The sequence below is a fragment of the Gossypium hirsutum genome, chromosome D06 (assembly GCF_007990345.1).
Source record: "Gossypium hirsutum isolate 1008001.06 chromosome D06, Gossypium_hirsutum_v2.1, whole genome shotgun sequence".
NCBI classification, from domain to species: Eukaryota; Viridiplantae; Streptophyta; class Magnoliopsida; order Malvales; family Malvaceae; genus Gossypium; species Gossypium hirsutum.
In genome coordinates this window covers 39,832,460-39,904,548 of record NC_053442.1, presented here as the reverse complement: position 1 = coordinate 39,904,548, position 72,089 = coordinate 39,832,460, and the positions used below count along the sequence as shown (strand labels likewise).

At 33.7% G+C, this 72,089-nt stretch overlaps 2 protein-coding genes, 1 non-coding gene and 1 pseudogene across 3 annotated transcripts; 1 reads left to right on the top strand and 3 right to left on the bottom strand.

Annotated features, from left to right (window-relative positions):
* Positions 1 to 4,243: 4,243 nt before the first annotated feature.
* LOC121219006 (small nucleolar RNA R71) lies at positions 4,244 to 4,350 on the bottom strand. The gene has a single exon (XR_005915486.1). It is a non-coding gene; the product is annotated as a small nucleolar RNA R71 (small nucleolar RNA).
* A 26,442-nt stretch (positions 4,351 to 30,792) lies between these two features.
* On the bottom strand, positions 30,793 to 31,597 carry LOC107900202 (DNA-directed RNA polymerases II, IV and V subunit 3-like). The gene is made up of 3 exons (XM_016825895.2): positions 31,528 to 31,597; positions 31,186 to 31,223; positions 30,793 to 31,065 (listed from the first exon to the last, which is right to left on the bottom strand). Exons 1-3 carry the CDS (start codon positions 31,595 to 31,597, stop codon positions 30,793 to 30,795), a joined length of 381 nt encoding a protein of 126 aa, XP_016681384.2.
* LOC107944762 (SWI/SNF complex subunit SWI3C-like) lies at positions 31,528 to 34,808 on the bottom strand (annotated as a pseudogene).
* Positions 34,809 to 36,710: 1,902 nt separating this feature from the next.
* On the top strand, positions 36,711 to 40,598 carry LOC107902061 (PHD finger protein ALFIN-LIKE 7). Its single transcript, XM_016828324.2, has 5 exons — positions 36,711 to 37,075; positions 37,186 to 37,218; positions 37,823 to 38,051; positions 39,859 to 39,985; positions 40,070 to 40,598. Exons 1-5 carry the CDS (start codon positions 36,979 to 36,981, stop codon positions 40,340 to 40,342), a joined length of 759 nt encoding a protein of 252 aa, XP_016683813.2. The 5' UTR covers positions 36,711 to 36,978; the 3' UTR covers positions 40,343 to 40,598.
* The last annotated feature ends 31,491 nt before the right edge of the window (positions 40,599 to 72,089 follow it).

The following is a 72,089-nucleotide window of genomic DNA, read 5'->3' as shown; positions in this document are numbered from 1 at the left end:
AGAAAAGATCATCATGTTCATTTCGACTGTATCCTTCACACACAGACATCTTTACCACTTAATTATCATTTCTTTGACTAATTATGTTATCACAAACCTCACTTTATTCCACTCAGTAAAACAAAACCTTCCAGTTAATACATACATTCTTTTAGGTATCATACCAGAATATTTTGTCTCATCAAATTTAACTCTTCTTTATTTACTCTCTTACTTGTTTACTTACTTGCTTGCTTAAACAACTCATGATTATAACTTACTCATTCCTTGCTGAAATTCTTTTCTCAACTGATAACTGAAATATTCTTAATCCTTATACTTACCTGAATATGTTTATTGTACTTTTACCTAAACATTCATGTAACATAATTTCTTTACTAGCCTGTTAAATCACTTAGAATACTAAGGATACTCAGGTCTCCTGTCTGATAATAACATGCCAAAGTCATGTCCCAGACATGGTCTTACATGAGATGTTTCCTGTACTGCCAATGCCATATCCTAGATATGGTCTTACATGGCAGTTCTCATATCGATGCCCATGCCATGTCCCAAACATGGTCTTACGGGGGACCTCTCATCCAGGTGCCAACGCCATATCCCAAACATGGTCTTATATGGGACCTCTCATAATCTCAATGATGCCAATGCCATGTCCCAGACATGGTCTTACACTGGCTCACATATCGATGTCGATGCCATGTTCCAAACATGGTCTTATACGAGATCGCACCCGATGCCATATCTCAAATATAGTCTTATATGGAAATCACATATCACATGTTAACATGGTCCAACCATGGACTTTTCTGTCAATTCATCACAAATCACTGAATGAAAGTACTCATTCTTGTGTTCTACTCAATTTGATCTTTTAATTCAATTTTCATACTATTATAATATTCATGGTTCAATAGCAAAGACATAAAACAAACATCATATTATTTCTAATTTAACAATTAAACATAAGATTCTATCATATAAACATACTGATTACACTTATTCAAGCAAGTATACATAAACATGCATTCCATCTATTTGTGTATATTTACTTACCATATTTACTTAATAAAATATATTGAGCACATAACATCATATCCGCGCCAAGCAAACGCAGATGAGCATATCACCATATAAACTTTCATTTTATTCTACGTTTCTACATTTCTCAACTCATGGTTGTCTTACTTCATACGTTAACACATACTTATCATGAATTTTATATTCATATCATTCTAAATTTCGTTTCATCATAAACACATTTCAATCACCTCAACATAAATTCTTTTTTTAGCATTATTGAAAACAACTCGGTTAGAAGTCATCTCTGTCTTAAAAAAAATTTCATTGGATTCAAAAGATATTACATTATCACGAGTAAAATATGGCATGTATAGCTAAACTCACATATGCTATGTTAGTCCGAGAACCGATTACACTATAGCTCTGATATCAATAAATGTAACACCCCAAATTCGGTCTAAACATTATGACCGAATCTGGCGAAATCACATTGTAACACCCCTTACCCGTATTCGACACCGGAATAGGGTACGAGGCATTACTAGAAGACATACATTTGCATACGTATTAAACCGAGTTACAAAATTTCATCCGAATTAAAACTTTTAAATTATTAACATGCTTTTATAATTCTTTACAACATATCCTCAAAATATTATATTCATAACAAATAGGGCCTACAAGACCTGATATTTACTCATGTAATTCAAAGCTTCATTTTCATTTCATTCAATTCACAATTTCTCATGTTCACAATTCAAATCAATTTATCAATCCAATATATATATATTTCAATCATCTAAGAATATAATTCAAGTTACACAAACTTACCAGGCAAAATTGCAGAAATACCAAAATTCAGGGACATTTTGGTAATTTTTCATTTTCCTCAAATTTCCACCCAATCTTGATATAAATTAATATTTCATTCAATTTATTAATTTAAATAATAAAACAATTCATTTTAGACAATTTGGTCACTTTTTGACATTTTTACAAATTTACCCTTAAAATATTACTTTTATTCAATTTAGCCCTTGAACCTAAAACATACAAATTAGCCATTTTTAATGAAAATTCATGCTAGTTTAATAATCATATATTTTCCTCCTTCTCTCCATTCCACATCCTTAATGTATATAACATGTTATATGTAACATTATCTATAATTTCACTATTTATTTATTTGTTCATTCAAAGCTATTCACTTGAGTCATTGTCACAAAATTATTTATATCTTGAGTCATGTAACTCCGAATTGAGATCCGTTAATTTTATCTGAAACTAGAATCACATATCTTCTTACTATAAAAATTTCAAAACTTTTGATTTAGCCAATAAGTACAGTTTATTCTTTAAAGTCATCCCTGTTCTACTGTCTGACAGTTCTGACCCTTCTTCACTAAAAATTAATTATCTCCTCGTACAGGATTCAGATGATGTTTCTGTTTGTTTCTATTGAAAATAAACTCATTCAAGATTTTAAACATATAAATTTAAGCCCATAATTATTTTTTAAAAATTTTTTTATAATTTTCCAAAGTCAGAACAAGGGAACCCAAATTCATTATGAACTTGTCTCACATAATTTATTATATCTCATGATTTACAATTCCATTACTTACATCGTTTCTTCTATGAGAAACTAGACTTAATAATATTTGATTCCATATTTTTTCATCTTCTAATTCGATTTCAATAATTTATGGTGATTTTTCGAATTTAGCCTACTGCTACTGTCCAAAACTATTTTAGTGCAAAATTTTGATTACTAAGTTTATAACTTCCTTATTCATTTTCTCTATAATATTTGCCATCACTTTCTCTTATTTCCCTTCACTAATATATCAAGAACATAATACTTTATTTAATAAAACTCTACTATAACATCATTTCCATGCTTTTTCAATAATAATAAACTTAAAAATATATTGAAATCTTGATGTTCTTACCTTGTCCTATTGATTTCAATCTTTAACTTGATTTTATCTCTCCTCCAACTTCTATTTCTTGAATCTAACTTGATATTTTAGCTCTCCATTGTCTCCTTGTTATCTTTCTCTCTTGATGGATATGAAAATTCTTTTGATTTGTAAGTGAAAATGGTGAATTTTTGCTGAAAGGACCAAATTGTAAAGAAAAGAAAGTTTCTTTCTTTCTTTTCTCTTCATACATTGGATGCATGGGAAGAAGATGAAGATTCTTCATCTTTCTTCCATATATATACTAAATAGAATAATAGTAAAATAATAAAATATCATTTAAAAATTAAATTAAAATATTAATAAATTAATATTTATTTAATTAATCTAAAATATCACCAACATCATCATTGCCTTCTAGATTTCTCTCTCTTCTAATTGACCATTTTGCCCTTTATAATCTTTAAAAATTCCATCCTTGAGTCATCACTTAATTTGGTAAAATGTTGATTTAGTCTCTCAAAATTCTTCACCTTTTCAATTTGGTCCTAATCCATCCATTTTCCTTAGTTTCTAGATTATTACACACTTAAAATGTTTACACTATTGGTCCTTCAACTTTTCATATTTACACTTTAACCTCTCAAATTTTGAGTATGTACTCTTGGGCAACAAAACTTTTCTCACTTTTGCTATTTAATCCTTTCTTGAATTAATATATCATAATATTATTCCCAATGTTGCCATAACTCAAAATTTCCCTTTTTGTCACTTTATTTCCTTATTTTACTATCAAGGATACCTACTTTCTTACTGTAGTAATTTTCGGGGTAATACAGTAGTAATTTTCAGGATGTTACAATCAGAATCAAGACCAAGGCAATGAAGCCGATCATGTACAAAATCCTATCCTTATTGCGGATGATAGGGATCGATGCATCAGATAGTATGTTGTGCCACTTTTCAATGAGTTAAACCCAGGAATTAGAAGGCCAGATATTGAGGCAACCCAGTTTGAATTGAAACCAGTGATGTTTCAAACGCTACTAACGGTGGGCCAATTTAGTGGTATTCCCACAAAAGATCCACATCTCCACCTTTGATTGTTTATGGAGGTGAGTGATTCATTCAAGATAGCTGGTGTGACTGAAGGTGCACTAATGTTGAAGTTGTTTCCGTACTCGTTGCAAGATCGAGCACGAGCTTGGCTCAATTTATTGCCACCAAGTTCCATATCTACATGGCAAGAATTAGTAGAGAGATTTTTGGTTAAGTATTTCTCACTTAGTAAAAATGCTAAGTTGAGGAACGAGATCACAACTTTCCAACAATTGGATGTTGAGTCTTTGTATGAGGCTTGGGAGCGATTCAAGGAGTTACTTTGTAAGTGTCCTCATCATGGGATTCCTCACTATATCCAGTTGGAGACATTCTATAATGGTCTCAATGTACATACAAGATTGATGGTAGATGCTTTCACGAATGGTGCAATTTTGTCTAAGTCTTATAATGAGGCTTACGAGATCATCGAGAGGATCGCGAGTAATAACTATCACTGGCCAACAAATCGAACAGCTTCAGGAAGACGTGTAGCTGGAGTTCATGAAGTTGACGCCCTCACTTCATTATCAGCTCAAGTATTGTCTATTTCCTCTATGATAAAACAGTTAACCGCTAATAATACTAATAATTCTGCAGCTCAGCCACCAAGTCCGTTTGAAGTAGTTTCCTGTGTGTACTGTGGGGAAGGTCATTCTTTTGACAATTGTCCATCAAATCCCGAGTTAGTGTACTATATGGGGAACCAATATCAAAATATGAGTTGACAAGGACCCCAATCCAACTTCTACAATCCTTCATGGCGTAATCATCCTAACTTTTCTTGGAGCAACCAAGGAAATGGACCGAACAATAACTTATTGCAGCAAAGACCCAGCCAATCTCAATGGTTTAATCAGCAAGCTCCAAAACCACCTCAAGCTGAGGCATTAAACAGTTTGGAAAACTTGTTGAAAGCGTACATGTCAAAGAATGACGTTTTGATCCAAAGCCAAGCAGCAACACTGAAAAATTTGGAAAACCAAATGGGTCAATTAGCTACGGAGCTACGTAATAGACCGCAAGGAACCTTGCTGAGCGATACTGAGAATCCAAGAAATTTGGGTAAAAAAACATATCAAGGCAGTGGCATTGTGAAGGTGGTAAAATTCTAGAACCCCGATTGATTAATGTCAAAAATAAGCCCGTTGAAAAGAATCAACCAGTTGTTGAAGTTCCTACACCAAAGGAACCATAATCTGTAAAGTATAACAAGGTAAACCCTGACTTAGTAAATTCAGATATTTTAACATCTTCTTTGGATGCAGCTTTACCTACTCAAAAAAGTTGTCCGGTTCAACCGAAAGTTCCATCACCTCCATATCCGCAAAGATTGTAGCAAAACAAGCAGAAACAGGAGGTGCAATTCAAGAAGTTTTTGGATGTTCTAAAGTAATTACACATCAATATTTTGTTGGTGGAGGCTTTAGAACAAATGTCAAATTATGTGAAGTTTATGAAGGATATATTGTCCAATAAGAAACGACTGAGTGAGTGTGAGACTGTTGCCTTGACAAAGGAGTGCAGTGCGTTCCTGCAGAACAAACTGCCACCAATATTGAAAAACCCAGGAAACTTTACTATACCCTGTAACATTGGTGAATCTTACTGTGGTAAAGCTTTAAGCGATTTAGAAGTGAGCATCAACTTGATGCCTAAGTCTACGTTCAAGATCTTAGGGATAGGTGAAGTAAGACCTACAACTGTGACACTTCAGCTAGCAAGTTGATCTTTAGCATATCCCAAAAGAAAGATCGAGGATGTTTTTGTAAGAGTCGATAAATTTATTTTTCCTGTAGATTTCATTGTCTTTGATTTTAAAGCAGACAAGAAAGTACTGATCATCCTTAGGAGACCTTTCTTAGCCACGAGAAGAACGTTAAATTGATGTGCAGAAAAGAGAACTCACCATGCGAGTTCAAAATGATCAGGTAACCTGTAACATTCTTAAAGCGATGAAACTTTCTGATCCGGTAGAGGAGTGTTCAGTTATGGAAGAGGTAGAAACCTTGGTTTCTATGGAAAGCAATTTTGAAGAAGATCCATTGGAGAAAGCCTTAGATCTTGACCCTTTGGATGATGAAGAAGGTGAAGAAAACATGGCTTTGATGGAAATGAATTTGGGAAATTTTATTCAATCCACACGGTTTGAACCGTTGGAGTTAGAAGTCAGAGAATTTCTGCAACCCAAGTTGTCAATTAAAGAACCATCTAAACTCGAACTAAAGGTACTTCCTTCCCATTTGAAATACATTTATTTGGGTCATTGTTCTACTTTACCTGTGATTTTTTCAGCGGAACTGACGAAAGATCAGGAGAAGCAACTAATTGTTGTTCTAAAGAAATTTAAGAAAGCAATTGGTTGGACCATAGTTGATATTCAAGGTATAAGCCGTTCCTTTTACATGCATAAAATCATTTTAGAAGAAGGTGAAAAAGCTCGAATTGATGGGCAAAGGAGGTTCAATCCTATTATGAAAGTTGTGAGAAAAGAAGTGATCAAATGGCTAGATGCAGGAATCATCTATCTTATTTCAGATAGTTCGTGGGTAAGTCTGGTGCAGTGTGTGCCGAAGAAAGGTGGAATCACGATTGTTGAAAATGAGCGTAACAAGTTAACTCCAGTGAGAACTATTACCGGTTGGAGAATCTGTATTGATTACAGAAAGTTGAACAAATCCACTCGGAAAGACCATTTTCCGTTGCCTTTTATGGATCAGATGTTAGATCGACTAGCAAGTAACGAATTCTATTATTTTTTAGATGGTTATTTGGGATATAACCAAATAGTTGTAGCTCTAGAGGACCAACATAAAACAACCTTTACTTGTCCATACGGTACGTTTGCTTTTAGGCAAATGCCTTTTGGTTTATGCAATGCACCTGCAACTTTTAAACGATGCATAATGGCAATATTTACTGATATGGTTGAACATTTTGTTGAGGTTTTCATGGATGATTTTTCTATTTTTGGTAACACTTATGATATATGTTTGAGTAATTTGGCTAAGGTACTGAAGAGATGTGAAGAGATGAATCTTATCCTTAATTGGGAAAATTTTCATTTGATGGTTAAGGAAGGGATTGTCTTAGATCATAAGATCTCAAAGAAAGGAATTGAAGTCGATAAAGCAAATGTGGATGTAATTGAAAGATTATCGACCCCAATGAATGTGAAAGGAGTCAGAAGTTTCTTAAGTCATGCAGGTTTTTATCAAAGGTTTATCAAATATTTCTCGAAAATTTCTAAACCGTTGTGTTTGTTGATAAAGAAAGATACAGTGTTTGATTTCAACAAAGCATGTTTGGAAGCTTTTGAAGATCTAAAGAAGCGGTTAATCTCAGCCCCAATAATCGTTACACCTGATTGGAACTCACCTTTTGCGTTGATATGCGATGCAAGTGACTATGTCGTTGGAGCTGTGATGGGACAAAAAAGAAATAAAGTGTTTCACCCTATTTACTATGCAAGTAGAACTTTCACGAGAGTCCAATGCAATTATACGGTAACCAAAAAGGAACTCTTCGCTATAGTTTTTGGTTTTGACAAGTTTCGCTCATATCTTATAGTTACCAAAGTTACAGTATTTACTGACCATGCGACCATTAAATACTTGCTCACAAAGAAAGATGCAAAACCAAGGCTAATTCATTGGATAGTTTTACTCCAAGAATTTGACTTTGAGATCCAAGACAAAAAAAGGTGTCGAAAATCAAATAGCTGATCATCTGTCGAGGATGGAACAAGATGAGGTAACTCAGACATGTGTGCCTGACAATGAGAATTTCCTAGATGAACACTTATTTGAGGTAAATAAAATTCATAAAATACCCTGGTTTGCTGATTTTTCCAATTATCTTGCATGTGGAATAATTCCTCGAGAAATGACATACCAACAAAGGAAAAGATTCCTTCATGATAGTCGGTATTATCTTTGGGAGGATCCATTTTTGTTTAAACAATGTGTAGAAACATAATTTGAAAATGTGTAGCTGAAAGCAAGATTACTGAGATCTTGTATCATTGCCATTCATCTCCAAGTGGGGAACACTTTGGTGGTTCACGTACTGTAGCAAAGATTTTGCAAGCAGGTTTCTTTTGGCCTACACTATTTAAAGATACTTATGCTTATGTGAAGAACTGTGATAAATGCCAAAGGACTGGAAATATATCAAGGAGGAATGAGTTGCCCTTGACAAACATTTAGAGATTTAATTATCCACCGTATGCAGCATTGACTTCTTAGGCCCGTTTCTTTCTTCGTATGGGAACAAATACATCTTAGTTGCTGTGGACTATGTATCCAAGTGGGTTAAAGTTGAAGCATACCCTACAAATGATGCTAAGGTAGTCATGCGATTCCTACATAAGCATGTGTTTATATGATTTGGGACACCAAGAGCTATTATTAGTGATGAAGGTTCTCACTTTGTGAACAAACGGCTTAAGTGGTTGCTTGACAAATATGATGTGAAGCACAAGATTGCTACTGCTTATCACCCCCAGTCTAATGGGCAGTTGAAAGAGTGAATCGCGAAATCAAAGGTATCCTTGAAAAGGTAGTACACCCTAGCAGAAAAGATTGGTCTCGAAGGCTCGATGATGCATTATGGGCCTATCGAACAGCATTTAAGACTCCGTTAGGAATGACTCCTTATCAGTTAGTCTTTGGAAAGGCATTTCATTTGCCATTAGAGTTGGAGAATAAAGCTCACTAGGATTTGAAGCAGTTGAACTTTGATCTTAAGCAAGCCGATGAGAGAAGGATGTTACAACTTGATGGGTTGGAAGAGTTGAAGTTGTTTTCCTATGAGAATTCCAAAATGTGTAAAGAAAGATCAAAGAGATGGCATGATAGTCATATACAACCTAGCGAGTTTAAAGAAGGTTAGAAGGTTTTGTTGTTTAATTCAAGGTTGAAGTTATTTCCTGGGAAGCTTAATTCCTGATAGAAATGACCTTATACCATCTACCGAGTTTATCCTTATGGAACTATTGAATTATACAATAATTACAGAGGTACGTTTAAAGTTAATGGTCAACATCTCAAACACTACTGGGATGGTGAAGTTGAGCGAGTTGAATCCTCGCTCAAATTAACAGACCTTTAATTTTTCATGAACTTATTTTGTAAATAAAAAAATAATTAGAACTTATTTTCTTAACTTATTACATTTAATCAATTATGTCTAAGGAGATTAGAACTTAAGCGGGATCGCTATAACCCCTCAAACCTTTCATGGGAATTAATTTAATGTAATTTGTTAAGAAGAAATTTTCTAATTAAGAATTTTTTTTTTTTCATTTGTTCTGTTTAAATTTTAAATTTCTATGTTAATAAAGGGGATCAAATTTGGCCCAAGTACTAATCAATTTTTTTAGTAGATACAGTTTGAGTTTAAGGCCAAAGACAGTAAAAAGGAGGGAAAAATTCATGCGTTGCCGTCACACCCATTGCTTGCCGCCCAAGTAACCCTAATGTAGCTATTTTCATATCCCTCAAAACAATTTGCTTACACCCTAAATATCCTTAAATCTCCCTTTTGTGCCGTCAACCTCAAATCCTAAAAGAAACCCTAGTTCTCTTCCCTTTTTGCCGAAATTCCGTATTGCCGTCGCAAAATTTTTGCCGTAGCAAGTTCAACCCACTTTGCCAATTTCTCTTTTCTCTTTTGTGCAGAAACTTTGCCGAATTTTTGGGAAAAGAAACCATGTCTCGCAAAAGAACTAGATCTTCAAAGACTACTCTTGAAAACCCAATTTTGATCGATGAACAAGAGAAAGAGAGATTTGATTCAATCTTCAAGCATCAACCTATGATGCCGGAAAAAGGTTTTGACTTGAAGAGTAATGATTTGATGGTTGTTCCTATACCAATTAGAAAGAAAATCAATACTCTCAAGTGGGAATGATTTTGTGATGCTCGTTCACTTCCCGATGATGAACTAGTTCGAGAATTCTATGCTAGTTTAACTACGCAAGATGCTACTGAAGTCATCATTCGAAAAAAAAAGGTACCTCTTACTCCTAAGTCCATCAATGATTTGTTTAATTTACCTGATTTTGAAGAAGATGAGTACTACCCTATGATGAACAATATCAATTGGAATTTTCTTCAACAAGTGCTTGATGTTGTGACAAATCCGGGATCTCAATGGATTATAAGAAAGTATGGAGCCATTCTTGCTAAAGAGGATACTTAAAACGAGTAGCAAAGGTATGGTTTTATTTCGTTCGCTATAGTTTTATGCCTATCTCACATAGTTTCATCATTTCGATGGAACGGATGCTTTTGTTATATGCAATTTTGACAGAAAAGTCCATTAATGTTGGGAAAATTATCCTCAAGGAGATTCACGATTGTGCTAAAAAGAAGGCAGGAAGTGCTTATTTCCCATCATTAATCACTTCACTTTGCTTAAAGGCCCGTGTTAAAACACAAGCAAATCTGAAGGGGCGATATATTTAAGGATGCATTACAAATTATGTTCTTGAAAGATTAGTAGAGAAGGTGCATGAACTGAATCAAGGCGAGCAAGAAGAGCCAACTAAGCCAGATACAGAGGAGTCAACAAATGGAATTGAAACTGAAGCTAATTCAGTCACAGACACTGAAGAAGAAGAATCTGATAAGGAACCGAACATTCCTGAACCAAAGGTTGAGCCAGAAGAAGAACCAGTCAAGCTAACTGTTGAACCTGAATATACAACTCCCATGCCGACTTCTACAAGTACTTCAAGGAAATTGAAGTTGTCAATTTTGATGGATATGTGCAAGTTCATGCACAATCAATAACAAACTTACTGGAAATATGTAAAAATTAGAGATGACTCAGTTCGAAATACTTTTAAGAATATCTCTAATACTTTTGATCCTGAGTTCCCAGATACTATCTTTGAGATATGGATGGAAGATACTGACGATGCAAAAGGAGATGAAGCAAAAGAAGACAAGGAGAATGAGTCAGGAAAATAAGATGGGGGATTCTTGTCCTATTATTTATTTAATTATTTTTAGGTCTTTAGGAATTTATTTCTTTCGTAATTAGAATTTAATTTCTGTAGAATAAAACATAGCAAGCATGAACAAACTAAACACTTCTTTAGAAGGAATAAGACTAAGTGATGTGGTAATGGGAATGAACATGTCTAGGATTGGGTTATTAGAGAAGACTTGGTATTTAAGCAATCATAATGACTCACCTCTCTTTCTTTACAACCCTACCTGGTGTTCAGTTTTCATTCATTACTTTGTTCTTGCAATGAGGACATTGCTTCTTTTTAAAGGGGGTAAGGCAAATAAATTGCTTAAACTTTTAAATTTTTTTTTCAAGTATGCTTCAATTATTTCTTTCATAAGTATGTTTTAATAAATGAATGTTTAGAGATTTTTTTCTTTTGTTACTGAGATAGTTTGTATGCAAGTATAAATGATGATTTTATCTAAGTGAAAGTATGTTATCATGAAGAATGGAATACTTGTATGATCTTAGCCTTAGTAATGTTTGCCATGAAAACTTAGTTTCTTTTGAGATTAGACATGCATGAAGGTTTATATCTTTAGAATTGACTAACTTTCTTGAGGCAAAATCCTAGGGGACATAAAAGTCTAAAATGATATAGGCACTATTTCTTTAGACCGTTTGAGCCTTTCAAGCCAACCCTATGATATTACACCCTTAAAACTATAATTTTGAGATTAAAGGCCTATTTTTGCAATGAAACTACATTATAAGCCAGTTACCATCTTTTTAAAATTATCCTAATTTTGTGCACCTATCTTAACTAAATTTGTCTTGGGAATCAACATTTGAAGAAATTTTCATAAAGATGTATGTGCTCATGCTTAAAAAAAAGAGCAAAGAAAAGTTTGCTCAGTCTCCAAAAAGGAAAAATGTATGAGCTTGAGTTCAAAATAAGTTTGGGGGTGTTCCAAGGGTTCACTTAAAGAAAAAGGTTGTATTACGAGAAAACCAAGACAAAGTTAAAGGTTAAGATTTTTTAAAATCGAAATGTTCCATCTCTTAAAATCCCTACCTTTAACTGAGCCACATTACAACCTTATAAAAGACCTATTGATTTGATGATTATGTCAGCTACATTAGTGGAGAGGAAGTCCTAAGGTCAACATATGAAGATCATAAATAATCCTTGTGATTGTTTGTTTGATTGATAGGAAATTATGTTGAATGAAGAATGTTATCTATGGCTGTGACATACATGCAAACTATGATTCATGTTGGCATATTTGGAAGGTTAGTATAATCTTAAGGAATGTTTGCATATGAATTACTTGTTAATAAAGACGATTGATAAGCATAAAGTTATTAATGCATGATTACGGGACAAAGATTGATGCTGCTTACACAATTAGCAATTTTGTCTTAGCAAGACCTTTTACTGTGCATAAACATTACTCAGGACGAGCAATGATTTAAGTTTGGGGGTGTGTAAACGAAAAAATATATAGAATTTTTCCTATGTAATTTATCACCTTTTTACTTAAATCCATTGTTAAAACTAAGTAATTGTTTAATAAATTAATGAAATATGTGAAAATATGAAATTAGGATATAGAAATTATTAAAATGTGATTTTATGCTTTATTATATAGTTTTCATTCAATAAATGGCTTATTTTATATTAATTTGATTATATTATATTTTTTAAGACATAAAGTGGGCCATGCATGATTAAATTAAATAATAAAATATAAAATTATATTTAATAATTCATTTTAAAATAATTCATTAATAATTTGAGTTTTAACTAATTAATTAAATTGGATAAATTTTATTCTTTGGTCCTCTAACTTGTTAATTTATTCTGGATAGGTTTGATAGCTTTACTGGATTACAAAACCGTCCAAATTGGAGAGACCAAGTCAACCCAATATTCAGCTACACATGGCTATTCATTTAAATCATTCTTTGGTTTAATTACACAAGGTCCTTGCAGTGTTGAAGAAATCAGATATTTTCCCAAAGATTTATGATTGATCGAGTCTCAGTCCTGATTTGTGTGCATCCAAAATTGCTTAAAAATCAAGCAAAAATCAAGTCAAAAGCCACTAAGTATGGCCGGCCACAATTTGAGGAGATTTGATGAGGTTAACATCCACTATTTTTAGCAAACTATCCCCCTCTCATCACCTATAAATAAGACCCTCTCATTCCTTCATTCATCATCCCTCAAGCATCCCTCAATCATTTCCCATCCATTCTCATTATTCATCATTCTCTCTTTTCTCCAAATTCTCTTAGTTTTTTTATTCCCACACCTAGCATCATCTCTTTATAGAGATTTTAGCAATTAAGCCTCTTAAAGAACCCTTGGTCAGCCACCTTGGAAATCCATCAGCAAAAGAGCAAAGCAAAGGAATGAAGGAGCCTCATCAGTCAGAGTCTTGGGTGACAGCCACTCTGAATTGGGTTTAATCTTCCTTTTCTTTAATTTAATATAAAGATGTTTGCTATGTGTTCTTTGTTCTTGTTTACAACAATGTTAGCTTAATTTTATTTAAGCTAAGATGATTGCTTTGATTAAATAATATTTATTTGATTCATGCTTATAATGTTTGTGCCTCAATCGATCATGTTTTCAATTAAAATCAAGTCTGTATTTCGTTCATACATGATTGAAATGCACCTAAATTAGCTGAGCGATCCTGACCGGACAATGGCTAATGGACATATAATTGAAATGTGCATGCTCAATTTAGATCCTGACCCGATTAAATTGTAGGTTGCATAACAACTCTCACCAAGCTCTGTTATCTGCATAGTTTTTAGATTTGTGTGATTAAATTGTTTCAAACCTGACACATCCCTGTTACCTCACACGAATGCTAAGAAACCCTTAGTAAATAAGGATCAGTAAAATGTGTATTTACTAAGTAAAGGATTTCGAAAGGACCTAATGTGGTTTCCAAACTCATGAAAGATCGAGTTGCCATGGAATGTCTTTCCAAATGTTATTAAGCATGTTGATAATAAATTGAGTTTAATTAAAGTAATTGTCCTAGTTTATTTATGTTAAATTGTTTCAAATTGTGTTTAATTTTACTAAAATCTATTTCATTCATATAGTTTGCATACTTAGGATAATTTGCATTAGGGATCATTGCATTTAGTTTAATATATTTTAATCACCACTTCTCAACTATATTGTGCTTTTATTTACCAAATAGTTAATATAATTTTACAAATTGACTTAGCACAAATACAATCCCTATGGAGACGATAACTTAATACTTACTTATTACTTGATAACAACTGTGTACACTTGCACAAACCTACGCGTTACAGTTGCCAATGGGCTTGGTGAGTTGCAATCATTGGTTTGGACCTAGCGAACTATGATCGCTAGTGGGCTTGGTGAGCTGTGATTGTTGTTTTGGGTCGAGTGTCAAAAGTAGGTATAGTCAAAGGGCAACTATACCAATATTAGGAAGTCAACTTAATTTTCTCTTCACAACACCATTCATACACGTTAATATTTCCTACTTCTGCCACAAATAGGGTATCTTAAGGATATCAAAACACTTAGTGCCTATAAATGAAGCCCTTTTTATTAGAAATTTCATAATCTGTTAAACAACAAAACTCTCTCAAATTCCTTCATTGATTAACATGTTGTCGAGTTTTTACAAAAATAAGATCCCAACACTTAGCTCTTAGGGTTTAAGGTATGACTATGTTCTCTATTGTGTCAGTGTTTAGAAGAAACTAAGAAAATTCGCAATAAAGGACACTAGGTACGCCAAAAGACTAGCATATGTGAACCTAAGTTCGCTTGTGTTTATGTATGAGTTTTAATGTGTTTTTCTGTTTGTGGCTTGTGTATGTTTGAGAAATTACGAACTTGACAAAAGCGTCTACAAGCAAAGACAAGGGAAAAATGAAGCTTGTTTAAAGCTTTTAGAAAATTGGTGAATGTTCAGGGATCGCCACTTGTATGTGTGAACCATAAAGTTAACTAGGTGCTTAGGGTTTTATCCTAACTTCCGAGAGTAAGTCTTCTTTAAACTTTGTTTTGTGTTTGTATTAAATATGTGTTTTTATGACTAGATCAATGTGAGCTTTATATTGCGAGCTAGATATGAACAATGATCTGCGAGCTCCTCCTGATTTGCAAGCTCTATTTTTAACAAAATATTTTTACACTAAAATCTTCTAAAACTATTGGATATAACAACATGCCATAGGATTGTGATTACTCACATTTGTCTTTTGGGAGAAAGGCCTTGGGACAGGTTGGAGAGTGATATGAACTCACCCAAGGACTCAACTAAATCCATTCGAGATCTAATCGAGCTACCAAGTGGACCGATCACTCGAGCCCGAGCCAAGCGATTTAAAGAGGCAATTTCGGCTTTGGTTGAACGAGTTTAGGAGAAAGCTACAACGGAACTCGTCAATCATGTGTTGGATGGCTCAACAAGTGGCATTTACAATCTACTTCAGGCCGAATTCGACTTAGCTGGCTAACTCAGCTGCTAGGACTTAGACGTTATAGTTATTTCAATTATATTAACTATGTTTAATTTCCTACAGCTTTATTACATGTCTGTTTGTTTTGTCTATTAATTGAGTCCTAGATTGTACAACATTAATATTTGTCTTGGTATTTTACTTTGACTTATGTTTATTAAGCGTGTCCTAATTCGGACAGCATCAGTGCATGTTTTAAGTCGACTTTTTAATGGTGTCTTAGTCTATTACACATTTAATTTATGTTTAGTTTGTCTTATTGATGCTTTTAACCAAGTGTCTATTTTGTCTTAACAGGTTGTTTAATATGCGGTTGGACATTCATGCATTTTCCAAATTCATCGAAGCTATTTAATGAGCAACAATGTACCCTATTGATTAATGCATTCTAAGACTGATGAATACATTCTCCTAGGTGTCCATTCATGAAGGGTTGCACAACCATTAAATTTGTTCTTGAGCTGATCAGCCAACCTTTCAAAACTTGGTGTTCACACCCAAACACCCTTTCAAATCCAAGTGTTCACACTCATGACTGTTCGGCGCCACAAAGAACATTCATTTGTTGTTCATGCATTCAACACATCAAGAAAGCATTCATTCCAGCTATTAAAAACCTTTGACCGAACAAGTTAAATGCTCATTCAGCTTAGCTATTAAGTCTTTCTCAAAGGCTATTCAAGAACACCAATTGACATATCATCCAAGTCTGTTTGGGCACTTCAATGGACAAGCTGATCATTAAGTCATTCAATGAAATTGTTCAACTGAAATTAAGTCAACTTTAGTTTTATTAATTTGCAATCTTTTTGTGGCTATTCAGCTGGATCTCTAGTGGCATATAAATAGCTCATTTTTAGCTTGTTATAAGAACTTTTTGATCCTTTATGAAATATAACATATTTGTGAGTTGTTCAGCTCTCATTTTTCTTAGTGATTCAAATTGACTTATCTAGCTTGCTAGTGGCGTCAATCTTGTTTCCTTTACGAACTTATCACTCTTCGAGTGTGGCGTTCACCCAACTATACCGACTGGTTCCTATCTTTCTAGACAAAGGGTCACGGTCCTATCCAGCTATTTGCACTTCCCCTTGATAGCATTATAAGATTTGGGTCTCTATTTGCTAATAGAGGTTCTTTCTTTGTTGTTGAATCTTTATTCCATTTTCCAACAACCTATCTTTCAATTATTTACTTTGTTTTAAACTATCAACCCTTTGTAAACCGCTTTTATAAAATGAAAACTTTTGTTACTTAATTTATCGATCGGGCAACAAACAACTCAATTTTGACAACGAATGCGAGTTCATATCAGAGAGATAAGGGAATGTCAAGCTAAGTTGCCTTCAATGGGATATATTTGTACCCTTACTTCGTGCGGTTACCGAACCCAAGTCATGGAATGTTACAAACAAATACAAATAAATTACATGCAATTTATAATTTAAAATCTCAATTAAATATTAATACATCACATATAATCAAGTATAAAAAAAGCATTACAACCAAATTCAGGTTTATATCGAGTTTACGAAAGCTTAAAATCAACCCGGTATTAAACAAGGATCAATTTGAAACAAAATAAAAAAGATAGAAAACTTCTGCACTAGGGGTCACACGGACGTGTCCCCTAACCATGTGGAAGGCTAAGGTCGTGTGAGGCTGGAGTCACACAGTCGTGCGAACGAACTGTGTAACTCATTTATGTCGTGTGTAATAACTTATTTTTAGTGAAATCAGAATAGTGGTTTTAGGACCACAAATCTTATGAGCAAATTATTATTTTATTATTATTTTAATGTCTATGGAATGTTAGTAAGGTCGTATTAAAATTTTGTTAAGAAATTTTGACGTTTACATGATTAATTAAATGAAAAGGACTCAATTGTAAAAAGTGTAAAATAGAATTCTATTAGTTAAAGCTGTAAATGGCTATGAAAATTTAAATTGAGAGGACTTAGATGGTAATTATACCATTTATGTAGCTAGCGAATGTTTATGGCAAGGTTTTATTGAAATTATTAATGTTTTTAAAGGGTAAAATGGTAAAATGGTAATTAAAATATAAAACAAAAGTAAAGAAAAAGATGGTATCATCTTCTTCATTTGAAAACCTAACTAAAAATCACCATTAGAGAGGGGTTGATATTCGGCCAAGCTATCCCATTGAATGTAAGTGTAATTTTGTCCCATTTTTAATTATTTTTATATTTTCGGGATCGTTGTAGCTTAACCTAGCTAGCCTGGGGATCAATTTTCAAAACTGTTAATGATTTAAGGTTTTTCCATGAATGTTCTTGCATGATTCTTGATGTTTAATGATAGATTATGAGTCCTTATTGATAAATAAACAAGTTTTGTAAAGTGATTTTTGCTTAAAATTGTATTTAGGGACTTGTTTATAAAAATTATAAAAGTTCAAGTTAAATTTATGAAATGATGGTTTGTATGAGTTGATATAGGTCCTTAGAGAAATCGGCTAGCTTAAGAAAAGGATAAAAATGCTTAAATTTCAATTTGTGAGCTTAAAGACTAAATTGTGAAAAGTTAAAATATTAGGGGCAAAATAGTAATTTTACAAAAGTATGAAATATGGACTGAATTGAATAATAGAAGTATTAAATGGATTGAATTTTTTAATTTAGATTAAGATAGACCACACCACGTATGGATCTAGATCAAGGAAAAGTTAAAGCCTCGGATTAGTTGATCTCGTTTTTAAACCCTTGTCATCGAGGTAAGTTCGTCTGAATAAATATTGTTTTAATTTTATTTTCAATTATACTTTAATATGTTAGTTGTTATATAATTGAATGATGAATATCCAACAATGCCATGATTATTTAATTGAATGATGAATATCCAATAATGCCATGATGGTTACCGAGTCTCGGTTGAACCTTAGGAATTCGTAAGATACAAATGACATGTCATTAGGGATTTCATGTTCGGGTGCTGGTTTTTAATGTCCTACTAATGGTTGAGGTCCTGTATTTGTTGCAGATACTCTACAACTCATGTGAGTAGCATTGTGTAGCTTATATCCCGACCCATACTCATATAAGTAAACCTATTTCACAGCTCGTGTGAGCAACGATGTAAAGGAAAGGTTACGGTTATATGTTAAGCACACTTTGTGTAAGCTTTCCCGAGTATCCAATGATATTCTAAATGGTTCAACAGGCATGAAAAGGAAAGGAACGGTAAGTGTTCAAATGAACTATATTATGTAATTATGAAAAGTATTGAAATGGTGAGCTTCAATAGAAGTATGCTTATGCTAGTGAAAATGATGAATTCAAATGAAGTATGTTCCTGTATAATGGCTTGCCTTAAGTTAAATTCAAGTGAATTATGTTTGAATGCACTAACATGTGTTGTTGATGGTGCTTAGGCTTGTGCCAAGCTTGTGGTTGGATTATATCATGCTTATTCTTAATGTTTACCAATGAAATGGTAAGTTAAGTTTCATGTTCTATGAACTTACTAAGCATTATGTGTCGTAGTTTCCTTTCCTATGTTTTATAGATAATCGGAAGCTCGATCGGTTTGGAATCTCATCGGAGATCTATCACACTATCCAGCATAAATATCGGTAGTTTTTTATGTTTTGGCCAAGGGTATAATGGCATGTATAGGTGGTCTTATGATGATGTTTAGTTGAACGCTTAGATGTTGATTTGGTATGTGTAAGTTGGTTGATTTGGTACATTTGATGCCTTGTTAGTTTATGCCAATATGGTTAAGTTGTTACATGTTAGAAATGGCTTAAATGGTATGTGTTATGTTAGTTTGATTATGGTCAAAATATGGAATATTTTGCTAATGAATTAAGCTAAATGTGAATGATGGAAATGTGACCAAATATGCATTTTTAGATAAGTTTTGTGTGCTTGCATTTGAGGTGCCTTATATGGCATATTGGTTGAATGATATGGGACCATTGAATTGGTCATTTCTTATAGGTTTTGGTCATGTTTTGATGTTTTGATTATGTGCACAAAAATGATTTTAGGTGGTTGCATTAGTTGATGTTGGACATGGCTTGATTTTGACTAATTTCATGTTCACACGGCCTGAAACACTAATGTGTGACTCAACCGTGTGTAACACACGGCCGTCTGCCCCCTGTAGGTTTTAATGCATGCAAGTCAGGATGTTACATGGCCTGGCACACGAATGTATGTGGTTATTTCGAGAGTTACACGACCTGGCACACGGGGGAGTGGCTTTGCCGTTTGACCCTACTCAAAGAGTTACACTAGTGAGGATACGGGCTGGGACACGCCCGTGTGTCCTATTTTGATCGTTACATGGCTTGAGACATGGGCGTGTGTCTCAGTCGTGTGAGGCACACGGCCATGAGAACCTTGCAGTCCAAATTTTCTAACTTTTTCTTAAACTTTCCAATTGTTTCCAATTTGGTCCTGAATTGTTTCTAATGTATTTCTATGGCCTCGAAGGCTCGATTTAGGGAATATATGCATTTGAATGAATGAATTTTATCATGTTTAAGTCAATGTATGAAATGTATGTTTAATGTTCAAGTTTGTACGGTAATGCTCTATAACCCTATTCTGGTGACGGATACGGGTTAAGAGTGTTATAGTGTAGGTCAAAAGTGCAATTATTCATAAGACGTCACACAGTTGTGTCATCAAGCGTGTAACAGACTATGGTTGTGTGCACCAAATATCACCCAAAACATATAGACCACACGACCGTGCCAAATTCCCGTGTATGGCACACGGCCGTGTGTCAGGCCGTGTATACTTGAAGAAACCTTTCAAAAAAAGTTTTCTAACCGTAGTTCACTTATGCCACAAGCAAACATTATACCATATCTCAATCAATTCAAAAACATCATAATCATGCCAAAAACATCACTAAGTCCACAAAGTGGCACTTAACATGTGTCACATTCTTTCACAACTGTCTTTAATAATAGCCTACAGCTTATGAGAAAAACATAAATAAAAATTAAATATTTTAAATACCTGGTTATTCAATGCAATTGACTCTTAACTAGATTACCTTGTATCACAACTTGAACAACATTTCAGACATACAGGCGCACTATACCTTTGGTGTGAACTCATACCATAACTACATTTTACTTTGTTGTTATCATTTTCCAATTAACATAGTAATCTGGAAAAGAACTATCATTAAATTATAGAAATATTTGAATACGCCCATCTTATACGGCAAAAGAAATATTTGGGCGGATACTACTTCGCCACACAGAATATTTTGAAACTACGCGACATAACCTTGAATCCACCAAAATTGGGATGTTACATTTCCTGTTGAAGATGAAGCATTTGGTCTTTTTGGAATCCTTTGACTTTTTAGTCTTCTTCTTATCCACACGAGGTGGAACCAAAGAATTAGTCGGCTTTTTCTTTCCCTTAGCTTTCTACTTTCCCTTAAAGGACGAAATGCCCACAACTACGTTTGCCTCAGGTTTCTCCTAAACCAACTTACCACCATTAAACATCAACTCATAGGATTGTAATTCCTTCATGAGTTGAGTCAAGGTAAGCACCTTGTTCCCCAAGTTGTAAGCGGCCCTAAAACTAGCGAACTCATTGGTTAAGGATTTGAACACTATTTCAATCTTAGTGTTCACGTCCAATTCAGCCACTTTGTCCTCTGCTTCTACAACTAATCCTATAAGCTTAAGATATGTTCTTTGACTGGAGTGTCGGGTTTCTGCTAGGAGTTGTTCAAATTTGTAATAGATGATTTTTGAGCCAATACGACTTGCCCTCTAGGCAAATCCTTAAAATTTGTCATGATCTCTTTAGCAGTACGAAAATTCTCGTGTTGCTTTTGCTGTACACTACTCATGCTCGCTAACATATAACATCGATCAATCGAGTTATAATCTCTCTAACGATTTCTCACTTTGAGCTGAGCTTCAAGCAAGCACGATTCGTCAAGAATGAATTTTTTTTCTCACTGATGAGAACTATCGGCAAGTCTCGTTTCCATTCTCAAAAGTTATCCCCATTCAATTTATTCTTGATAAGAATGCTAATAAGAGGAGTTGAAGACATATTTGAACTAAAAAGCAATAAAGATTCACTAATCTTTGTATTAAGCAAATATTTTCATTTTAGCAACACATCAAGAATGCAGTATGATGCATGTTTATTGTATTAAAACCTTGAAAAACATTGTTTCGTTGCTACAATCATTCTCACACCGATCAATGATGTCGCCTTTTGGTCTCATGATTAACTAGCAAGAACACGGTTTACATCGAATAGTTTATGAATCTTTATTCTCAAAACGCCACACGAACCAATGACCGTTTAATGTTTGGCCATCATCTATAGCTTAAATATTTCTTGGGAAACTATTTAAAAAGAGACTATTTTGAGTGTGTAACCATTGACTTAACACCCATCATGAACATGCTTTCATTTGTGAGTCATCTTGGGACAATCTCACTAAGAGTTATGTATGACTAGTTGTCCTTATAAAGAAATCTCTTTTAGTGAACTCGCATGATAAAGTTTACCTTGGGGCCAGAGTAGGAACCGACTTGAAACTTTATCATGCTATCATTTATGGATCATCAATGGAGGTCGTAGGTCTTGTTCAAGGATCTTCTCTCACTCAATATTTTAAAAATATGCAAGGTTTTTATCCTAGATTTCAAGAATGATCATACAATATTCCTAGTGACATTCTTACCTAATCTATATGACATGCTTCCAATATATGCATGGCATGTTATGACAATTTTATAATATTCACATTCATTCATTCACAAAAATCAATCATTGGAAGGTGTGTCTTTACGAAGTTTGACTTACTAAAAAAATAAAATGAAAAAGAAAAAATATTTTACAATATGAATTTTGAGACTATGTATAAGAGAAAAATGATTAATGAAGAATTTGAAGTTTTTCTCTTGACTTTGATGTTTGGATATATCTATATTTTGACACTATGTTTGGTTAGCTGTAATGGAATATAGCTGTACTAGAGTTGTAAAGTAATAGAGCTGTAATGGAATAGAGTTGTAATCAATAATTCAACTTTTTGGTTGAATGAAATGGAATAGAATTGTAATAGTATTCTTGTGTTTGGTTGAATGGAATGATGTTGTAATAGCATAAGGAAAAAAACTGAAATGACTAGAGTACCTATAATAGTCCGTTTTCAGTGAAATTAGAACAGTGGTTTCAGGACCACAAATTTGATGTGAAAATATTTATTTTATTATTATTTTAATGTCTACAGTATGTTAGTAGTGTCATATAAAAATTTCGTTAAGATGTCTATACAATTGAATTCTCCTTTCTATTTATAGGAGGACTTAAAAATTCTATACAATTATATTTTGAATCCCGAACAATGTTTTTGATAAGGATTCGACTTCAAATAGATGTGGCTGCTTCCACGTCTCATTTGTCTTGTTGTTTTTTTAATTGCATGGTCATGGTTGTTTCCACGTTATATGCTTGAGTTAAGAAAGAAAGATGCAATTTAGGTTATCGTTGATCGTCTAACGAAGTTCACACATTTTATTCCAGTGCATATGGATTATTCTCTTAAGAGATTAGTAGAGTTATATGTTGCCAAGATTGTCAAATTGCACGAGGTGTTAGTTTCTATTATTTCTGATAAAGATCCACAGTTTACGTCTCGATTCTGGAGCAAGTTGCATGAGGCTCTAGGTACCCGTTTGCATTTTAGTATCGCATTTCATCCTCAGATCGATGGTCAGTCAAAGCGAGTGATTCAGATACCCAAAGATATGCTTCGATGTTGTGTTTTAGAGTTCGAAGGCAATTGGGAGAAATTTATACCGTTAGTTGAATTCGCGTACAATAAAAATTATCAATCGAGTATAAAAATGGTACCGTATGAAGCTTTGTATGGTCAAAAGTGTCAAAAGTGCCGAACTCCCTTGTATTGGACTGGGCTCAATGAGAAAAAGCTTCACGAAGTTGATTTAGTATGAGAAATCGAGGAAAAGGTAAAAGTGATTCGAGATAGTTTGAAAGCAACTTCAGATTGACAGAAATTACACACGAATTTGAAAAGAAAAGACATTGAATTTCAAGTCAGCAATAAAATGTTCTTAAAAGTGTCACCCTAGAAGAAAGTCCTTCGATTCGGTCGTAAAGGAAACCTAAGCCCATGATTTATCGGGTCGTATAAAATTATTGAACGAATCAGACCAGTAGCTTATAGATCAACGTTGCCTTTAGAGTTAAAAAAGATCCATAATGTGTTTCAAGTGTCCATGTTACGACGGTACCGATCAGACCCTTCGCATGTAATCTCACCTGTTGATGTCAAGATTCAACCTGATATGTCGTACAACGAAGAATCGATCAGAATTTTAGCTCAAGAGGTTAAGGAATTGAGAAATAAAAACATAGCTTTGGTGAAGGTCCTTTGGCAACAACACGGTTTAGAGGAGGCCACTTGGGAACGAAAATTCTTTTAGGGGGAAGAGTTGTAGCAGCCCGTTTTCAGTGAAATTGGAACAGTGGTTTTAGGACCACAATTGATGTGAAAATATTTATTTTATTATTATTTTAATGTCTATAGTATGTTAGTAGTGTAATATAAAAATTTCATTAAGAAATTTCGACGTTTGCATGCTTAATTAAGTAAAAAGGACTAAATTGTAAAAGGTGCAAAATTAAAGTTTTATAAGCTAAAGGTATCAAATGACTATAAAATTAAATAGTAAAGGGATTTATGTGGTAAATAGACCATTTTTATTATGAGTATACTTTTATGGACATCATTTAAATGATTTTTAAGGTTAATGCTAAAGGTTATTTTGGTAATTTCGTAAATAAATTAAAACTAAAATAATGAAAAGATGGTATCATCTTTTCAATTGAAGTTCAGCATCGAAAATGAGAAGGAGGATAGCCATTCTTGGAGCTTAATTTTGGCTAAGTTTATAACCTTGCATGTAAGTATGTTTTTGACCTGTTTTTAATAACTTTTATGTTTTTGAAGTCGCTGTAGCTTAATCTAGCTAGCCTAGGGACTAATTTGTAAAATTTTTAAAGGGTTAGGGTTTTTCCATGAATGTATTCATGTGGTTTTTTATGTTTGTTGGAAGAAAATGAATCTTTGTTGATAAATAAACAACTTTTGTAAAGTGATTTTTGTTAAAAATGTCAAATAGGGATTTATTTGTAAAATGTGAAAAATACATAGTGAAATGTTGAAATAATGAATTGTATGATTTGCTACGGTTGTGAATTGAATTCGACTAGCATCATAAATGGATGAAATTGCATGAATTTCATTTTATGAGCTTAAGGACTAAATTGTAAAGAAGTTAAAATATTAGGGGTAAAATTATAATTATACAAAAATATGGTTTGTGGTTTGAACTAAATAATTGAGATTCATTTAAACACTTAATTGAAAATACTTATTTATTTAGATCAAGATATATCCCAACTAGTTATAAATCGAGGGAAGGCAAAAGTCATAGATTAGCTCGATCGTACTCCTACGCGCTAGTTGTCAAGGTAAGTTCATAGAATTTAAACGTATAATTGAATTTCCGTATGTATTTTAATCTTATAAATATGTAATTAAATTTTTATGTAAATTATACCCTGGTTGCACATGCGTGCCCTTGTTTGTACTTCAGTACCCCTAATTGCACATACGTGCCATTGTTCGTACTTCAATACCTTTGATTTCACGTACGTGCCCTGTTTACATTTCGGTAATTTCAATCAAGTAAAATAAGAGTTGCATTCAATTGGTGTTAAGTTAAAAGATTTACTCTGTTCTTCTAAGCTCTGTAAGTTTATACATATTTGTATATCGTTTTGTAGATCGTTATTGCTGACCTTTGGACAGATCGAATCTTCAGCTCACATTATCCATCGATGTTGGTAGCTCTTGTACTCTTTAGGGTTGTGGCATGTATATGTTGCTATATAGGTTGTTTTGGTATAGTTTGGTGAATTACTAAACTAGGTGATTAGGTATTTTTCTAAGTTTGTGAATACATATCTTTTGGTACAAATAGAATGTTATGAAAGTAAACACTTATGGATTTTTTTGATTTGTTGATGAATTAAGTTGATATGTTTGGTTTATAAATATGGTATATTGGTTGGTGTGCTTTTGGCACTTTGATGCTCTGTGAATTGGTATGGATATGACCAAGTGAAAGTATGTTTTGAATGACCAATTTAGTATGCTTGAATTACGGTTAATTAGGAAATGTTTTCATATAAAGATAAGCTAGTTGATGAATGGTTAAGTGTGATCATGTTTAGGTATGTTTTATGTATGTGTTTGAGATGCCGATATGACATATTGGTTCTATGGATTATTAGCCTATTGTATGGATCATTTTATGCAGGTTTTGAGCATGTTTAGAAGTCTTTATCATGTGTGCAAAAGTGCCTAAGTTTATGCTTGTGAAGGGTGAAAGAAAAGACTTGATTTTAGCCATTTTCTTGTCCACACGGCCAAAGACACAGTCGTGTGTTACACACGGCCATGTGACACGGCCGTGTGTCTCCTGTAGGTTTCAAAGGGTGGCAAGTCAGGTAGTTACATGACCTAGCACAAGGCCTGACACATGGGCGTGTGAGGCCATTTCGAGAGTTACACGGCCTGGCACACGGACGTGTGGCTTGGCCGTGTGGCCTAAGGCAGAGAGTTACACGGGCATGAACACGGGCTGAGACATGGTCGTGTGTCCCTACTTCAAATGTCCACACGACCTGAAACACGGGCGTGTGTCTCAGCCGTGTGATCCTTGCAGTATGAAATTTTCTAACTTTTTCCTTAGTGTTTCAAATGTTCCCAAATTAGTCCCGAATCATTTTTAAAATGTTTCTATGGCCTTGAGGGCTCGAACAAGGGATGATATGTATGTGTTTGAATGAGCTATGATATGATATATGAAATTTTTGAAAATAAATGCTTTAAGTTGCGTATTTAAGGTAATGCTCTATAACCCTATTTCGGTGACGGGTATGAGTTAGAGGTGTTACAGTACCCTTAGCAGAATTTGTTTAGGTACATTATTATTGTTATTATTATTAAATTTTAATAGGATTATTATTAAAAAATAATTTAATAATAAATAATAAATAATTTAATCAAATTTTAATAATAATATTATTAAATATAATTTAATAAAAATAATATATGATTTAATAATATTTTAAAATAATTATTTTAATATTAAATTATATTAAAATATTTAAAATATTTTATTTTTATATTTTCTAAGTCCAAGTTTTAAAGAACTAATCTAGAAATTATTTTTTTTTTGTTATTTAATGTTGCAAGGAATAGTCATTCACCAAAGAATAGTTATTACAGGAAGACGAGTAATAGGGGAGTAATGGTCATTCCATTGAATTGGTATTACGTTCAACCAAACAAAAGAAATGATTTACCATTCAATGAATAAGGGGGAAGATTATTCCATTCCCCCAACCAAACATGGTGTGAGTCTTGAAGTCTTCTTGAAGAGTATTTATACCAAGGAACAAGTTTGTGGATGTTTGTGGTCATTAGGAGTCTAATCTAGCCATTGTAAGCATTTATTTTGAGCTTAAGAAGTGTTTTTGCAACATATGTCTTGAGACATATAGTCGTTATATAGTTGTTAGGAAGTTCCGTCTCGAGACATACATATCATGTTTTGAGACATGATTATTAACTTTGGATTGACTTGACTATCAAAGTGTCTTAAAAATATTTTAAACATCTTATAATACTTTAGCATTGACTAAAAAATATTTTGATAAATTAAAACATTTAAAACTTATTTTTTAGTATATTGCAAGTCTTTGAAAATGTTTGATAGAGTTTCCAACCATATTTTCATCAAATTTATCTTAAATGTTCAAATGCTTGGAACATTAAAGACAATGTTACACGCTTAGATCTAGATAGGCGAGCTTTTGTGTTCGAGTCTACTTTGCCAGCTCTAGATGCAAATATAATATTAAATAATTTTTTATTCTATTCTATTCTATTCTATTTTTATTTTTATTTTTATTTAAATTTAATTTTTTTAATTAAAAATGCCATGTGTCACGTTATGATACGCTAAATGAATTTTTTAAGGGAATAATGGTTGGACCATTTTCTATATAATAACATCATAGTTTAGATTTCACTTTCGACTAAAAATATTTAGGTAAATATACTTTTTGGTACCTATGTTTGACTTTTATGTTCATTTTGGTTCATATGTTTTTTTTGTTTAAATTGGTACTTATATTTTCATATTTTTCCAATTCATTTGACAAATTCAATATTTATAATGTGTCGCTGATAATTCGAGAATTATAAAAAAATTTAGAAATTTTAAAATTAAAAATTAAAAAATATTTTATAATGTTTCATAAAAATCATAATGTTTTATAAAAAAAGTATATTTTTATAGAAATAAAATATAATAAAAATAAAATGTTTTTAATTAATTTAAAAAAATTAAATCAAAACCATGAATAAATTTATATGAAAATTAAAAATAATTTTTTTATAAAAACATTTTTATATAAAAAATAAAAATATAATTTTTTACATAAAATATATATTAATCTTTTTAAATTTTCTAGTATTTTTTTAATTTTGAATGATGTCAAAATGATGTCATCATCACGCACCAAATATTCATTAGATCGCATAAAAAAATTTATATCATTGTCTTAATGTTATTTTGTATAATGGAAGCAACAACATAAAAACCAATTTGAACAACAAAAACATCTATAATTTATACTATTTATGAAGTCTTTTACTGAGCTAGTCTCGCCTATCAATCTGATCCCAACTCAATTAGAGAATTACTAAAAAAACTATTTTATTTGCAAAGTAAGTTATATAATTATGTGAGTGTTTTTGTCTTTAAATATTTTATAAATTAATAAAAAATATTTATAATGAAATTTGAACTAATGACACTATGCATATAAAACTTTTTCACTTATCATTTAAACCAAAACAATTTCTAATTTCTATATGAAACTTTAGTAAGTATATTTCTTATATAAATTTCTATAAATTTGTGTATATTTATGTTGTTAATAAAATCCCTAGTTTTAGCGGTTAGACCGAGTATCAAATTGGTTGAGAAATGACTAATATATCCATTTATTAAATGATTACTACTATTATTTTGATGACATTTTTTTTCTCTTTTCATACTTTTGTATAGTTTTTGAATAAAAGAATTAAAATTAACTTATTTAAGGATTGAATCCATGTTTAATGAATTTATAAATAAATTCTTTACCACTACACCAATAATAAGTCTTGAGTAAATTTAAATAAGATTAACATTTAACATAAAATATTTTACTTATAATTTAATTTAATTTTTTTCATTTTAATATCGTACATATTTCATATGTTACTAATTAATTAGTTTCAAACCATACTTTTCATTATTTTTTGTATGTTATTTTTAAACACACACACCTTTGTTCTAAATATGTGGTTTTCCTACGCATATTTGTTGTTCTTATTATTAATTTCAAACCTTACATTTCGTTATTTATTGTAAGTTATTTTTAAACACATACATATGTACTAAATATGTTGTTTCCACACGCATACGCGTGTGATAGAATTTCTAATATTAATAATGTTCTTGATTGAGTTGGTGTCACAAATTAACTCGACACCAACTCATGATTTAAGACTAAACAATGATAAACAATTGTATTCATTTAGTGTTCTTAATCTGATACATTTTTATGTTCAAATTTCATTTTACTCATAATTTAATCTTTTTTTATTTTAATACATATACGTGTGAGATAAGATTTCAGTATTTATAAAACCTCTTATTGAGTTGATGCTACTTATCAACTGGGTCTCAACTCAATTAGAAAATTATCAAAATAATCATTTTATTTGCAAAGTAAATTATATAATTATAAGGGTGTTTTTATCTTTTTTTTTTCTTCCATATTTTTATACATTAACAAAGAAGTTTTCATAATGAGATTTGGATTAAAATTACCATGCATATAAAACTTTAAGGGTGCGTTTGGTTCGCTGTATTGGATTAGAGGTGTATTGGATTAGAGGTGTATTGGGATTAGAGGTGTATTGGATTAGAGGTGTAATAGCTAATCCACTGTTTGGTTGAATGTAATGGAATAGAGGCGTAATAGTAATCTTGTGTTTGGTTGAATGGAATAGAGGTGTAATAGCATAATGGAAAAAACTAAAATGACTAGAATACCCTTAGCATAAATTTGTTTTGGTAAATGATTATTGTTATTGTTATTTAAATTTTAATAATATTATTATTATCAATAATAAATAATTTAATCATATTTAAACATAATTATTATTAAATATATTTTAATTAAAATATATAATTTAATAAAATTCTTAATAATCAATATTCTTATATGAATTTACTCAAATCATAATATATGATACTATAAAATATAAATTAACATAATTATTATTAAATATATTATAATTAAAATATATAATTTAATAAAATTCTTAATAATTAATATTCTTATATGAATTTACTCAAATCATAATATATGATACTATAAAAGATAATTTGAAATAATTAATATTAAATATATTTTAATTAAAATATATGATTTAATAAAATTTAAAATAATTATAACTAATAAATTATCTTATATGAATTTGTATAATTTAAAATAATTATTATTACATATAATTTAATAATAATATATAATTTCATAAAATTCTTGATAATAAATTTTCTTATATGAATTTATACAATTTAAAATAATTAATATTAAATATAATTTAATAATGATATATAATTTCATAAAATTCTTAATAATAAAATGTTCTTATATGAATTTACTAAAATCAAAATATAACTTGAGAATTATAATCTGCATAAACTCTCAATCCGAGTTCCAAACATACGTGCCAAGGAAGACGATTATTAAACGTGTCATTGTATTATTTTGGCTTGTTTCATGTTTAAGTTGATAAGAGAATTCTTGGACCGCCAAGATTTACATAAATTAAGTAAAATTTAGTTTCAACTGTATCGGTTCAAAACAAGTAAGATTTGCCAGTCCATGCTTTGCTGGCTTTTAAGTTTAAAACAGATGGCATATAGCTGACAATTTTCATCGAGGAAAACAAGTAGTCTGTTCTACCCAAAATATCTCAAGAGTTTTAAACAAAAGGTAGTTAGTTAGATGTAAACACGCCTTTTCTGAAACCTACAAATGTCAATGGCTAGTTCTTAATTACAAGCAGATCATCTTCCTTGCATATGGGCACCTAGTTCACCAAACTGATCATCAGCTTCCACAGTATCCTCAGACAGGCGAACTGCATCCAGCTTCTGTTTCAAGATTTCTATAGCATTAAGAACCAACTGAGAAGCTTTGATCGCACCAGTGGATTCAACTGTAAAGATGAAACTGTCTTCTTTGGCATATATCTCCACAAGACCTGGCTTGCCCATAGCTTCAGCTTTCTTTAGCACCTCATCGTCATAGGTATACGCCTCTGGATCAACCACCACAACCTGTTTTCAAGATAAAAATAGAATTCATAGTTAGCAGCGCCAACAGCAGCAGCAGTGAAATAGCATAACCTCCAATTTTTGGCTCACAATATAGGGACTGAACGAATGCACTCAACATACATGAAACATATGATGCTCAAGCAAGTCAGAACAGCTATCTACACAAAATATGAGGCAAAAAAAAGCACTAATCAAACGAACTAATTCCGAAATGCTCCAACACTCACTGCAATAATATTCAGTAACAACATTACGGTATCATTGGAGACTTCCTATAGAAACAAGGTTTTCAATACAGTAATGGCAGCAGTAGCAAGCAGGCCCCATTTAAATGAAAGCAGAAAGAAATGTAGTTTGACACCTCGTACCTAAATCTTAAAAGCTGAAAGGAAACATACATATAGGCAATATACTTTAAGAAAATTAACCAAAAAAAATTTTAAAAGCTGAAAGGAAACATACCTAAATCTTCAATGCCTAAGAAACCCACGTCAGAATACTCTTCAATAATTTGCTTCACTTTACTCTGCATAAATCCACTCTCCAAGTTTTTTTTGGTTCCATTTTCTAGGCTAAATAACAAAGGTGTGCAATAAATGCAACAGGACAAGTCCTCTTTTGTCCTGGTTTCAAGTCTTTAACGGAAGTCAACTCTCTTATCAGCCAAATAAAGTTCCACATCATTACCAGGTATACACGTGAAAAAGACAAGAAAAACACCTGATGATTTATGATATTGGCTGATAACCTTTGAATTTCTCGTTCCTCGTGGTTCGCAAACAGTTTTGCCTTCATAGCTGCAGCTGCAAGGCCAGCTTTGGCAGCAGCTTTAACTTTTTCAGCAGATAGTGGATGATCCTCTGCCTCATTTTGACCAAATGAATGTATTGCTGAGTTCTCTGGAGTTTTTATGCAAAATGAATTACAAAAAAAAAACCTAATATGGGAGAGAAAAAAGGGAACTAAAATGTAGTGAAAATAGTGCAAGTTAAACTTATGGACTACCTTTTTGATGAACGGAACCATGTAAACCACCTTCTCTACTATGTACACTCTCCATATTCATCCTTCACGGTTCAAATGGATAGTAATAAGCAATTTAGCAGGAAGAATTTTGATGAAAAAACTTTAGATTGGTTTAATCCAATCAAAGCAAAGAAATATTCAAATATTCAATCCACAAAACTTCATGACTTGGAAGGAAGACATTGTATGCTCAAAATTCAATTCATATCATCAGAGAAGAACCTCATAATAGCATTGAAGATTTTTGGAATCATGAGAATATGCCACTAACCTATTACCATGTCCCGAACCTTCCTTATCTACATCTTCAGCCAATGCTGCCAAGGATGCATGGGCACAGGCAACAGCAACTCTTGGTCCAACAGCAGATGCCAGAAAAGCAACCTAGAATATTGTAAACTAGTTAGACCCATGTATGGGGAAAAATTAGCAATACCATGAGATTCATCTTTGAGTACAATTTTATCACAATCTCTTGGGGTAAAAGTTCAGCTCTTGCATTTTAAGAAGCAATTTTCAACAACAAAAGATGCCAATTTGGATCCATCTTTGCAATTTTCATCACAAACTCATTATTGATGAAATGAAAATTTCAATGCTAATAGAAGCCTAATTTGTGACATTTTTAAAAAGCAAATTAACACTCACAAACTGCTTAAAATCTTTTGGATCCATTTACACTTTTTCTCATCCAAACTGCCAATAGGAGTAAGGGAATAAACCTTAATAGTAACTTTGATATGAGGCCAAAAGAACACTATTTTTTGACCAAAAAGATAAAAGGTAATTCCAACATTAGAAGTATTTTAAGCTTCCCCATTTTTGTGTGCCAAAGGTGGTTACTACAATACTAGCAAATTACATGAAAATGACATCATTTAACGAACTTAAAATTGAGGAATTTATTAGAGAAATAAAGAATAAATGATTCAATGTTCATACTCCACAGTGAAATATTACAATCCTAAATCTTAAATGACTAATAAAGTGTTAAAAGAGTAATGAGGTGTCAGAAAAATGCAGTAACATACCATAGCCATAACTGGATTCCCAGAATTCTCAAAAGGAACCTTGCTTTGATAATCCGCATCTTGAAGGCTGGGCCCTGAAAAGCATGCAAAAATTAGATAAAAGGTTAACATGCATAACATCTTAATTTCCATGGCAAGTAGAACCTAAGTATAAAAAAAACCTGGTAGACTCCCATTCATGTTTGAGTGTAATCTTTGGCTGTCTCCGTTTGCAACAATTGTTGACTTGGGCATGCTCGGAACTTCCAAATTTTCCAATAGGCCATCCTCCATGGGTAGACGTACAAAATGAAGTATGCATTGTGCTTTTGACTTAGTGCCCACATGCTCAGCTATTCATTCCAGTTCTCATTGTAAATTTCCATTGCCTCAAGCAACAGTAAAGTTTCCTGGTTGTTCCAACTATCTCCATCTAGGTCCCCATAATCTTTTGTTGAATCTACTCTAACAAAATCTATGCTTGAATGACCAGAAACAAATCTCCCATCATGGAAGCAATCAGAGCACAGCAGTACATCAACCTGTCAAGTAGCCAATAATAGAAACAAATGTGCACAATTAACATCAAGATTTAGGTAAATCTAAAAGTTTACAAATTCTCCCGTCAATCAATGTTTATCTACAAACTTGACATGAGTCCACAAACAGCACTTTAGACTCAGCTCCACTACAAGTAGGACCCTCCCTTAAGTAGGACGATGGCACATGAACATCGCCATTTGGCTCCTCCCTTAAGTAAGACCCAGCACTCCAAGGCTCATGACTTGGTGCAGCTGCACAATAATTGATGATTCCCCAGTGATCAAGAAACCGAACAATTCGAGTTAAATCCTCATTACTGATTCCATCTATCAATCCCTGGCAATCAGAAACTGTAATTCTCTTCAATGGATTATCCATATACTTGGCAACAATGTGGTTTCTACATTCCATATATTTTTCCGGCATATGTTCAGGTGATTTTCCAGAGAAAAAATGTGGCACAACTTGTCTTTCTAGTCGATGCACGGAGACTGGTGAGAACCACTCTGCTTGAAAGGGAATCCCACAAACATAGCCAAATATTAATACACAACTAAGAAGACAGATAAGTGCAGAAAGAGAGAGGGGGGAAGGGAAAGGGAAAGTGAGAGAGGGTGCAAGATAAGGTCAGTGCTTTACAAAAAATAAATCTGTGGTAATATCTTGCTCATACTCTTTAAGCAACAGACAGAACATGAAACTCATATCAAGTAAATAGAACAAACCCAAGTGTAAATTGCTGAACTTCTGTTTTGATTTAGATTGAATTACTAAACCAAGACATCTTAGAGAGTCCAATTAAAATCAAGTAAAACAAAGATTAGTATAAAGTTCCCCAGTCCTATAAAGAAAGGTACCAAAGTATATACTTTTCAATTAATTGTAAGAATGTACAAAAAAAATTTTGAGAATCACCTGGAAATGAAAACTGCAGTCTTTGAGCAGCTTCTCCGAATCCGAGGAGAGAGCTTCAGTCCCAACATCATTTTTATTGCTATTATGAATCTCTGAGAGGTCATTCATTCGGCTAAAAACAAAAGTTAAATTTTAGAAAATTATGTATAAAAATTTTACTTCACTGTGTTAAAAAGAGAGAAAATACCTGCGAATTGATTGAAGATTGAGAGATCCGGATGAAAAAGAAATCTCCATCGGTTCCGCCATTTTTTTTAAAAGAAAATTTAATCTAATCTCCCGCCTGCCTGAAGATTGTTGGTCGATTACTTGAATTACTACTGGCTGTCACAATTTGTTAGAGGAGCAGAACACGGATGTTAGAGGAGAAGACGGTGAGGAGAGTGGAGAAGAAAGGTAGAAGGAAAAAACAGAACGTGGATTTTGGGTAAAACAGAAGCATGAATCGGGAGGGTAAAACAGGGACCAAAATTGAAGCAGCACCTAATCTGAGCTCAAGGAAGGGATTAGAAAACGGTAGATTTTGGGGATTAGATCAGTAGTGTATTAGACCTGTAATAGCAATACACTGAACCAAACAAAGTATTAGAGAGGGATTAAGCGGGACCCACCGATTAGGGGTGTATTGGCTATGCCAATACACCCAACCAAACATGGTGTAAGTTTTACCATGCATATAATTACAAGTTTTAATTTTTATGTAAAACTTTAATAAATATATATGTTATATAATTTTTTTTACTCATATATGAATGTTTCATAAATATAATAGGTAATAAAATGAATATAAAGGGAAATATGAGTACTAAAGTATATTTATATATATAAAAAGTTTTAGAACCTAAATGAAAAAAGGTTTAGTATTAAAAAAAACCCTCAAAAATAATTTAATAGCCAATTGAGCTTTCAATAAAAAAATATTTAATTGAGTCTTCAATCGAATTTAATTGAGTCTCTAATTGAATTTAAACAATCAATTAAACTTTCATCATTTGAAACTATTAATTCCATCATGTGGTACATTAAAGTTGTGTCATGTGTTAATATATGGTAATTTTTGTTATATTTATTTAAAAAATTATAAAAATATACTCAAAATTCCAAAATATAAAAATTTATATTTTTTATTTTTTAAAATAGATTTTTAAAAAATTATAAAATATAAAAAAATATTAAAAATAATAGAAAAACCATTTTAAAAAATTAGAAATTTTAAAATTATAAAAATGGAAAAACTAACAAAATGTTTTTATAAAAATTTCATTTTAAAATTAAATGAGGTAAAATTTTTAAACCCTAATTTTAGCTTCATTGATTTCTACTATATATGCTTGATCTTCAAGCTTAAATATTGTTATTGAGGTCTGTTGGCCGCCGTCGCCACGAGATAGTGGTCGGGACATCGCTATTTGAAACCTAATTTTGGGTATTTTATTTGCCTTGTCGCTCATATGGATTTTGATTGCTTTATGTGGGAATAAAAATGGTGGTTTTTATAATAATAAAAAAAACCAATTCTATTTGCATGTTTACGAGTTATGGCCTTTTGATTTCCTCCGGTTTTTCATGGTTAGTTTTTAGACAATGAGGTTTCAAAGTAAAGAACCAAGCTTATAAGTTGAGAATATAGTGGATGATGATGGTGATGTAATGGAGGATTTTAATTAGAAAGAGTCTGAATCTGCGACTAACGGAGCCATCGAAGAACGTTGTATGCAATCAGGAAGGCGTTATCGGTAAGCTCAAAGAGATCCACAGTCACTTTTTTATAATTATAATTTTTTATAAAAATTTTAAATTCTATTTTTTATTTTTAAATGATTTTTCTATTATTTTTAATATTTTTTATTTTTATGATGTTTAAAAAATCTATTCTAAAAAGTAAAAAATTCTAAATTTTTATATTTTAAATTTTTTAAAGATTTTTAAACAAATATAACTGAAATTATCTTCCATGCGGTAAAACACTAACATGCAACGTTAAGAGCGTCAAAAGACGAGGGCTTAAATTTGATTGAGGATTTAATTGAATATTTAAACTTAATTGAGGGCTCAATTGAATGTTGTTTTTAATTGAGGGACCAATTTGATTATTAAATTATTTTAAGGGAATTTTTTATATAATAAGTCGAAGATAAAGAAGGTTAATTTTACATTTAAGCCTAGAATTGGCTTTTGTGTTCCGTTATCCGTCTCCGCCTCTCTTCCCAAGTATATTACATAAAATATTATGAATTAAAGCAAATCCCCAATTTCCCCCTCATCCCAATCCTCACCAAACCCTACAACGAAAACCCTAATTCAGATTTTGCTTTAATTCTGATTTGCTGGTCCGTAATTCTATTCAAAAGAAAGACCCCTATATATTGCATTTCCCCAATTTATTACGTTTTAATTTTTAAGAGAAATTGAGAAGGGAATGGAAGGTATACCACACCCAATACCGAGAACGGTGGAAGAGGTCTTCAACGACTTCAAGGGTAGACGCTCTGGCTTGATTAAGGCTCTCACAACTGGTTCGTTTGCCTCTATTTTTTTTCCTTTTTTAAAAAAAAAAGAAAAGAAAGAAAAGGTTTCGGAAATCACAAAGAAATTCAATTAATTTGTTGGGGTTTTTCTATGGCAGATGTTGACAAGTTCTACCAACAGTGTGATCCTGGTGGGTTTACTTTCGCTCTTTTTCTATTTTTTTCATCGTGTATTTGAGCTGCTTGTCCTCTTTAATGCTACACTCAGAATCACTTATCAGGTCTTCATTATGGTTTCGTCCGTCATGGCTTAAGATTTGCTTTTCATTATAGCCATGTAATAGTGTCTTTTAATGAATATACATTAGCTTGACTTAAGACGGGAAATGAAATGTTTCATTCTCTTAATTTACAGGTGAAGATTACACTTTGACTTCATTATACTGCTTTTCATACTCTCCTTGATTACACTTATGATATCTCGGACGTAATTTTTCCCTCTTAATTTCAGTTCCAAGGAGCAGTTTGGATTCTGATTCTATTTGTCAAATCACAACTGGAATGTGGTGTTAATAGCTATTTGGTTGAATTGAATATTTATTTTCCTACTTGATTATATTATATTTTACTAGAAATTTTTGAGTCTATCATTTAATATTTCTATCCTGGGGCGTTCTTCATGACTTAAGACTTGATAAGGTGTTATATGTTTGTTATAATTGATTTAAGCTAGCTTATATCTTTCAAAATTCTGGGTTTTAGTTTCTTCCCTGAACGTGTTAAATTTATTTTCAGAGAAGGAGAACTTATGCCTATATGGACTTCCAAATGAAACCTGGGAAGTTAACTTGCCTGTTGAGGAGGTGCCTCCTGAGCTTCCAGAGCCAGCATTGGGCATAAACTTTGCTAGAGATGGAATGCAGGAGAAGGACTGGCTATCATTGGTTGCAGTTCACAGTGATTCGTGGTTGCTTGCTGTTGCTTTCTATTTTGGTGCACGATTTGGGTTTGGAAAGAATGAGAGGTATGTTTGCTTTTTCTTTGTCAACTATCACACGTTTGAGTTTCAATTTTCACTGCTCTCTTGCTGCAGTATTATGGGCTATTTTTCAATTATGCTGACTGCATTGTGCTCTCTGTCTACCATAATTAAATAGTTGTTCTATTTTCTTGTGTTGGCTTTTGCTGGATCTTAAATTTCTGGTTTAGAAAAGGTTCTCTTGAAATGAGTACTAAAAATTTATTTTGAAAGTTCCCAGATTGGTCAATAATTCAAAGCACTAATTTTAAGGATGATGAAATGATTGCGGAAATCTATCTTTAATTTTCTTTTCTTTTTTGTTTTGAATTTAGTAATAGATGAATTTGGAGATATTCTGGTTCTTTCCTTCATTTTTCCTGATAATTTTCTGCCTTACCTGAGGAAGTGACTTTCTTTTTCGCTTTGTGTAAATACATCTTGCTAAGTTTGAGAACACAGTTTGGGCCTTGAGAGGGTATTTTGGATGCCAAAAGGTTAAATTAGATGTTTTCCATTTCACTACTTGAATATTATTATGCAGTGCTGTCAAGGTCTGCTCCTTAATGCCAGACAATAAAACGACTCAGACCTTTTGGTTTAGGCACATTGATCAGGCAGGCACTTAGTGCGTATAAGCATACTTACTTTAACATCAGTTTCACCTTAGTAGTCTCACACTTCAAAATGTTTAGTCATTCAACAACAAACAAGGGATCATCAGAAAATCATGCATTTCTGCCAACCAAAAAAGAACAAAAACTCTGCATGTATTGTAGGATAAATTGGACAACTGTTTAGAGTTTATCAATTATATGCCTTAAGCTTATTTACATATATCTACACAAACACAACAAAAAACCATGCTGATGTACATATTGCGCCTTTACTAAGGCAAGCACAATGTTGTCAAGGGCGCAAGGCACATTATAGGCGCTAGCCTGAGTAAAGGAAAGTGCAGTATGTATGAGCTTTTGCAAGTCTGTGTGTATATATAATATAAATCTTATGATATATCTAAAAAAATGCAATATTTTTATTGGTCAATATGCATTATTTCCTTATGGTCGTTTTTTGTTGTTGAATGCTCAAATGCTGAGAAGTATGGAGTATGATATGATCTGTTTCTTACTGGTAAAGGTATACCAAATGGAAACAACGAAAAACAAAAGAAATTGAAGGGAAATTCAATCAGGTGGGCTTTTTCTATGCTTATTGACTTACAAAAAAGTGTGGCTAGGCGCACTAGGTGTGCGACTGATCAAATGGGCCTTGCCTGGAAGGCTCTGAGGTGTTTTTGTTGAATAATTCCTAGGCGCAAGGCATAGGAATGCCTAGGCACACTCCTTGACAGCACTTGGTGTGCACTTTTTTTTTTTTGCCTTGCACCTCTGGTAATATAGGGATTCAACACCTAAAGTGTGTCTTGTGCCCTTGACAACACTATTATTATGTAATACTATCTAAAGTCTATCATAAAGCTTAGACGTTTTCCTATTAAAGATAAATTGCTTACATGCATATGCGTATGTTTATGGCTAACTGATGCTCAAACGTAGCTCTAGATGAAGGTGCAATGCCCTGCATCCATAGCTCAATAAATGTTCATAGGCACGTGAATATACATTGTTTAGGCTCGTCATTTGGTTGGTGCTTTTTCTTTTTGTAATAGTGAAGTGGAAGGCAAAGATTACAAATGAACTGAAAATAAGGGATACATGGATTCGTGTTCGAGATTTGGAATTTGAATTTTGAAGAAGCAAAAATAGTCCTCATTCCTGTGGTGGTCTTGTTTTTTTGTCTTATTTTGCAGGAAAAGACTCTTCCAGATGATAAATGACCTTCCGACCATATTTGAAGTTGTCACAGGAAATGTCAAGCAACTGAAAGACCAATCTGCGAATCACAATGGCAGCAGCAAAAGCAAATCAAGTGCTAAGGTGGTATTTATTCTTTTGTGTTTGTATTCCTTTTATATGCACCTCTCTTATTTAATGTCAAATTGATAACCTTGCTGTTTGCAGTCTCGCCAATCTGAACCCCAGAGTAAAATGGTAAAGATGTCTCCACCATCTAAGGATGAAGATGAGAGTGGGGAAGAAGATGAGGAAGATGATGAACAGGGTGCCACTTGTGGTGCATGTGGGGATAGCTACGGCACTGATGAATTCTGGATTTGCTGTGATATCTGCGAGAGATGGTTCCATGGAAAATGCGTGAAGATTACACCTGCAAAGGCTGAACATATCAAGCAGTATAAGTGCCCAAGTTGCAGTAGCAAGCGGGCTAGGGTTTGAAAGTAGGTCCAGAAATTGGACTTACATCCTGTTGAAACGAAGCAGGCATGGTTCATAGAATAGTTGTTACGGTTTGGAAGTAAAACAGAGTAGCCCGTTTTAGTTGATGAATGAATGTGGATGACTGCAGATGGGATTTTTAAGTTTTGCTACTCTTGCATTTACTCTGTTTAATTTCATTGGGAATTGTGTTTTAAACTCATGCTGGCAGCTAGAAATATAATATATATATATATGTTGCATTTTTTTGGTTTCATCTGTATGCTTAATTTCTGCAACTCTTTTTTGTTGTTTTGGGGATTTTGCATTTAGTGATGATGTCTTGGACAGGGTCAAAGATTGAAATTTACGAACTATATTGTGGTTGGATTTTGTTTTTTGTTTTGTTTTTTGAAAGTTATTCATTCAAGCTTGATTTGGATTAAGACTTCTTTTTTAAAGTTCGATTTGGATTAAGTTTGATGATTAGTTTTTCTAAGCAAAACATAATATAAAAGGTAATGTGGTGGCAAAGGATGGATCATGTGGCAATTTATGTTATGACTAGATTTCTGTTTTGACTGTTGCATCCAAGTAAATATTTTTTTATAATTAAAAGCAAATAATATAATATATATAATATTAATGTAAGTAATATTTAAAATCAATAATATTTTATAAATAAAAAAGTTGAAAATTGTTATAAACATTTTATTATTAGATTAATATCCATTAAGATTAAGAAGTTTGATGTATTTTAAGATTTTAATATAAATTAGAAATAGAATTTTATTTTATTTGTACGTTTTATGTCTATAAAGATAAACTTTAAAAAGTATTACATATCCTTATTGATCAATAAAATATGTATTTTTTTAGTTCTCTCAAATTTTTTGTTCTCTTACTCTACTATTTATTTAATCACTATTTTCTTTTAATTTTTCTAGTTATCCTAATCCAAACAAAATTATAAAAAAAAATTCAAAATCAACTAAAGGGTTTTGAATCAACGCCCAAATTTCAAAACTCAAAACTCATATGGCTCATATGCTTTGGAATTTTAGATTTTATATTCGAAGAGAATTTATAAAAGCTATTAGATTTCTTTTGGATGCAATAATAATAGCAGCATTGCTAAAGGGAATCAAAATTGCATCCCTTGGAGTTTTAGCTCTCGTTTTCAACCATTCAACCAGAGAAAGAGTTTGTGATACGAGTTAAACTAGAAAAGTAGAAATTACAGAAATAGAGAGAAAGAAACAAGAGAAAGAAAGAAACTTTTGAGGAAGAGAAAAACTTGTATATTATACTGCATGTCCTCCTTCCTTACAACAAGGTAATATATAAAGGGAAAATAAAACAAACAAAATAACAAACTGTATCTGTTACTACTTAAAATCAAAACGCATCGCTTTCATTAAAACCAAATCACTCCATTTTACTCCTAACCAATGCGCACTATTTTATTTACTTCAAATTTTTAGCTCATAACAAAATTCCCTCCCTGAAAAATCCTTGTCCTTAAGGATCAAAGAGAGGAAATATGTTATTGATTTGCTCCAAAGACTCCCAAGTAGCATCTTCAGGAAATGAGTTTGCCTACTCCACTAGGACTTCAGTGACCGCGCTGTTGCCTATTTTAACCATTCTTTGATCTAACACACGAGCTGGCTCTTTGGCCCAAATTCCATACATCAATGATGGGTAAAGCTTCCTGGACTGGAGCTGATCCCACATGCTTTTTAAGCTAGGACACATGAAAGGTGGGGTGCACTTGAGAGCCATGAGGCATTTGCAGCCTATAGGCTACCTTACCAACTCGGGCTTCTACTGGGAATGGCCCAAAATACCTGGGGGACAGTTTCTAATTGGGTAGGTTCTTGACCGAGTGCTGCATATATGGTTGTAACCTTAAGTAAACCAAATCACCTTCTTTGAATTCCCTGTCACTTCTATGTTTGTCTGCATGTTGTTTCATTCGATTCTCAGCTCGCTTCAAGTGAAACTGCAACATCTTTCAAGTAGCTTCTCTCTGTTGTAGACTTCGATCAACACTGAACACTGAGGAGGCTCCTGTTAAGTAGGAATGTGGTAGGGAGGAGGTTTGCCATACAATGCCTTATATGGTGTGGTGTTCATGGCTGAATGGTGAGTGGAATTATACCACCATTCTACCATAGGAAACCACTATACCCATTCATTAGGATGTTCCCCTGTCATACATCTAAGATACCTCTCAAGGCACCTATTCAATACCTCAGCCTAACCATCAGATCCGGGATGATACGCAGTAGATAGTTGCACTTTTTTACTTGTAACAACCAATTTTCAATGAAATCGGAACAGTGGTTTCGAGACAAAAAAATTATTTTATTATTATTTTATTTCCTACAACATGATGGTAGTACAACACAAAAATTTTGAAATTTTACCGTTTACATGCTCAATTTGATAAAAATGACTAAATCGCGTAGTTGAGTTCTAATAGCTAAAGGTATTAAATAGCTATAGAAATTTAAATTGGAAGTTCTTATAAGGAATTTAGACCATTAGAGTTGATAGTGGATTTTAATGGCTTGGAATTTGTGTAAGTTTTAAAGTTTTCAAAGGTTAATTAAGTAAATTGGTAATTAATGATTATTATAATAAAACAAATCAAGTTACCATCTTTCTTTCATCACTTTCAACTGAAAGTTAGGGATTTGGAAGCTAGTTTTGTGCTTAAGCATTCGGCAATCTCATTCTTGCCTATTTGGTATGTATTTTTGTCTCGTTTTTAAAAATTTCCTGTTTTTAGTAAAATAAGAATAGTGATTTTGGGACCACAAATTTGAAGTCAAAAAATTTATTTTATTATTATTTTATTTTCTACAGCATGATAGTAGTACCGCACAAAAATTTCGTTAGAAAATTTTACCGTTTACATGCTCAATTTGATAAAAATGACTAAATCCCATAAAGTGCAAAAGTTGAGTTCTAATAGTTAAAGGTATTAAATAGCTATAGAACTTTAAATTGGAAGTCCTTATAAAGTAATTAGACCATTAGAGTTGATAGTTGATTTTAATGGCTTGGCATTTGTGTAATTTTTAAAGTTTTTAAAGGTTAATTAAGTAAATTGATAATTAATGATTATTATAATAAAACAAATTAAGTTACCATCTTTCTTTCATCACTTTCAACTGAAAGTTAGGGATTTGGAAGCTACTTTTGTGCTTAAGCATTCAGAAATCTCATTCTTGCCTATTTGGTATGTATTTTTGTCCAGTTTTTAATTATTTCTATATTTTCGGGATCGTTGTAGCTTAATCTAGCTAGCCCAGGGACTAATTTGTGAAACTGTCAAACTATTAGGGTTTTACCATTAATGAATATACATGAGATTTTATGTTTGATTTTAGAAAATGGATAGATGTTGATAGATAAACAACTTTTGTAAAGAAATTTCTAATGAAATTGTCAAATAGAGACTAAATTGAAAAATAGAAATTTTTACATGGTAGAATTGTGAAAGAAATGAAATATAGGGCTTGCTAGCAACCTAATTGATATTCGACCATAGTGGGTTGTGATGGAATTTCATGAATTTCCATTTTTATGAGCTAGAGACTAAATTGTAAAGAAATTAAAAGTATATGGGCAAAATGGTAATTTTCCAAAATATGATTTTGGGTTAAATTGAATGAAATATATATTGAATTTAGTTAAATTTATCCATACAAATCAAGACAGACCTCATACGGCTTTTAGATCAAGGCAAAGAGAAATTCTTAAATTAATTGCCTCCGTATCTACATATACTCGTCGAGGTAAGTTCGTGTAATTAAATTGTGTATATATAATTTTTATTGAAATATACTTGTGTTGTGAATTGCTATACGTATATACCGGTTGTATATCCAACGACGTACAACTACTACCGAGCCCTATTTGAACCTTTGGAATTCGTAGGATACAAATGAAATGTCATTAAGGTTTACATGATTTGGGTGCTGGTCTTGAACGTCCTACCGATGGCTGAGGTCCAGCATGTGTTGCGAATACTCCACAACTCGTGTGAGCAGCATCGTGTAGCAATGTTCCAACCTACAGCTTGTGTGAGCAGGCCCATTTTCACAGCTCGTGTGAGAATACATGTACAGGATTTGACGAATTACAGTTATATGAGTTACTACACTATGTGTGAGTTATCCCGGGTATCAAATGATATTCTTAATGGTTCAACGGAAAATATTCTGATACGAAATAGGAAGACTTCAATACAGATTATTACAGGGACACATATGAATTACGTGGAAATGTTGTTACATGGTATATGGAAAATTGAATTGGATGATATATGTATATGAAACTTAATCAATTGTTGGGCCCATCCATGATTATTGGTTTATATATGTATTTACATGGCTAACATGGTGGATGTATATGTGCTTAGGCATTTGGCCAAATTATGTTGGGATATGCTAGGTTTACTTACCTATTATGTGATTAAATGGTAAGTTTTATTCTTTGTTATACGGACTTACTAAGCTTAAATGCTTAGTCTATGTTATTTTCTATGTTTTATAGTGAATCGAAAGCTAATTCGGGTTGGCGGCTTGTCAGAGCTATATCACACTTTCCATCGGCTCTTTTGGTACTTTTGAATGTTTAATTTTGGTTATAATGGCATGTATAGGTATTTTGGCTAATGTTGGCCATATGTTTTGGTTGTTGTTATGGCCATTTGATTTGGCTTGTGTTTTGGCATATTTTGGTATGTATATAAGTAGCCTTGACATGGTTGATATGTGGCTTGCTTTGTGTTTGAATAATGAAAGGTAAAATGATAGTTAAATGTGTTTTGTGATATGATGAATTTGTGGTGAATTGGTACTTTAGTATGTATGATTTATATGGTGATTTGGTGCAAGTTTAGAATGGCATAGTTGGTACCAATTGAGAAGTTTTTTTATGTTTTGGTAAGTAAAATAAATGGCATGAATTGATGCAAATATGCTTAGTAGTTAGTTGATTATTTTTCCAAATAGAGTACATGATTATACATGTTTACATATTGTCATTTGAGGTGCCTAAGGGAATATTGGTTGTATGATATTATACCATATGTTTATAACTTGTTCATGCATGATTTTGATGCCTTGATATGGCTTGTATATATATGCAAAAGTGCTTGTAGATACATACTAGTTTGAGTAAGAAAAATGGCTTGTAAATTTGTCTATTTTTGTCCATACGAGTAGAGACATGTGCGTGTGTGGCACGCGGCCAGGTGGCACGGCCGTGAGTCCCCTGTAGCTTTCAAAGGGTTACAAGTGAAGCTGTTACAAGGCCTAGCACACGACCTGTCACATGGGCGTGTGGGGTTTTTCCGAAGGGTATATGGTCTGACACACGGACGTGTGGCTTGGCCTTGTGGCCCAAGTTAATAAGTTATATGGGCACGGACACGGGCTGGGACACCACTGTGTGTCCTTATTTTGAATGCCCACATAGCCTGAGACACGAGCGTGTCTCTTGGCTGTGTGAGTCACACGGTTTGGCCACACAGTTGTGTGACCCCTGTAGTGTTGAAAATTTTTAATGTTTTTTGAAAAATTCTCAAAGTTTTTGATTTAGTCCCGACTTATTTCTAACACGTATTTAGGACCTCGAGGGCTCGTATAAGGGACAATATGTATGTTTTGAATTGGTTTTAATATGTTTATTGATATGATATGAAATGTTTATTATATGTGTTCGAATGATATGAAAACTTTAGTAATACTCCGTAACCCTATTTTGGTGACAGATACAAGTTAAGGGTGTTACATTTATTGGTATCAGAGCTATAGTTTAGTTGATTCTCAAACTGAACGTAGCGTATGCGAGTCTAGCTATACATGCCATTATATAACCTGCGACAGTGTAATAACTCCTGACCATTTTAAAACATGTTTTCATATAGTATTGACATCCAACCGAGCTGACTCTAATGAAGTTAAGAGTAATGCTCAAGCCTCTGTTTACGGAGTAGCATCGAGTGGTACAAGGCCCGTATCTCAGGGTCGATGAGGAGAGTCTAAGGAAACCTTCTTCCAGATGATGAACGAAGAGTTCATACGGACGAACCCGGCTGCTCAACAACCTTCACCCCTTCCTACTCCCCAATCGGTTCCCATTATTCTTCAAGGTTTAGAACCAATACGAGTTAGTAAGCCACCAGTTGATAAGATTCGTAAGTACGGGGCTGAGGAATTCAGAGCTATTGCTAAAGATGATCCCGAGAGAGCAAAATTATGGTTAGAGAATACAATCAGAGTTTTCAATGAATTGTCTTATTCATCGACTAAATGTGTTAAATGTGCAGCATCATTGTTGAAAGTTTCGACTTATCAATGGTGGAACACGTTGATTTTTTTTTTGTGTCGAGAGAGTGTATCACTTGGGAATTCTTCCAAACTAAGTTCCTAAAGAAATATATTAGTCAGAGGTTTCTAATCAGAAATGTAAAGAATTTCTAGTCAGAACTATGTGTAAAATATTTGAAGAAAGGTTAAATGAAGACATAAAGCTACTAGTTGGAATTCTTGAGTTGAAAGAATTCGTTGTATTGGTTGATTGAGCACATAAAGCCGAAGAACTGAGTAAAGAGAAACGACATGCTGATTTTAAAGATGGAGACTCGAAGAAGAGACCAACTAGGAAGTCATATCAGTCAATATCAAAGAGATCAAAAGAATATCACAATTGTTCTACAGCTTCAGTTGGGTACTCTAGTAGGAATAGAGGCAATCGACGTTCGAGTCCAAAACCTCAAGCTACATTTGTACCAAGTGTGGGTAGCATCAGAGATGATTGGCCCGAGTGCAAGCACTGTAAAAGACCACATTATGGTGAGTGTCGATTAAAGAATGGAGCGTGTTTCAGGTGTGGTTCTTTGGACCACTATCTTAGAGATTGCCCAAAGAAATCCGAGAAAGAGAGATTTCAGACTACAAGGCCGAGCAAAACTACTTTGAGAGGTAGACCACCTTGTAATCCCAGAAATATGAGTGGTAGCCGTGGTGTAACAAAAAACTCTGCGATGAGGTCCGAGGCACGAGCGCCTGCTAGGGCCTATGCTATTCGCGCACGAGAAGATGCTTCTGCGCCAGATGTTATTACTAATACTTTCTCTATTTTTGATACTGATGTTACTACTTTGATTGATTCGAGATCAACTCATTCTTATGTATGCACGAGTTTAGTATCTAGTAAGAATTTACCTGTTGAGTCCACTGAATTCATGGTTAAAGTATCGAACTCCCTAGGTTAGTATGTGTTAGTTGGTAAAGTCAGCAAGAATTGTTCTTTGATGACTCGGGGTTATAGTTTTTTGACTGATTTGATGCTATTACTGTTTGATGAATTTGACGTGATTTTGGGCATGGATTGGCTAACTCTACATGACGCTGTTGTAAACTGTAGACAGAAGCTTATTGTATTAAAATGTCAGAATGGTGAGACGCTTCGTATTGAATCAGATAGTCCGAGTGGGTTGCCTGTTTTTATATCATCTATGTTAGTGCAGAAATATGTGAGAAAAGGTTGTAATGCTTATCTTGCTTATGTGTTGAATACTAAAGTGTCTGAATCGAAGCTTAAGTCAGTGCTAGTGGTTTGTGAGTATCCTGATGTGTTTCTAGAGGAATTACTTGGATTACCACTGATCATAGAGGTTGAGTTTGCTATTGAACTTGTACCGATGATATCATCGATATCGATCGCATCTTACAGAATGACTCCTACCGAGTTAAAAGAGTTGAAAGCATAGCTGTAAAAGGTGACAGATAGGGGTTTTGCTCGACCCAATTTTTCACCTTGGGGTGCACCGGTTCTGTTCGTTAAGAAAAAGGACAGATCAATGAGATTGTGTATTGATTACCATCAGCTCAACAAGGTTACAGTTAAGAATAAATATCCACTACCTCGAATTGACAATTTGTTTGATCAATTAAAAGGTGCCACAGTATTTTCAAAGATTGATATTCGTTTTGGCTATTATCAACTACGAGTGAAAGATTTGGATGTATCGAAAATTACATTTAGAACCAGGTACGCACACTACGGATTTTTTGTGATGCCGTTTGGTTTAACTAATGCACCTGCAATATTTATGGATTTGATGAACAGAATATTCAGAACATATTTAGACAAATTTTTTGTGGGATTTATTGATGACATTCTGATAAATTCACGAGATGAGTTCGAGAATGCTGAACATTTGCGAATTATGTTGCAAACCCTACGTGATAAACAAGTTTTTGCTAAATTTAGCAAATGTGAGTTTTGGCTTTGAGAAGTTGATTTTTTGGGACATATAGTATCGGCTGAAGGCATTAGAGTTGATCCGAGTAAAATTTCAACAGTTGTTGGCGTGAAACCACCGATATATGTATTTGAAGTCCAAAATTTTTTGGGATTAGCTGGTTATTACCAAAGGTTCGTTAAAGGGTTCTTGATGATAGCTACACCGATGACGCCACTCTTACAGAAGGATGTGAAATTTGAATGGTCTAAAAATGTCAGCAAAGTTTCAATCAGTTGAAAGTACTATTGACCGAGGCACCAGTTCTGGTTCAATGTGAATTGGGTAAAGAGTTTGTGATTTGAAGTGATGCATCTTTAAATGATTTAGGTTTTGTTTTGATGTAGAAATGCAAAGTAATAGATTATGCTTCCAGACAGTTAAAGCCGCACGAAAAAAATTATTTGACACATGACCTAGAGTTGGCAACTATCGTGTTTTCGTTGAAAATTTGGCGACATCATTTATTTGGCGAAAAATGCCATATATTTACTGATCACAAAGCTTGAATTATCTAATGACGCAAAAATATTTAAATTTGAGACAGCACAGATGGCTCGAGCTATTAAAAGATTATGAGGTTATCATTGATTATCATCCGAGAAAAGTGAATGTAGTTGCTGACGCTCTGAGTAGAAATTATTTATTTGCTCTGTGAGCGATGAACACACGACTGACATTATCTGATGATAGTTCAATCTTAGCTTCGTTGAAAGCTAGATAGATGTTTTTGCAACAGGTCTATGAAGCTAAAAAATGTGATGTTAAGTTGCTAGCTAAGCGGGCACAGTGTGAATCGACTTCCGATTCAGAATTTCAAATAGGATCCGATGGTTGCTTATTGTTCAAAGGTAGAATTTGTGTACCAAAGAATCTAGCGTTCATACAAAGAATCTTGCACGAAGCTCATAATAGTAGCTTGTCTGCTTATCCGGTGAGTAATAAAATGTACAGTGATTTAAAACAGATGTACTGGTGGTTGGGAATGAAACGCGAGATTTCTAACTTTGCATCTAAATACTTAGTATGTCAGCAAGTTAAAGCTAAACATCAGGTACCTTCTAGATTATTTCAGCCAGTCATGATACTGGAGTGGAAATGAGATCGAGTTACTATGGACTTCGTATTAGGTTTACCCCTATCTCCGAGAAAGAACGATGCCATTTGGCTTATCTTTGATCATTTGACGAAGTCAGTACATTTTATTTCGGTACGTATAGATTTCTCCCTTGAGAGATTAGCTGAGTTATATGTTTATGAGATTATCAAATTGCACGGGGTGTCAGTTTCTATTATTTCAGATAGAGATCTGCATTTTACATCACGATTTTAGAAAAAGTTACAAGAAGCTATAGGTACGCGGTTGCATTTTAGCACTGCATTTCATCTTCAAACTGATGGTTAGTCCGAGCGAGTGATTCAAATTCTCAAAGACATGCTTCGTTGCTATGTATTAGAGTTCGAAAAAAACTGGGAGAAATATTTACTGTTGGTTGAATTCGCGTATAACAACAGTTTTCAGTCGAGCATAAAGATGGCACCATATGAAGCTTTGTATGGTCATAAATGCTGAACTCTGTTATACTAGGCTGAGCTCAGTGAGAGAAAGATACACAGGATTGATTTTATTCGTGAGACTGAAGAAAAAGTAAAAGTGATCCAAGATAGTTTGAAAGTAGCTTTAGATCGTTAGAAATCATATGCAGATCTTAAACGTAAAGACATTGGATTCCACCTCGATGACATAGTATTCTTGAAAGTATCACCCTAGAAAAAATATTTTCGTCCAGTCGCAAAGGAAAGCTAAGTCCAAGATTTATCAGATCGTATGAGATTACGAAAAGAATAGAATCTATTGTGTATCAATTAGCTTTACCGTCAGAACTAGAAAATATTTATAATGTCTTTCACGTGACAATGTTGCGATGGTACCGATGTGTATCAATTTTCACGTGTCGATGTGTATCAAATTTCACGTTGGCTCACCCAGAAGAGGCTTAGGTTGCAATAGCCAAAAGCTTCAAGGGAGGATGAAGAAGATGATGATCAAGAAAAAAAATCCCCCTTTTTCTTCTCATGTCAACCTTTTATGTCCTCCTCCAATAGTACATGTGTCCGTTAATCAGAATTATTCTGTCCTTGTACGTACAGGTTGGTTATACCAGACTGGACAGCTCACGTATTTTTAGTTCTTATCCGAATAGCTGTCAGGTGCGGTGACAATTCTAGACGTGATTGGAATTAACTCATGCAGCAACATTAATGCAAAAAGATAGCAAAATTAAGGATAAAATAGGTTAGGATTCACTGAGTTATAAAATGCAATTTACTACACTAAAAATGCTAAAATATATGCTAAGGATAACTAAATGGGAACAATTTAACCAATAAGTAAAGGGAAAACCTATGTTCTTTCTAGTGTTAGCAATATGTATTTTTTCCCGTTTTTAATTATTTCTATGTTTTCGAGATCGTTGTAATTTAATCTAACTAGCCCAGGGACTAATTTGTGAAACTGTTAAACTATTAGGGTTTTACCATTAATGAATATACATGATTTTTGATGTTTGATGTTAGAAAATGGATAGATGTTGATAGATAAACAACTTTTGTAAAGAGATTTTTAGTGAAATTGTCAAATAGGGACTAAATTGAAAAATAGAAAATTTTATGTAGTGAAATTGTGAAAGAAATGAAATATAGGGCTTGATAGGGAATTTATTGATATTCAGCCATAGTGGGTTGTGATGGAATTTCATTAATTTCCATTTTTATGAGCTAGAGACTAAATTGCAAAGAAATTAAAAGTATAGGGGCAAAATGGTAATTTTTCCAAAATATGATTTTGGGTTAAATTGAATGAAATATATATTAAATTGAGTTAAATTTATCTGTATAGATTAAGACAGACCTCGTACGACTTTAGTTCGGGGCAAAGAGAAAGTCTCAAATTAATTGCCTCCAAATCTACGTATACTCCTCGAGGTAAGTTCATGTAATTAAATTGTGTATATATGCTTTTGATTGAAATATACTTGTGTTGTGAATTGCTATACATATATAACGATTGCATATCCAATGACGTACGACTTTTACTTGGCCTCGTTTGAACCTTTGTAATTCGTAGGATACAAATGAAGTGTCATTATGGTTTACATGATTTGAGTGCTAGTCCTGAACGTTCTACTAATAGCTGAGGTCCAGCATGTGTTGCGGATACTCCATAGCTCGTGTGCGAAACATCGTGTAGCTATGTTCTGACCCACAGCTCGTGTCAGTAGGCCCATTTTCACAGCTCGTGTGAGCATACCGATTTACAACTGGTGGGAGCATACCGATTCACAGCTCGTGTAAGGATACAAGTACAGGATTTGATGATTACAATTATATGAGTTAGCACACTATGTGTAAGTTATCCGGAGTACCCAACTGTATTCTAAATGGTTCAACGGGCAATATTCTAATATGAAATGGTAAGAGTTCAATATGGATTATTATAGGGACACATATGAATTACATGGAAATGTTGTTACATGGTATATGGAAAATTGAATTGGATGATAGATGTATATGAAACTTAATCAATTGTTGTGCTCATCCATGATTATTTGTTTATATATGTAATTTACATGGCTAACATGGTTGATGTATATGTACTTAGGCATTTGGCCAAATTATGTTGGGATATGCTACGTTTACTTACCTATTATGTGACTAAATGGTAAGTTTTATTCTTTGTTATATGAAGTTACTAAGCTTAGATGCTTAGTCTATGTTATTTTTCATGTTATATAGTGAATCGGAATCCTGTTTGGGTTGAAGGCCTGTCGGAGCTATATCACACTTTTCATCAGCTCTTTTGGTACTTTTGAATGTTTAATTTTGGTTAATGTTGGCCATATGTTTTGGTTGTTGTTATGACCATTTGATTTGGCTTGTGTTTTGACATATTTTAGTATGTATATAAGTAGCCTTGACATGGTCGATATGTGGCTTTTTTGTGTTTGAATAATGAAAGGTAAAATGATAGTTAAATGTGTTTTGTGATATGATGAATTTGTGGTGAATTAGTACTTTAGTATGTATGACTTATATGGTGATTTGGTGCTAGTTAGAATGGTATATTTGGTACTAATTGAGAAGTTTTTGTATGTTTTGGTAAGTAAAATAAATGGCATGAATTGATGAAAATATGCTTAGTAGTTAGTTGATTATTTTGCCAAATAGAGTACATGATTATACATGTTTACATATTGTCATTTGAGGTGCCTAAGGGCATATTGGTTGTATGATATTATACCATATGTATATGACTTGTTCATGCATGATTTTGATGCCTTGATATGGCTTGTATATATATCCAAAAGTACTTGTAGGTACATACTAGTTTGGGTGAGATAAATGGCTTGTAAATTTACCTATATTCATCCACACGGGCAGAGACACAGACGTGTGTCTCAGTCATGTGTGACACACGGCTAGGTGGCACAGCCGTGTGTCCCCTGTAGCTTTCAAAGGCTTGCAAGTCAGGCTGTGATATGGCCTAGCACATGGCCTGACAGACGGGCATGTGGGATTTTTTTTGAAGGGTACACAGTCTGGCACAGGGGCGTGTTACTTGGCCGAGTGTCCCAATTTCAAATGCCCACACGGCTTGAGACGCGGGCATTTTTCTTGGCCGTGTGAGTCACACAGTCTAGTCACATAGCCGTATGATCCCTGTAGTATTGAAAATTTTCAATGTTTCTTGAAAAATTCTTTGAGTTTTTTATTTTGTCCCGACTTGTTTCTAATGCGTATTTAGGACCTCGAGGGCTCGTATAAGGGACAATATGTATGTTTTGTCTTGGTTTTAATATTATTATTGATATGATATGAAATATTTATTTTATGTGTTCGAATGATTTGAAAACTCTAGTAATACTTCGTAACCCTATTCCAACAACGTTTACGAGTTAGGGGTGTTACAGTACTAGCATGGTGGAAGAGATATTGCCAAAAGTGATTGAAAAACACTCAGTCTCAGTCTAAAATGATTGAGTTAGGCAGACCATTAATTTAAATATGTGAGTCATGTATTTTTGAACCACAGTTGAGGTTGTATAAGGATGAGACAAACCCAAGAAATGTCCCCCATTGGTGAGTCGATCCACTACCACCCATATGATTGACTTAGCCCTTGACTTTGGAAGGCCCTTAGTAAAGTCCATGCTGGTAGAGGACTATGCTTTATTTGGTATGGGTAGTGGTTGTAATAGGTCAGGTTTTGCCACTATTTCATTCTTGCATTTTTGGCATATAAAACACTCTTTAACCCAATTCTCGATGTCCTTAGTCAACCCTTTCCAAAATAGGACTGAAGCCATTCTTTTTCTTGTGTCTTGGACTCCCAAATGACCCCTTATGGTACTTGCATGAAAGTGCTCAAATAATGCTCTCCTGAGTTCCACATCTTTACCTACAACAATTTTCCCCTTTTTCCCTAGAAATCTCCCATCCCATGCGTAATTATGATATTGAGAAGTCTGCTGTTGGACCTCTTCACACAGTTTCTGAAGCTTGGAATTAGATGAGTACAGTGCTTAAAATTTGTTCAGCAAATCAAAGACCACAGTGGATCCAACTAGTTTCCATATTTGACCCATTAGAAGGGACTTGTTCCTAAAGAGGGAGTCAGCTACCGCATTATTGGCCCCCTTTCTGTAGATAAATTCATAATCATATCCCATCATTTTGGCCACCCATTTTTGTTGAAATGGAGTAACGACCTATTAATTTGACAAGAACCTCATACTTTGATGGTCTGTCCTAATCTTAAATTTCCTCCAAACCAAATAAGCATGCCATTTTCTCATTGCCAATAGCACTGCAAGCATCTCTTTTTCATAAGTTGATAATGCTTGATATTTCACACCAAGACATTTGCTAAAATATGCCACTGGCTGCCCTTTTTTGTTGAAGAACAACTCTTACAACAAAGCCTGAAGCATTTGTATCAACACAAAATTCTAACTAAAAATCAGGACGAGTGAGTATAGATGCTGAGTAGTGGGCTTCCTTAAGCTATTGAAATGCCTTCACAACTTGATCATCCCAATCCAAGTATTTTTCTTCAAGAGATTGGAGAGGGGTCGAGCCATCAACCCATAATTCTTGATGAATCGTCTATAATAGCCAGTCAGTCCCAAAAAACCCCTTAAGTCCTCGATACATGTTGGCATAGGCCAGTTCACTACACTATCAATTTTGGCTTGGTCCACGGCCACAACCCCTTTCGATATGGCATGCCCCTAATATTCCACTTGTCCAGTCCGAAAAGAACACTTACTTTTCTTTACAAAAGTTTGTGTTGCCTAAAAATTTGAAAGACTACCTTAAGGTGTGATAAATGCTCTTTCCAAGAAGCTAAAAACACCAAGATATCATAAAAATAAAAACAAAACTTTCTTTCTCAATAGAGGTTTGAAAATGACAGTCATGAAAGATTGGAAGGCTGAGGGGGCATTAGCGAGGCCAAATGGCATCACTAAGAATTCATAGTGCCTTTCATGAGACTTGAAAGTTGTCTTGTGGATGTCAGCCTCATCCATTCTGATTTGGTGATACCCTAACCTAACAGAAGATCCTAACATGGCTCAATTCATCCAACAACTGCTCTATGATGGTAATAGGGAACCTATCCTTGATGGTCAGCTAGTTGAGCTACCTGTAGTCCACACAAAACCTCCAGCTATCACCTTTCTCTTTTACCATTACCATGGGAGAGGCAAAAGAACTAGTGCTGTCCTTGATGATTCTAGTAGCTAACATGTCCTAAATAAATTTTCCCATTTTAGTTTTCTGGACACTTGGATACCTATAAGGCTGAATTTTGACCACCACATTCTCATCCTTTAAGGGGATCTTGTGATCTTGTGGCCTTTACGGTGGTAAGCCAACTGGGGTTATTTCCAAAATTAAGATATGAGGGCTATTAATTTTGAATAAAATAGTCAGAGCATTGTAATGATGGGCTTTGTGCAAGTGTACACAGTCGTTTCAAGTAATAAGTAAGTGTCGAGTTATCGTCTCCACAGGGATTGTATTTGTGCTAAGTCACTTAATTTGTAAAATTATATTAACAATTTGAAAAAATAAAAACAAAATATAGTTGAGAAGTGGTATAAACTAGATGCAATGATCCCTAATGTAAATTATCCTAATATGCATACTATATGAATGAAATAGATTTTAGTAAAATTAAACACAATTTGCAACAATTATAACATAAATAAACTAGGACAATTACTTTAATTAAACTTAATTTATTATCATCATGCTTAATAATTTCGAAAAAACATTCCATGGCAACTCGATCTTTCATGAGTTTTGGAAACCAAATTAGGTCCTTTCAGAATCCTTTACTTAGTAAATATGCATTTTACTAATCCTTTTTTACTAAGGGTTTCTTAGCATTCGTGTGAGGTAACAGGGATGTGTTAGGTTTCAAATAATTTAATCATAGAAATCTAAAAACTATGCAGATAATAGAGCTTGGTTAGAGTTGTTATGCAACCTACAATTCAATCGGGTTAGGATCTAAATTGAGCATGCACATTTCAATTATGCGTTCATTAGCCGTCGTCTAGTTAGGATCGCTCAGCTAATTCAGGTGTATTTCAATCACGTATGAACGAAATACAAACTTGATTTTAATTGAAAACATGATCGATTGAGGCGCAAACATTATAATTATGAATCACATAAATATTATTTAATCAAAATAATCATCCTAGCTTAAATAAAATTTAAGCTATCATTGTTGTAAACAAGAACATAGAATTCATACCAAACATCTTTAAATTAAAGAAAAGAAAAGAAAGATTAAACCCAATTTAGAGTGGCTATCACCCAAGACTTTGACTGACGAGGCTCCTTCGCTTATTTGCTTTGATCATTTGTTGATGGTTCTCCAAGGTGGCCGACCAATGGCTCTTTAAGATGCTAATTTGCTAAAATTCCTATGCAAGGATGATGATAGGCGTGAGAGCTAAGAGAGTTGAGAGAGAGGATGAGAGATGAGAGGGATGAGGGATGATTGAAAAAGTGAGAAACGAGCTCTTATTTATAGGTGAGGCAAGGGAGCTAGTTTGCTAAAATTAGGAGTGTCCATCCTTTGAAACCTCCTCCAAGAGTGGCCAACCATGAATTTAGGAAATGTGGATGATTTTTCCTTGATTTTTGGTCAATTTGAATGCCACAACAACTCAGGACTAAGACTCGGTCTCCAGCAAATCTTTAGGTAAATCTCTAATTTCTTTAACTCTTCAAGGTCCTTATGCAATTTAACCAAAAATTGGTTTATAATCAGCCATGTGCAGCCAAAAATTGGGTTGACTTGGTCCCCACTTTGGACGGTTTTGCAATTAGAAGAAAACTCTCAGACCTATCAAAAATAGCAAATAGTTTATAGGACCAAATGAATTAATTTAACCACTTTAATTAATCAATTTACTTATTTAATTAAACTTAATTTTATTAATGAAATTTTTAAAATGAATTATTAAAATATAATATAATATTTTATTATTTAATTTAATCATGCATGGCCCACTTTATAGCTTAAAAAATAATATGCTTAGATTAATATAAAATAAGCCATTTTATGCATGAAAACTATATAATAAAACATAAATCACATATTAATAATTTCTATGTCCTAATTTCACATTTTCACATATTTCATTAATTTATTAAACAATTACTTGTGATAGAGGGTTGCGCGAGGACCAAGATCAAGTTGCCAAGTCATGAGAAAACTTCTACGAGGCTCTAAATGATCAGATCTAAAACGAAACAGAAATTAAAAGATTAGAACTTTGAATTTCCAGATCTGGAATAAAAATCCCCAAATCAGCAAAGAATCAAATTGAGAATAGGAATAAATGTTAATAAAGGTTCTTGGGGAATCAAGAACATGTAATTGAACCCAAAGAATACTCCAATCCGCCGAATCTGAAAAGAAAGACACAAATGCAAGTTAAATTTCCCCAAAATTCCAGCAATCAAAACAACCCAAATCTGAAAAGAAGAAATCGACAAGAACAAGGAATTTAGGGATTTTGAACGAGTTTTGCTGCCAAGAACAAAAAGGGCGATCCGATCTTTAGTAAAGAAGAGGGCGAATCAGATTTGGTGTAACACCCCGTACCCGAGTCCGTCGCCGGAGTCGGACACGAGGGGGTTTGCAGACTTATCTCACTTCTTTGCACAATCCATTTTAAAAATTTCCAGGCAGTTGGCTAACTGCGTCACTGTCACCTTAAAAATCATATCTTGAGTTCAGAAACTCGGAATCCAGTTCCGTAAATTTTCCGTGAAACTAGACTCATATGCCCATCTACATATTTTTTTCTAGAATTTTTGGTTGGGCCAATTAGTACAGTTTATTAGTCAAAGTCTCCCATGTTACAGGGATCGACTACACTGACCTTTGCGCATTACGACTTGGATATCTCCCTGTACAGGGCTTCAATACTGATGCCGTTTGTTTCTATAGAAACTAGACTCAGAGGAATCTATACATATATGGCTTGACTCCTAATTGTCTCTGGTTAATTTGTAATGAATTTCCAAAGTCGGAATAGGAAATCCAGAAACCGTACGAGAACCTGAATATCTCTTAACATACTGTCCGTATGATTGTTTCGTTACTTTCCTATGAAAATAGATTCATCAAGGTTCGTTTACATAATTTATTCACTATTTAATTCCATTCCTACTATTTTTAGTGATTTTCCAAATCTACATCACTGCTGCTGTCAGCATCTGCCTTTAAGGTAGACTTTACCTATTTCAAGGTTTCCATGATTCAACTAGCCCTTTTTGCATAAATAGCACAATTTATGATAGTGATTAACCATTCCCATGGCCAATCCTTGTCAAGCATATCCACACCAAATGATTATAACATTATACTCAAACACATATAAGCCATTTTCGCATGGCTATCCAAAATTATACAAGTCCAAAGGGTCCACGACCCACAACAAACGGGTAGTCCTATACATGCCATTTCGAAGTTCAACCAAAATTGTACCAAAAGGGGGGCTTTGATAGTGTGGGCGACTTTGACTTCAAGATCCCGAGTCCGATAGCTGGAGAACCAATCTATAAAACAGAGGAGCAATGAAACGGAGTAAGCAATTTATGCTTAGTAAGTTTTGAGCAAGGAATTCCAGCACAACAAAAGTATAGCATTCATATAGCTAAACGGATAATTTTATATGCACAAATTTTCGATATCATACTTGCTTCACATTACCAACCCTTATGTACATACACAAAAGATCAACTTAGCCAAAGGTCGGTAGCTCGTTTATCAACTGAGCGAATACTTATTTGTAAGGGCTCAACTAAATTCAAGCACATACGAAACATACCTCAATGTTGGGATGTTTCTAGAGTATTAACTGAAATTTTTATAGCAAGATCATTCATTCCCAAATCACGTACCTTCGGAATTTAACCGGATATAGCTCCTCGTTCAAATGCCTTCGGGACATAGCCCGGCTATAGTAACTCGCACAAATGCCTTCGGGACTTAACCCGGATTTAGTAACTCGCACAAATGCCTTCGGGACTTAACCCGGATTTAGTAACTCGCAAAAATGCCTTCGGGCTTAGCCCGGAATTAGTATCTCGCACAAATGCCTTCGGATCTTAGTCCGGATATGGTCACTTAGCACAAAGCCTTCGGGACTTAGCCCGGACATCATTCAAATAACCATGTACATTTAACAATAAATCATGGCACATTCGTATTTCATTTTCGTTAGCAAAACTCAAACACAAGACACTTATCATTCTTGTAATTTCGGCTCAATAGCCACACACACAAAGAGCATGATTTTGATTTGCTTAAAACATGATCTAATCAAATCTTAATTTAAGCTCTCTTACTCAAGAACTTACCTCGGATGTTGTCGAACGATTCCGATGGCTATTCGACCACTTTTTCATTCCCTTTATCGGATTTAGTTCCCCTTTGCTCTTGAGCTTAATTAAACAAATAAATTGATTTAATCATTTGAGCATCGAAAAGAGGAACACAAGGCACTTAGCCCATATTTATACATTAGACATTAAAGTCACATATGTACGGAATCATGAATCAAACTCAACATTTTAGCTAATTTTCCCCCTTGGCCGAATTTTCTAAGCCAAGACAAAAGCATCAATATGCTTGCTTCCAACCGAATACATGCAACACCAAATCTTCTTCCTATGGCCGAATATGCATGTCTATGTTGGGGCCGATTATATGCTTAATACTTCCTACAAGTATGGTCACTTGTATTGATTATAAATATCATCTTGTTTCAAGTTCAAAACTTGGCTAATACACACATATATACACTAGTAAAGCATCCTCTCCCTTTCCATCAATTTAACACATGCATTGCTCATTAACATACAAAAGTTATATTCGGCCTTAGCACACAACTTGCTAGCCGATTCTTCCCCATCTAGCAACCAATGCACATATGTGCTCACTCAAAAATGCTAAAAAGGAATTCAAGAATCATCAATCCACCATCACATGCATCATTAACAAGCTTCATATTTAGCATGCAATGGCATTAACACTAAATCCACCTAGGCCGAATCTTAACTCATCTTCATGCCTCATCACCACAACATCAAACATCAACCAAGAATGATGCATCCATGGCCGAGTGTCATTTCCATCACATAGCAAGATTTAGACCATGGGCTAGGTAGAACTCAAGCTAACAACTAAAACATGCATGCATCTCATGGAACATCATCAAACATACCTTAGCCTAGCTACATGCATGGCCGAACCTCTTCAACCTTTCTTCTTCCTTCCTCCTTAAAATTTTTGGCCAAGGATGAACCAAAGGATGAGCACTTTTTTTTTGTTTTTCTTTCTAGTTTCGGCAAAATGGAGGGGGGGAGAGAAACAACCATACACTTTTTTTGTTTTCATCATATTCCCTTTCATTATTTAATTTCCATGCTCATTATTTTATTTTTTTCCACCCATGATGCACCAACCCAACATGTCTATGACATGTCTTGCCCATCACACTTGGTCTACCATGCTTGTCATGGTCGGCCACTACTAATAGGGGGAAATTGACATGCAAGTCCCCCCTTTTTCAACATGCACTAATAGGCCCTTATGCTTTGACCTATCACATTTCAAAATTTTCTCACATAAGTCCTATTGACTAAATTCACATGCAATCGACTAAATCGAAGCTTAAAACTTTCACACACTCATATTCACATATTTTAGACAATAAATATCACATTCAAACATTTCGGTGATTCAGTTTAGCGGTCCCGAAACCACTTCCCGACTAGGGTCAGTTTTGGGCTGTCACATTTGGAATGCTTTGGAACGCCTGAAACGCAACAAGAATAACAAACAAAGTGATTAAATAAAATCGACACAAGCAAAATTTAAAAGAAAAAATTAACAGCAAGAAATTAAAAGATAAGTCCTAAGAAGCCTTGAAATCGATAAAGATTTCACAACTCCCTTCAAACGGCTCTAATCTCCCCTCCAATGAAGAACAATGGCAAGAAGAAGGCTGAAGATGGCTCCCACAATCAAAAAGATTGTTAAAACTACTTCTAAAGAAAACTCAAGAGAAAATTATTGGAGAAAACTCAAAGAGAATTTTCACTCAAACAAATCTGAAATTTTCAATGTAATTGTAATGTGTCTAAGGGTGGCTGGCCAAGCCATATATATAGGCCTCCTAACTACTTTCCTAGCCCTACTAGGAAAGCTTAAAAAAACCCTAATTTTGACTTTTAAAGGGGAATTTCATCCAAGGCCTTTAAATGGGCATCTTGGACTGAATTTTTACATAGAAATTTATTCATAAAGTCTAAAAATTAAAATTAAGTATTTAAAGAATTAAATTGGGCCACTTTGACAATTTGGCCTGATTTTCAGCTAAGTCTAATTTAAACTTTTGGATTGGGCTTGGAACATCTTATTGGGCCTTGTCTTCAAGAACTTGGGCTTGCAATCCGTTCTTTCCCAAAATTGGCTTGTTAATGCTCGTAACTAATATCCAATGCGCCTTAGTTGCAAGATTCGGTTTCTTGGATCAAGATTTCCAAGATTTGAAATCTTGATTTTCTTGATTCTTGAAATTGCTCAAAACAACAAAATTGGACCAAGATTCGGTTTCTTGATTTTCTTGAAAACAAGAAAGTGAATCTTGATTTTATTTTTCCTTTGTATACGCATCTAAGGCCTTTGTGACTCGTATCAACTTGGTTTTAACAACAATTTTAAGTAAAAAGGTGATGAATTATATAGGAAAAATCCTATATATTTTTCCATTTACATACCTCCAAACTTAAATCATTGCTCGTCCCGAGTAATGTTCATGCACAACACAAAGTCTTGCTAAGGAAAATTTTGCTAAGAGTGTAAGTAGCATCAATCTTCGTCTCATAATCATATATCAACAAATTCATGCTCATAGATCTTCTTTATTAACAAGTAACTCATATACAAACATTTTGAAAATTTTATTCTAAGTTTCAAGATATGCCAACATGAATCATAGTTTGCATGTATGTCACAGCCATAGATAAGATTCTTCATTCAACACAATTTCTCATCAATCAAGCAAACAATCATAAGGCTTATTTATGATCTTCATATGTTAAACTTAATACTTCCTCTCCACTAATGTAGGTGACATAATCATCAAATCAATAGGTCTTTTATAAGGTTGTAATGGGGCTTGGTTTAAAGGTAGGGATTTTAAGAGATGGGACATTTCGGTTTCAAAAATCTTAACCTTTAACTTGTCCTGGATTTCTCGAAATTTAACCTTTTTCTTCAAGTGAACCTTTGGAACACCCCCAAACTTATTTTGAACTCAAGCTCATATATTTTTCCTTTTTGAAGACTAGGCAAACTTTCCTTCGCTCTTTCTTTGTCTTTGTGATTTTTTTTAACATGAGCACATGCATCTTCATGAAAATTTCTTGAAATGTTGATTCCCTAGACACTTAAGTTAAGATATGTGCACAAAATTAGGATAATTTTAAAAAGATGGTAATCGGCTTATAATGTAGGTTAATTTCAAAAACAGGCCTTAAAGCTCAAAATTATAGTTTCAAGGGTCTAATATCATAAGGTGGGCTTGAAAAGGCTCAAACGGTCCAAAGAAAAATGGTGCCTATATCATTTTAGATTTTTATGTCCCCTAGGATTTCGCCCCAGGAAAGTTACTAAGTCAATTCTAAAGATATAAACCTTCATGCATGTCTGATCTCAAGAGAAGCTAAGTTTTCATGGCAAACATTACCTAAGACTAAGATCATAAAAACATTCCATTCTTCAAGATAACATACAATCACTCAGATAAAATCATCATTCATACTTTCATACAAGCTATCTTATTTAAAAAGAATTTCTCGAAACATTAATTTATTAAAACATACTTATGAAAGAAATGATTGAAATATACTTGAAATTTTTAAAATTTGAGCAATTTATTTGCCTTACCCCCCTTTAAAAAGAAGTAATGTCTTCATTGCAAGAACAAAGTAATGAATGAAAACTGAACACCAGGTAATGTTATAAAGAAAAAGAGGTGAGTTATTAAGACTGCTTAAATACCAAGTCTTTCCTAATAACCCAATCCTAGACATGTTCATTCCCATTGCCACATCACTTAGTTTTTCTTTCTAAAGAAGTATTTATTCATGCTTGCTATGTTTTATTTTGCAAAGATTACATCCTAATTACTAAAGAAATAAATTCCTAAAGACCTAAAAAACAATTAAAAAATAACAAGACAAGAATCCCCTTTTTATTTTTCTGACTCATTCCCCTTGTCTTATTTAGTTCCATCTCTGCTTGCATCATCAGTATCATCCGTCCATGTCTCAAAGATAGCATCTGGGAACTCAGGAACAAAAGTTTTAGAGATATTCTTAAAATTATTTCGAATTGAATCATCCCTAATTTTTGCATATTTCTGTTAAGTTTGTTGTTGATTGTGCATGAACTTGAACATATTCATCAAAATTGACAGCTCCAATTTTTTTGAAGTACTTGCAGGAGTCGGCATTGGAGCTGTCGAAACCAGTTTTTTGAAACAAAAAAAAAGAATCGACTTTTATTTTGAGGATAAAAAATAGGAGTCACCACCGACATTTTTTGAGGTGTGATCGGATCACCTTGCAATTCAATTGTTTAGATAAAATTTTTTGATTTTATTAAAATAATAACTTTGGTCTACGGAATTCAAGAAAAACGAGTTCGGGAGTCAGTTACATGCGAAGAAGGATTAGCACCCTCGCCATGCCCAAAACTGGTACCTAATCAATTAATTAATATTTTAATGTCGAAAAATTGAAAATTCGGAAAGAAATTTAAAAATATAATCCTTTTAAAATCACTTAAAAATTTAAGGAATGGTGCTCTTCTCGTTAATCGAGAAAAAAAATTATATCCCGTGAGTTAGAACACAATATCTTAAATCCTAAAATGAGAATAAACACCAAAAAAAATTATTTTTAAAAATTTTGATCATCTCGGTTTTAAAGAAGAAATCATATCCCGTAAGCTGGTACACGGTCTTTTTCTAATTCCCGAGATAATTTTAAGTAAATGTGTGTTTTTTAAAAAAAGGTTCATATATTTGAAATTATCAAATTAGGGTATGATCTTTTCAAAAATCCCAAATACCGAGTGTTACACTACCTTGGAAGCTTTTGAATAAAAATGATTTTAAAACTAAAACCATATTAAATGTAACTTTTTGAGCAAATAAAGCGCGATGGAAACGATAATGTACAATGAGAAGTGATAATTCGTAAACCAAAATGTACACTAGTGAACGACAAATAATCAATAAATATATATACGAGTTTAAAATAGATCAAAAATGAAGATAAAAATAAATACTATGTGAAATGATAATATCAAAATGAATTTCAAAGTAAATATTGTATAGAAAAATCAAAATATGTAATATACAAAGTAATATATATATTAATCTAAATAAATAATACATATGGAATGAAAAATTCGAAATAGATAATATTCTATATATAAAGATATATGTAAAAAGTTGAAATAAGTAAAATATAATAAAATAGGGTTTTTTAAAAGAAATAAAAAAAATATGGAAATAGGTAAAAAATAATAATATGAAATCAATAATATATTATGTATGTATATGTATATAATAAAAATAGTTTAATATAAATTGTATACATATAATATTGAGTTTACATAAAAATATATAAAATAATGCATGATGAATTTGAATAATAATACATGAAAACTTAAAATATATGAACAAAAACTGAAAATAATAATGTACGATAAATTTAAACAATATTAATAATGGATTTAAAATAATATTAAGCATAAATATTAAAATAAGGTTAGATTTAAAAATTAAATATATAAAAAATAATGGAATAATAAATACTTAATTAAATTAAAAATGAGAAAATTAAATCAAGCTAATAAGGACTAAATTGGATTTAAAACAAAATTAGAAAGAAAAAACAAAAATAAAAATAAAATAAAAGACCAAAGCATGACGTGCGGATAATATGGGGGCCAAATGGGAAATATTCCCCTTGCCTCAAAACCCAACATCTTTGCGCGGACCATATTAGAATGAAACATAAAATGCGTGGCTAAATTTAAATGAAATAAAATGATCGATTTGAAAACGTTATAAAAGCATAGGGCTATTAGCACAAATTCACCATGGCAATAAAACACGCGGATCTGGGACCAACGGGTCGGGCAATCGGGTCAATGGCCGCTAAACGGCATCGTTTTGACACTAGGAACCCTAGCTCAAAATGGCGTCGTATTGTATTATTATTTAAACAAAAAATTCTTTAAAAAATAAATATTAGCAGCTTATGTTTGAAAAAAAAAAGAATGGTTGCTTCTTTTTTCTCTGCCAAGGATTTGAAACCCTCCCTCGGGCCACCGCGCCTTCGCCACAATTCCACCTTGAATGGTGGTTGGAGCCGCACCACAAAAGGCTTTTTGGCTCTCTTTCTAGCGAATTTGAAGGTAGGGCGTCATGAAGCCAATAGGTAAGTCTTCTTTTTTTCTATTGCTTACTATATTATTTTTTAAAAATGAATCACAACAAAGAAAAAAAGAGGAAAAAAACTGAATATCTACCTTGAATCTCCTTTTTTTTATTTTCTCTACTTGTTAATACGAAGTGCTTTTTTTATTTATTTCTGAATCCCTTTTGCAGATTTGCAATCAGCCTTATATAGCCGAAATAAAGAAATAAATAATAAAAAAAGAATACAAAATAATCCTATTTTCTGTTATTCTTTTACTCGTTCATTTGCTGTCATTGTTGCTTCCTTTTTTACTATTATTGTTTGCGTTTGTTGCAGGTTTGGCCAGCCTGGAGTGGAGGCGTATGTGCGGCTGGGGTGAGAGGCTGGTGCGTGTGGAGGGCAGGAGCGGCGCCTGGATTATTCCAGAAACCTTAGGGGTTTTTGAAAACTATTTTTTAGGATTCAATGTAATTGGGCTGGGTATTGGGCTATTTAGGTTAATGGCTATTTGGGTCGTGTAAATGGACTTTTATATGGACTGCTATTTTATTATTTTTACTGGTTTATTTTAGTTTAGTTTTAATAGGCCCAGGTAGAATTTGGGTTTTACACCTACCCTTCTTTGCTCATTGTCGTGTAACGAGAATGGAGCAAAGACTTCAAAAAGATAAATTTTGCCCGGTCTCGCCTAGTCTTGACCTCTCTTGGTGCTTCTCTTCTTCAAGTAGTCTAATTCTAGCCCACTGCGTCTTGTTGCTTCGATCCACTCTACTGCAACTTCAGATACGACTCGTAGCTTCAATCTACTCTGTCGCGGCTTCAAATGGGATGAGATTTGTGGTCTTAGTCTGCTCCACTGCAACTTCAGGGAAATAAGACTTATTATGGTAGATTTAATTCGACCTACTGCAACTTCAAAGGTATAGGATTTGTTGTTTTAATCCGCTCCACTACAACTTCAAGGAGATAGGATTGGTGGCTTCAATCTGCTTCACTGCAACTTCAGGAAGATAAGATCCGCCATACTTTTTCGCTTTAATCTATTCCATTGCAACGCTAGGGAAATAAGGTTTGCTGCCTTCAGCTTTAATCTGTTCCACTACAAGGCTAGGGAAATAAGATTCGCTGTCTTTAGTCTGCTCCACTGCAACTTCAGGAAGATAAGATCCGCCATATTTTGTAGCTTTAATCTATTCTGCTCCAATGCTAGGAAAATAAGATTCGCTACCTTCAGCTTTAATCCATTCCACTGCAACGCCAGGGAAATAAGATTCGTTGCCTTCAGCTTTAATCTGTTCCACTGCAACGCCAGAAAAATAAGATTCGTTGCCTTTAGCTTTAATCTGCTCCACTGCAATGCCAGGGAAATAAGATTCACTACTTTTAGCTTTAATCTGTTCCACTGCAACAATAGGGAAATAAGATTCGCTGCCTTCAGCTTTAATCTGTTCCACTGCAGCGCCAAGGAAACAAGAGTCGCTGCCTTTAGCTTTAATCTATTCCACTGCAACGCCAGGGAAACAAGATTTGCTGCCTTCAGCTTTAATCTGTTCCACTGTAACGCCGGGGAAAAAAGATTCGCTGCCTTTAGCTTTAATTTGTTCCATTGCAATGCCAGGGAAAAAAGATTCACTGCCTTCAGCTTTAATCTGTTCCATTGCAACGCCAGGGAAATAAGATTCGCTGGCTTCAACTTTAATCTGTTCCACTGTAATGCCAAGGAAATAAGATCCGCTGCCTTCAGCTTTAATCTATTCCACTGCAACACCAGGGAAAAAAAGATTTGCTGCCTTCAGCTTTAATTTGTTCCACTGCAACACCAGGGGAATAATATTCGCTATAATGACTTCAATCCATCCCCCTGCAACTTCAACAATATAGGATTTGTGGTTTCACCGATCTGTTCTTTGGGGAACATGACCTGTAGAATCCATTTCATGGGCCTATTCATGCCTAGTGATTAGGATGTTATGATTGAAATGAAGTCAAAATCTCTTAAATAGATGTGTGTGAATGAATGCAGAATGTCATGAAAATGATCTTTTAATGTTTGAGTTGTTATTGCTCGTTGTTTATTAAGGCTCCATCATTGACATGTTCTTGTTCAGCTGGTACCTTCAACAAAAGACCCAAAGAAACACTCAATGAATTTGCCTCACTGTAACCTTAAGGTTCAACCGTACTTCTGGGTCATGAGTCTTGTGCTATTGAGACCCGGGGTTTAAAATCTGATACTTTTTCCATCCTCTCCTACTGCAATTCAAGAGTATAGGATATGAATCCTTTTCCATCACTTTGGTCATTTACACCACTCTTAGGGTGTTGTGATCAGATGATTATGCACAAATGTAGAATTCCCTTCTCCAAGAATAACTTTTTCTTATTGCTTGGCAATCGTTGCTTGTCTGTTTATTAAACCTTTATCACTGACACAATATCTTGTCGTTTTGTTCAATCAATATTTTTGACAACAAAATCCGAAGAGATAGTCTTAATTTAGACTTTTCCTTCTCAGATATTTCCAACCTTTAAACATGATGCGTTCTAAATAATAGTCCTGTTTCAGGTTCTTGTATTATTTAGAAACTTTCAGAGTAGTATGCAGAACTTCCTTTGTGAAAGTATTGTTAGTCCATTAATCATTATCCCAATGCAACATGCTTGCTAAAGATCATAACAATGGATAAGAATAAATTTTTTTGGAGCATAGCTCGAAATGAATAAATTATCAAGGATGGTAAACAAAAAAGGAATTGATTGGGAACATGTATCTTGAAAAGAATAAAGTATTCCAAGAATAGAAAATTCAATGTAAATAGAATGAAGACTAGGTGCCCTAGATATCGCAGGTTGAACTTCTCTGTACAAACTTCTAAGAACCGTTTTGAGTTTGACATGTTTTTAGGAGATTTACAGTACTTTGTTGATGCCCCAGATGTTGCGTACCCCTTTCCTATTAATTCAGGTATAGCAAGATCACCACATGCCCCATTTTGATCAATATTTGAGCCGCCCTTTTTGGGTTTTCAACTCAAATCCCCTTTGGTCTCAAGGTGTCCTTTGCGGGTTTTCACATTGGCTCTTTTTTTTTGGACTCAAAGTGCCATTTGTTGGTTTTCGCCTTGGTCTCTTTTTTTTAGGACTTAAAGCGCCTTTTGCGCGTTTTCACCTTGGTCTCTTCTCCTTCTTTAGGTGAAGTACTTCTTGACTGAATCTGAATTTATAGGATTAGGCAAGTTTTTACCATCCATCTCGGTCAAAATCAATGCTCCTCCAAAAAAAGGACTTTTTTACCACATAAGGTCTTTCCCAATTTGACATCCACTTCCCTTTAAAATCCTTTTGTAGGGGAAGAATCTTTTTCAATACCAGGTCCCCCTCGTGGAATTCTCTAGGACGAACCTTTTTGTTGTAAGCTCGCATCATTCGCTTTTCGTACATCTGACCGTGGTGAATAGCTTTTAGCATATTTTCTTCAATTAGGTTCAATCGGATCCATTCTGCTTCATCTAATTTTAGTTCTAACAAAACTTGGAGAGAAGGAATCTTGACTTTAATTGAAAAACTGTGATAAGCCAAAGAGAAAGACATTGCCCCGATAGAGGTTTTTGTTTTTTTTTTGTTTTTTGTTGTTTGTTTTGTTATTTGTTATTTTGTTATTTTGTTATTTTGTTATTTTTTTGTTATTTTGTCTTTTTGTTATTTATTTTTTCTCTACTGCCTTTCATTTTAGGGCGATATGGCAACAAGTTATGGTGTCTGATCTTGAATTGACTGCAAACCTCCACTATTATGCTGTTGTTCAAATTCAGCGCATTGTCAGATATGATTCTTTCTGGCATTCCATACCAATATATGATCTCATTTTTCAAGAATTTGCTAACTGCTGACTTTGTGACGTTAGAATATGAAGCAGCTTCCACCTACTTAGTAAAGTAATCAATGACCGCAAAGATGAAGTGATGCCCATTAGAAGCCTTCAGTGATATTGTCTCAATGACATCCATGCCCCACATGGAGAAAGGTCATGGAGAAGTCATAACGTGAAGAGGTGAATGAGGTGTGTGGTGGAGGTAATTCTTGTATCACCATTACTTTATTGGGCTCGATCTCAATTCCTTTTTCACTGATTATGAAGCCTAACAGCTTTCTTGACCTAGCTCCGAAAGTGCATTTTGCTGGATTGGGCTTGAGTTGGAACTTCCTCAATCTTAAGAACAATTTTCTCAGGACTTGCACATGTTCCTTTTCTGTTCTGGATTTTGCAATCATATTGTCGACATAAACGTCAATTTCCTTGTGCATCAGGTCATGGAACAAGGTTACCATGGCTCTTTGATACGTTGCTCCCGTATTCTTTAATCTGAATGGCATCACTTTATAGTAAAACGTTCCCCAAAGGGTCATGAATGTGGTCTTTCCCATGTCTTCAGAATGTATCTTTATCTAATTGTATCCAGAGAAGCCGTCCATGAAGGAAAACAGTGAGTAGCCTTCTGTATTATCCACCAAAGTGTCAATGTAAGCCAATGTGAAATTGTCTTTTGGGTTGGCCTTGTTCGAGTCCTTGTAATCCACACACATTTGTACTTTCCATCTTTTTTAGGGACTAAGACAATGTTGGCTACCCATTCTGAATATTTGACCACTTGTAAGAACCCAGCATCAAATTGCTTTTTGACTTCTTCTTTTATTTTCAGCACAATATCAGGCCTCATCCTCCGGAGTTTCTGCTGAACTGGCTTGCAGTCTTTTTTTTATTGGAAGGAAGTGTACTATAATGTCCGTGCTTAACCCGGGCATGACCATGTGAAGACATCTTTGAACTCTTGAAGTAGCTCAACAAGGTCTTGCTTCGTTTCTTCTATTATGCATGTTCTAATTTTTACTACTTTTCCCTCCTCCAAGGTCACAATCTCCATTGTCTCCTCATGAGGTAAAATTTGTTTCTCTTCTTGTTCTACCATCCTCAACAAGCTCGGAGATAGGCTACAATTTCAAAGTCATGAGATCCTCTAAACACATGTCTTGCTCAAAAGTAGATTCTTAGTCTATAATAGTTCGCTCATGTCATTGATATCTGGGAACCTATTGTAGGTACAAAAGAATATACAAAGAATGTATGAATTTAAGAATAATTATTTGTATGGTATGATTATGAATGAATGAAATAATGATTTGGAAGAAAATTCAAAATAATGAAAGAATTTAAAATAATTTCACGTATGGAAAGAATGAAAGAATATTTGCTCGAAATGAATGAAAAGATGCATTTCATTGAAATAATGATGTTCAGACATGAGCCTATTTCACAGAAGGATTCTTATCACTTCTAAGCTAAAAGCAAGAAGTGTGTTCTGCACATTACTCTGAGTAAGCTCTAAAAACTACAGGAATTTCTTCTACAGTCCAATTGTTTATCACACTCCCAGGTTCATAAGGGCAGATATTTAACAAGGTCCCTTCTTCAGTTGTGTCTCCATGTAGGGCATTGATGTGAACGCTTCCCTCCTCTTTAACTTTTTCACAAAACTCCATCTCTCTATTGTCCATCATGCCTTGAACTAAGGCCCTGAATTCGACATATTCTTGGATTTTGTGTCCCTCCTCATGATGGAATTCACATTAATTTTTCATCTTTTCACAATTTCCTTTTGAATCCAAAATGATTAACCCCCTTCTTGCCATCTCCTTACAGACCCATCTCAAAGGAGTTTTTACTTCTGTAGTATCTGCCTTGGTTCTTCTCCCTATATTTTCACTCATCAAGTTTACCCCATTATCAGCATGATTGGGTAGTGTAATGATGTTTGGTTGGTAGGTTGGTTTCCAAATTAGCTGAGGAATGATTTTAATCAATTAGAATCTTTTAAAAGTCTTTAATGCATATGATGTTATGTAATGAATGAAATGAAGGCAAAAAGGAGTCAATTCTGATTCAATTCCATTTATAAAACTTTACTAGAAAACAAATTTCTTTACAAAATGAGCTACAAATAAGGCTTTTCCCTAATGCTCAAACCTTTAATCTTCCTAAGTAATGAAGCTAATTCTTGCCCCCGATCTGATTCAAGTTCGTACTTCACACTCAGTGTATCGGCCTGTACTGCCAGAGTCTGCAAGTGATCGGCTACCTCTTGAATCTGAACCACAACTTCTCCCATAATGTAATCCCTATTTCTAACTTGGTTCTGAAAATAGTGAAGCTGCTGATGCTCTTCGCTTGCTTCCAGGAACTCAATCCTGCTTTCACAATCTTGTAGTGCCATTTCTAATTCTTCTATTCTTCTTTTCATCTCTTCAATACTGCTTAAGCTTGCTCTCAGCTCCCTTGCAGAATTA

What these genes read in the sequence shown, in the direction of transcription:
- LOC107902061 (XM_016828324.2), top strand. Translation starts at nt 36,979, where the DNA reads ATGGAAGGTATACCACACCCAATACCGAGAACGGTGGAAGAGGTCTTC. An exon ending in CTACCAACAGTGTGATCCTG is followed by an intron (nt 37,219 to 37,822) that starts GTGGGTTTACTT and finishes ATTTATTTTCAG; the next exon opens with AGAAGGAGAACTTATGCCTA. An exon ending in AAAGCAAATCAAGTGCTAAG is followed by an intron (nt 39,986 to 40,069) that starts GTGGTATTTATT and finishes TGCTGTTTGCAG; the next exon opens with TCTCGCCAATCTGAACCCCA.
- LOC107900202 (XM_016825895.2), bottom strand. Translation starts at nt 31,597, where the DNA reads ATGCAGAGTAAAGTGAAGCAAATTATTGAAGAGTATTCTGACGTGGGT. An exon ending in CTTAGGCATTGAAGATTTAG is followed by an intron (nt 31,224 to 31,527) that starts GTATGTTTCCTT and finishes TATTTTGTGTAG; the next exon opens with ATAGCTGTTCTGACTTGCTT. An exon ending in TTGAGCATCATATGTTTCAT is followed by an intron (nt 31,066 to 31,185) that starts GTATGTTGAGTG and finishes TCTTGAAAACAG; the next exon opens with GTTGTGGTGGTTGATCCAGA.